The 72089-nt window shown below is 38.8% G+C and overlaps 2 pseudogenes; both read right to left on the bottom strand.

Moving 5' to 3' along the window:
• Positions 1-5865: 5865 nt before the first annotated feature.
• On the bottom strand, positions 5866-10829 carry LOC110196989 (putative ATP-dependent RNA helicase DDX52 pseudogene; annotated as a pseudogene).
• Positions 10830-17466: 6637 nt separating this feature from the next.
• LOC110196990 (elongation factor 1-alpha 1-like) lies at positions 17467-56212 on the bottom strand (annotated as a pseudogene).
• Positions 56213-72089: the final 15877 nt, after the last annotated feature.

The following is a 72089-nucleotide window of genomic DNA, read 5'->3' as shown; positions in this document are numbered from 1 at the left end:
GCTTTAATTTTGTCCTCTGAAAACTGCCTGTTCATATACTTTGACCATTTATCAATTGGGGAAATGACTTGTATTCTTATAAATTGACTCAGTTTTCTATACATTTTAGAAATGAGGCCTTTATCAGAGACACTGGCTACAAAAATTATTTTCCAGCTTTCTGCTTTCCTTCTAATCTTGTTTGCATTGGTTTTGTTTGTACAAAAGTTTTTCAATTTAATGTAATCAAAATCATCCATTTTGCATTTCATAATGTTCTCTAACTCTTGCTTGGTCATAAATTCTTCCCTTCTCCATAGATCTGATAAGCAAACTATTCCTTGCTTTCCTAGTTTGCTTATAGTATCAGTCTGTATATCTAAATCATGTACCAATTTTGATTTTATCTTGGTATAGGGTGTAAGATGTTGGTCTATGTCTAGTTCCTGCCATACTATTTTCCAGTTTTCCCCGGTACCTTTTGTTCAATAGTGAGCATATATGTTTAGTAATGATATTACTTCATTGTCTCTGGTACCTTTTAGCAGGACGTAGTTTCCTTCCTTATCTTTTTTTAATTAGATCTATTTTTGCTTTTGCTCTGTCTGAAATCAGGATTGCTACCCCTGCTTTTCAGCTGAATCATAATATATTATGCTCCAGCCTTTTACCTTTACTCTTCGTGTATTTCTCTGTTGTGTATCTCTCTGCTTCAAGTGTGTTTCTTGTAATCAACAGATGGTAGGATTATGGGTTTTGTTTGTTTGTTTGTTTTTTAGGCAATTGGGGTTAAATGACTTGCCCAGGTCACATGGCTATTGAGTGTCAAGTGTTTGGTCTGAGGCTGGGATTTGAACTAAGGTCCTCATGACTTCAGGGCTGGTGCTCTATCCACTGGGATTATGGTTTTTATCCACTCTGCTACCCACTTCCATTTTATGGGAGTGTTCGTCCCATTCACATTCACAGTTGTGATTGCAATCTGTGTCTTTTTCTCCATTCTATTCCTCCCCTCTCCATTTATGCTTTTCTTTCTCTTTTTTCTCTTTCCCTCCTTAGTAGCATTTTGCTTTCAACTACCACCACCCTCAGTCTGCCCTCCCTTCTATTCACTCCCTCCCTTTTCTTTTCCCTTTTTTCTCCTACTTCCTGAAGTGTAAATTAGAGTTCTATACCTAACTGAGTATGTTATTCCCTCTTTGAACCAAGTCTGATGAGAGTAAGGTTCAAACAATGCTCATCTCTCTCCCTTCTTTCCTTCTAGCGGAATAGATTTTTGTGCCTTTTCATATGATGTAATTTACTCTTGTCTGCCTCCTTTTCTTTTCTCCCAGTACAATCCCTTAATTAGATCCACTTAATCTACTTAATTAGATCCACTTAATTAGATTTTTTTATCACATCAAAGTCAAATTATCCCACCCCCTCTGTCTTTGTATATCCCTTTTAAATGGAGTAATAATAATACAGTTCTCAAAGTTTACAAGAGTCACCTTCCCTTGCAGGGATGTAAACAGTTTGCCCTTATTAATAACATTTTGGGGATTTTTCTGTCCTATTTACTTTTTTATGCCTCTCTTGAGTCTTGTATTTGAAGATCAAATTTTCTGTTGAGTTCTGGCCTTTTCATCAGGAAAGTTTGGAAGTCCTCTATTTTGCTGAATGTCCATCTCCTCCCCTGAAAGATTATGACCAATTTTACTAGGTAGTTGATCCTTGGTTGTAATCCAAGCTACTTTGCCTTACAGAATATCATATTCCATCCTGCATCTTTTAATGTAGAAGCTGCAAGGTCCTGCATAATCCTGACTGTGGTTCCATGATATTTAAAGTGTTTCTTTCTGGCTGCTTGCAGTATTTTCTCTTTGACCTGGTAATTTTGGAATTTGGGTATAATATTCCTTGACATTTTCAATTTGGGATCTCTTTCAGAAGGTGATCGGTAGATTCTTTCTATGACTATCTTACCCTCTGGTTCTAGGACCTCAGGGCAGTTTTCCTTGATAATTTCCTGAAAGATGCTGTCCAGGCTCCTTTTTTATCATGGTTTTCAGGTAGACCAATAATTTTTAAATTGTCTCTCTTGGATCTATTTTCCAGGTTAGTTGTTTTACCAATGAGGCATTTTATGTTTTCTTCTATTTTTTCATTCTTTTGCTTCTGTTTGACTGATTCTGTCTCTCTCATAGAGTCATTAGCTTCCACTTGTCCAATTCTAATTTTTAATGAATCATTTTCTTCTATTAGATTTTGTATCTCCTCTTCCATTTGGCCCATTTTCCTTTTTAAGGAGCTCCTCTCTTCAGTGAGCTTTTGTGCCTCCTTTTCCATTTGGCTAATTCTACTTTTTAAGGAGTTGTTTTCTCCAGTGTACTTTCCCCCCCCCCCCATTTGGCCAGTTGTATTTTTTAAACACTTGTTTTTTTTTAAATAATTTTTATAATTTATAATTTATTTATAATTTATTGTCCTTCCTTTTCCAAGCTATTGACTCTGTCTTGCATACCTACCATTTCTTTTCCCAATTTTTCTTCTACCTCTCTTACTTGACTTTTAAAATCCTTCTTGAGCTCTTCCAAGAAGGCTTTTTGGGCTTGAGACCAGTTCGTATTCCCCTTTGAGGTTTTGTATGTGGGTATATTGACGATGTCGTCCTCTTCTGAATTTGTGCCTTAATTTTCCCTGTCCCCATAATAAGAATCTATGGTCGTTATGCATTTATGATTTTTGCTCATGGTGTTTATTTCCTGACTTTTAAAAAAAGTTGAGCTCTCCTGCTGGAGTGCAGGGGGCACTGATTCAAGCTTCTTGTGCTGGGACCCATGACCTGGTTACTGCTTTGTGTACTGGGGCCTCAGGCGCCAGCAGTTGGAGGCTGTAGGGTTCTACCTGGGGCTAGGCTGGGGTCAGCAACACTGGAGCTCTTGGGGTAGGGGTAGGGAGTCTGGCCCCTGGGAGACACCTACTCACCTGGGTCTTGCACTTGAATGTTTGGCTCCCACTCACCTCAGCCTTGCATTCATATGTCTGTCAGCCTGTAGCTTTACCTCTTGGAATTGTGCTTCCCAGAGTTGTGCTGAAGAGCAAGGAGATTTGGCTGCTGGAGAACACTGTCATACGTGTTGGTTTTCTGAGCTGCTGTCTACAGATTTCCCTGACTGTACTGAGGCACTTGGGGGTCCTAGTGTTGGCACTTGCCTGCTCCACCACCCTGGGGCTCAGGGTCTCTCCCTGGTATGCTGAGGTGGGGCTTGCTCCTGGCTTGCTGGGATGCCTGCCATTCTGTACTGCTCCCTCTCCCCCAGAGCAAGAGGGGCCTTTCCCATTAATCCCCTAAGCTTCCTGGGCTGCAAGACTGTGGCACCCCATCTTTCTGCTGGTTCAGCTGTTCCAGGGTTTTTCCTGGGGTGATATTTTCTGGTCTTTCAGAGATCAATAAGGGAGGGGGAGAGCAACTTACTTCTTACTCTGCCATCTTGGTTCCCCAAAATGTGACTTTTTTAAACAAGCATACAAATAAATGTTGTCCTTCAAAGTACTGTACTAATAATAGCTATCATTTATATGACACATCAAAATTTGCAAAGTACTTTACATATATTATCTTATCCAGTCCTCACAATAAGTCTATGAGGTGGATGTTATTTTTATTCCCACTCAAAATGTGGAGAAAATGGAGTCCATGAGTGGAAAAACTCACTTGCCAAGGATTATATAACCAGTAAGTATCTGAGACAAGGCTACATGTCCAGTGCACTCTCCACTACAGCATAGTGTTTTGGGTTGGGGTGTGCGTGTGTGTGTGTGTGTGTGTGTGTATGTGTGTGTGTGTGTGTTTGTAATGCTCTTGATGTCAAGAGGCTTTTGTTCCACAGTACAAAACCAATATTTACACTTCTAGGTCTGTATCCCAAAGAGATCATAAAAATGGGAAAAGGATCCACATATACAAAAATATTTACAGCAGCTCTTTTTGTGGTTGCCAAGAATTGGATATTGAGGGGATATCCATCAATTGGGGAATGGCTGAACAAGCTGTGGTATATGAATGTAATGGAATACTGTTCTGCTATAAGAAATGATGAGCAGGCAGACTTCAGAAAAACCTGGAAATACTTATATGAATTGGTGTTGAGTGAAGTGAGCAGAACCAGGAGAACATTCTACTCGGTAATAGCCACGTTGTTCAATGACTAACTTTGATAGACTTTAATCCTCTCAGCAATGAAAAGGTTGAAGGTAATTCCAAAAGACTAATGATGGAAAATGCTATACACATCCAGAGAAAGAACTATGGAGTCTGAACGCAGATCGAAGCATACTATTTGCTCTCTTTTTTGTATTGTTTTGTTTCTTCTTTCTTGTGGTTCCTCCCATTGGTTCTAATTCTTCTTTACAACATGAGTAATGTAAAAATGTTTAATATGAATGTAGACAAAATCAAATCAAAACAAAAAAAGTCAAACATTTACAAAAACACCAAGTTTACATGCACCAAAAATAATTTCTATCTCCCTATGTAGTACTTTTGACAAGGATCTGCTTACTAAATGAAATTAAGGCCAAAAAAAATCTTTAGAAAGGCAAAATTATAAGAGTGGTACCAAAAGAATATTGAGTAATATGAACATTCATTCCTATCAAGGTAAACCATGGAACAACAATAACTAAAGCCAATGTGTACAGAAAGAGATTGGATAAAGCAATATAGTTACGTGGTAGTAAATGAGTAGCCTACAAGAGGCTGGCAGTGATTTAATAGCAACATGATGGAGAAAGATTTTGGGGGCTTCCCTGATAGTATAAGGACAGTCAACAGAAAAGAGCTGATGCTCATTTCTAGGAATTTAAATTACTCCAGTAAGAAGCTACAGAAATTCTTTTTCTCTACAGAGTCCCTTTGCTGTGGACTCTCAAAGGTTTCCAGAAGCCTATTTAAGGAATGCTAAATATATAGAATAGTAAGCTACAAAGCATATGGGTTTTCTGATGCATCACTCAAGATGCATCTTGAAAAGATGTCCTCAATCTATCTTACCCTACAGAAAATAGGAGGGGAAGGAGACAAGAGAGCAGGAGGATGATAGAGGAGAGGGCAGATTGGGTGAGTGGGTAATCAGAAGCAAACACTTCTAAGGAGGGACAGGGTCAAAGGAAAGAATAGAATAAAGGGAAATATACTTTTTTTCACAATATGACTACTATGGAAGTGCTTGCCTTCTCAATGAGGGTGGGTGGGGAGGGAGCGAAAAATTTTGGAACCCAAAATTTTAAAAACAAAAGTTAAAAGAAGTTTTTGTTTTCATGTGCAACTGGGAAATCAGATATGCAGGAAATGGGGCATAGAAATCTATCCTGCCCTACAGGAAAACTGAAGGGGAAGGGGATAAGAGAAGGGGGAGAGAGATAGAAGGGAGGGCAGATTAGGGGTATTCAGAATGCATGCTATCTTGGGGTGGGGAGGGATGAGATGGGGAGAAAATTTGGAACTCAAAATCTTGTGGAAGTGAATGCTGAAAACTAAAAATAAATAAATTAATTAAAACATAGAAAAGAAAAGATGTCTTCCATCTCAAACCCTCAAGAGACAGCCGAAGTTCTACTTTGTGCCATCCAACAGCGATCACTCTCTCTATCTGCCAAGGAAACTTTTAAAGATGACCATCTCTGGGTGTTTCTTGCCCAGTCTTTGCACTAGGGTCTTGTAAAAGAAATATTCCTGTGGATTCAACTCACAAATATTTCCATGAACAGTGTTCCTTCCAAAGTATTATTCCTAAAATCTGCTGTAAATTGAAATTTGATTAAGAGCAGTGAATGCACATGGTCACATATCACTTTCCATATTGATGGCTTCCTGGAATTTTATTTCAGTCAGTCTAGTAAAATAGGTGACTCAAAGTGTTCCATGAAAATAGTAGTTCATATGGGCATACTTAAGACTATGGAATTATATTTCTTGAACTGTCTCTGAAGAAATCTGATTATTATGTCTATATTTAGTAGGTGCTGTCTTTTTTCTGGCATTCTGATGAGTAATTTTTTTGTCCATTCAGCACTTTCCAAGAAATGCTCTGGTTTATATTAATGCTCTCCCTTTCCAATGGCTTCTTAATCATCTTCTTTTGTTTGCTTGGAACTTTGTGGAAGCTTCTGATGTACTCTGGCACCGGACATTCTGCCTGCCATATTACATCAGCAACACTTCATAATAATGGCTTACCATTTTTATTGAAGGATGTCATAGTATTTCCTTTATGCCCTGCTTTTCCACTTCAGCCTATCATGTGAATATATTCCACTGCACTGGTTGGAGAGTCCTAATTACTAAATTCATGCCTTTAAAATCAATTCCTCTTGCTAGCAAGGCAGGGCAGATAAGGACACAGATTTTTCCTGCTCTGAAACTATGGACTGTGTTTCCTCTCTGCTGCTGAATTATCTCCGTATGAATTACAGCCATATTAATACCATCATAAATGAGGTTGTGGAAACATTTTTTAGCTTTTTCAATGGACTGAATGAAAACAAGGACAGGTGGGTAGAAATAATTATATAAGTAGAAACTTAGAACTTTTATCACTAAACTAACTTTTCTTGTCCAACATTAAACAATAGAGGTGATAAATAGCATTCTTGCTTCACCCTTGATTTAATGAGAAAAGCTTCTACCATATTCCCATTACATATAATGTTCACTGATGGTTTTAGATAGATACTGCTTATCATTTTAAGGATTTATTCCTATACCCTCCAGTGTTTTTAATAGGAATGGGTTCTGTATTTTGTTAAAAGCTTTTTCTGCATCTATTGAAATAATCATGTTTTCTATTAGTTTTATTATTGATATGATTGGTTATGCTGATAGCTTTCCTAATATTGAACCAGTCCTGCATTCCTGGTATAAATCCTACCTAGTTATAGTGTGTTATCCTCGAGATAAGTTGCTATAATCTCTTTGCTAATATTTTATTTAAAATTTTTGCATTAATATTCATTAGGGAAATTGGTCTATAATTTCCTTTCTCTGTTTTGGCTCTTCCTGGTTTAGGTATTAGCACTGTATTTGTATCATAAAAAGAATTTGGTAGGACTCTGTCTATTTTTCCAAACAGTTTATACAGTGTTGGAATTAATTATTCTTTAAATGTCTGATAGAATTCACTTGTAAATCCATCTGGCCCTGGAGATTTTTTCTTAGAGAGTTCATTGATGGCTTGTTCAATTTCTTTTTCTAAAATGGGGTTATTTAAGTATTTTATTTCCTCTCTGTTAATCTGGGCAATATATATTTTTATAAATATTCATCCATTTCACTTAGATTTTCAGATTTATTGGCATACAGTTGGGCAAAATAGCTCTTAATTATTGTTTTGATTTCCTCTTCATTGGTGAAATCACTCTTCATGTTTGATGCTGGCAATTTGGTTTTCTTCTTTTTTTAAAAAAATCAAATTAACCAAAAGTTTATCTATTTTATTGTGTTTTTTTCATAAAACCAGCTCTTAGTTTTATTTATTAGTTAAATAATTTTCTTACTTTCAATTCTATTGATCTCCCCTTTGATTTTCAGAATTTCTAATTTGGCATTTAATTGGGGATCTTTAATTTGTTCCTTTTCTAGCTTTTTCAGTCACATGCCCAATTCATTGATCTCTTCTTTCTCTGTTTTATTCATGTAAGCATTTAGAAATATAAAATTTCCAGTAAGAACTGCTTTGGCTGCATCCCATAAGTTTTGGTATGTTGTCTCATTATTGTCATTCTCTTTGATGAAATTATTTTTTGTATGATTTGTTGTTTGACTCATTCATTAGGATTAGATTATTTAGCTTCCAATTAATTTTTAGCCTATTTTTCCGTGGCCTTTTTTACACATAATTTTTATTGCATCATGATCTGAAAAGGATGCATTTCTGCCTTTCTGCATTTGATTGTGAGGTTTTACTGCCCTAATACATGGTCAATTTTTGTGTAGGTACCATGTACCATGGATAAAAGGGTATATTCCTTTCTATCGCCATTCAGTTTTCTCCAGAGATCTGCCATATGTAAGTTTTCCAAAATTTGATTCACCACCTTAACTTTTTTTTTCTTGTTTATTTCATGGTTAGATTTATCTAGTTCTGACAGGGTGAAGTTGAGGTCCCCCACTAGTACAGGGTTTTTGTTGTTGTTGTTGTTGTTGTTTTGTTTTTTGCTATTTCTTCCTTTAACTCACTTAACTTCCTTAAGAAGTTGGATGCTATACCACTTGGTGCATATATGTTTAATATTGATATTACTTCATTGTTTATAGTACCTTTTAACAAGATGTGGTTTCCTTCCTTATCTCTTTTAATTAAGTCTATTTTTGCCTTTGTTTTGTCTGAGATCAGGATTACTGCCTTTTTTCTTTTACTTCAGCTGAAGCATATTATCTTTCTGCTTTAAATGTGTTTCTTGTAATATGTATATATACATATATATATGTATATATGTATGTATGTATATAATAGGATTATGGCTTTTAAATCACTCTGCTATCCTCTTCTATTTTATAGGAGAGTTCATCACATTCACAGTTATGATTACTAACTGTGTATTTCCCTCCATCCTTTTTCACCTCCCCCCATTTATACTTTCCTCTCTCTCCTTTCACCCTATCCCTCCTCACAAAGGAGGCTGTGTACCAGCCCCTCTCCCTTTTCTTTCCCCTTTCTCCTCCTACTTCCCTCCAATTGAGTGTGTATGTTATTCCCTCTTTGAGCCAAATCTGATGAGATTATGGTTCAAACAATGCTCACCTCTCTCCCTTCTTTCTCTCTACTGTAATAGGTCTTTTATGCCTCTTCATGTGATGTAATTTACTCTATTCTGCCTCTCCCTTTCCTTCCCAGTACAATCCTTTTTTTTACCCCTTAATTTTTTCTTATATATGTATTTCAATTGTTTTTCCAATGAGGTATTTCGCATTTTCTTCTGTTTTTTTTCATTCTTTTGTTTTATTTGACTGATTCTTGATGTCTCACAGAGTCATCAGCTTCCATTTGCCTAATTCTAATTTTTAAGGAATTATTTTCTTCAGTTAGATTTTGCATCTCCTTTTCCATTTGGCCAATCCTATTTTTAAGGAGTTGTTTTCTTTAGTGGATTTTTTTTTTTGATTTGGCCAATTGTATTTTTTAAGGAATTGTTTTCTTCAGTCAATTTTTGTCCTTCCTTTCCCAAGTTATTGACTCTCTCTTGCATACCTTTCATCTCTTTTCCCAATTTTTCTTCTACTGCTCTTATTTGACTTTTAAAATCCTTTTTGAGCTCTTCCAAGAAAGCTTTTTGGTCTTGAGACCAATTCATAATCCCCATTGAAGTTTCACATTTAGGCATTATGACATTGTTGTCTTCTTCTGAGTCTGTGTTTTGACCTTCCCTGTCACCATAGAAGCTCTCTATGGTCAAGGTTCTTGTTTGCTTCTTACTCATATTTTTGCCTATTTCACGGCTTCTAAAGTTGAGTTCTGCTCCAGGGGCAGGGGAGGCACAGTCCCAAACTTCTTATGCTGGGGGCCATGGGCCTGGTCACTGTGTGCCAGGGCCTCAGGGGCTGGGTGGCTTGCTCACTGCACTGGGGTGGCCTGGCCTCATCATGCCTATTGTCTGATATCTGGGGCTTGCAATTTGCCTTCTGTGCTGGGGCTGGAGCCCTCACAGCTGACCTGCTGTGCAGTGCCTGCTGAGCCAGGACTGAGGAGCCTCAACTGCTGTGGCTAAGAGCCTTCTGCTGACTTTCCCAGACACTGTCTACACTGAGTTGCACTATCCTTTTATCCAAGTGAGACAGACCTTTCCTGAAGTCCTAAGTTATCTTAAGCTGGAAAATTGTTTCACTCCATCTTTTTTGTAAATTCTGTCATTCCAGAATTTGTTTAGAGGCTTGATTTAATGTTGTTTCCAAGTGAAAATGGGAAGAACTCAGACAACTTCCTGGCTTCTCTCCAGCATCTTGGCTCTACCCCTGAGCTCATAATTTCTTATAGTTCAGTAGTATTCCATCACAACCAACTTGTCCAGCCATTCCCTAATTGGTGCTTTGTGATTTCTAGTTCTTTACCACCACAAAGAGAACTACTATGAACATTTTAGGACATACAGGTTCTTTTCCCTTTTCCCTAATCATCTTTGGAAATAGACCAAATAGTGGTATTGCAAGGACAAAGGGTATAAGTACTTTAATAACTCTTTGAGCTTAATTCCAGATAGTTCTCCAAAATGGTTGGAGTGTTTTATAATTTCACCAACAATAAATTAGTGTCCTAATTTTTCCACATCCTACCCAACATTTTCCACTTTTCCCTTCGATCATTTTAGCCAATCTTGTTGGTGTAAAATGATATTCCAATAGATCTATTCCTAGAGAATCTTGTTGCAACAAATAAATCCATCAATTTGTAGTAGTCAAAAGAATAGCCATTTACTAGATGATTTAACCCCAAACTCTTTGGCCACCATAGCCACTTTTTATATCATATGCATTCTGAATCCTGTGTGCTCAGAGATTTCTACTAACTCTCAATGAATCCAGCCCGCAAGTTCTCATGTGGGCAATATGATCAGTGCTGTGAAGTCTTTATTTGTGGATTATTTCAGCTAGATTAAAATAGAAATGCTGAAAGCCAGGCCTTTCCAGATCCAGCAGGAGCAGAAGCCAGAAGTTCCCAACCATTAAGCATGATGAGATTTGCTTGCATTTAGATTGGAGTGGGGCTATGGAAACCCACATCTAGGATGTTCTAGAGCAGTCAGGAGTAGACCTTATATTGCTGGTTATGTTGTTGAAATGTAGAAATGGGTTCAGGAAGGTCTGTTCCTTGTATGTGATTTTTTTAAATTTAGAAATGATTTATCTTTTCCTTTCAAAGCCATGGACGAATATCTAATCAAGGTGACTGAGGAGTGGTCAGATATGGGTAGTAGTAAAAACAGGAGAGAGAGTCATGAAAACCTAGAAATAAGAGAGCATCAAGGACAAAATGGGTATCAACAGTGTTAAAACCTGTAGACAGGTCAAGATGAATGAGCATATTGAAAAAAGGCCATTAGATCTGGCAACTAATTGATCATTGATAAGTTTGGAGAGAGTTATTTCAGTTGAACAATGAGTTTGAAAGCTAGATTTCAGAGTTAGGAAGAGAATAAGAGGAAAGGAAGTAGAAGCACTGATTGTAGACAGTCTTCTCAAGGAGTTTAACCAGGAAAGGGAGAAGAGATATACAATAGTTAGTGGGGATAAATGGATCAAGTGAGAGTTTTTTGGAGATGGGAGATACAAGGCCATATTTGTAGATTGTAGGTAATTAATTAGCCATAAGATGGAAAGAAACTGAAGATTAATGACAGAGTGGGGGTGATAGAAGGAGTAAAATATTGGAAAAAGCAGGATAGAATGGGACTGTTTGTATGTGTAAAGGAATTTGCCTTGACAAAGAGAAGGACTACCTCATCATTTAACATAGAAGTAAAGAAGAGGTGGTAGCAGAAGCCATCTGGGTGACATGAGATGAGGATAAGAGAAGAGGGAGCTCTTGATTGTGAATGATCTCATTTTTTTCTATAAAATATGAGACAAGGTTCTCAGTTGAGAGATTAAGGAAAGAGGAATCCGTGGGATATTTGAGGAAAGTTTTAAAAAGCCACTATAGTGAGTGGGATAACGAATTGATTCAAGAGTTATAAAAGGATTATTTTGATGCAGTGAAAACCTAGTTGGGTTATGTAGCATAAATTTTTCATGGTTCCATCAATAGTTTCATTATTTTCTCCAGCTTCATTTGGCCACACATGAATAAGAGTAAAGGCATAGGATGGTGGGAACAATACAAGCCTGAGGCTTTAGCCTCAGAATTTTGATAGGATAAGAGGGTAAGGGACTTAAGAGAAGAGGATAGTATAGAGTTTAACTGGATCACCAAAGGGTCAAGATAAAACATGTGGTCAATGCAGGGGTAATGATCTGGGAAAGCAGCAAGGGATAGAGGGGTTTTAGATCATGTTGAGGATGAAGAACAAAGTTCAGAGATTTCAAAGAAGAGGGAGAGATAGAATGAGAACAGATTGTGATCAGATAAAGGTATTTCAGAGTTCATGAACATGGAAGTGGAGCACTTGTGGGTGATGGCAAAATCAAGGGTACGACCATCACTGGGTGTAGCTGTGGTAGAGTGGAGGCTTAAGTAGTTCATGGGGAAATGAGTAAGTTGAGAAACTGTAAAGTTAAAGTGTTTGAGAAACTATTGCTATGTATGCTAAAGTCTCCTAATATGAGGGCAGGAATTAGGGAGTATAGAAAGGCTGTGAGCCAGGCACTGAACTCATTGAGGCAGAATGGAGGTCGGTAGGTAACAGGCACCAGAATCTTCATTGGGTGATAGATATGGATTGCCTTTGGTGCCTCTATAGTAATCATCATCTTTGTAGTAGTAGTAGTAGTAGCAGCTCATATTTCTATAGCATTTTGAGATTGATACTCACTAAAGCCCTATGAGGCAGATACTATTATTATTATTTCTGTTTTACAGTTGAGGAAACCGAGGTATACAGAAGGTAAGTGGTTTGCCTGGAGTCAAACAGATACTAAGTGCCTGAGGCAGGATTGAAACTCATGTCTTCCTAACACCAAATCTAGCATTCTTTCCACTATACCACCTAGCTACCACATTAAAGATATGAATTGTCAATGGAAAATTTTTTGAATTACATTTTAAAAAGATAGTATTTGAGAACAGAACTTGGACTTCTGTATCATGAGTATTAGATCATAGATTTAGAGCTGGAAGGGACCTTAGAAGTCATTAAGTCCAATTTCCTCATTTTTCAGATAAGGAAACTGAGGCTTAAAAAGTTTAAGTGACTTACCTAAAGTCACATAGTAAATAAATGTCAGGGGCAGTGTTTGAATCCTGATCTTCTTGACTATAAGTCTAGGCAACAAGGCAGCTCAGTGCATAGAGAGCTGGGCTTGGAATCAAGAAGACCTGAGTTCAAGCCCAACCTCTGACATTAGCTATATGACACAGGGCAAGTCATTTAACCTTTAACTGCCTCAGTTTCCTCAGCTGTAAAATGGGATAATAATAGCACCCAACTCCCAGGGTTGTTGTGAGGATCAAATGAGATAGTATTTGTTAAGCAATTAGCATAGCACCTGGCATATAATAGGTGCTATGTGAATGCTTATTCCTTTTCCTATCAATTATCCCACACTGCCTTAAAATATAAAAATTATGAGATCTTGGCAAACAATGGCATTCATCTAACCAAGACTGGTAAAAACACATTTACCTTAAGACTTTTGTTCCTTATCAAGATTGCTTTAAATTTAGAACAGAAGAGAAAGGAGAGAAAAACGAAACTAAACCAAAAATCCTCAGATCTACCAAACCAGAGGCCAGAGAAACTAGTAGCCACAACAAAGGAAGAAGAATAGAAGTAGAGAAGACCAATGATCGACAGAAGAGAATATCCAAGAAAGAAGACAGCATTAAAATCACTGATCTCACGCATCTGTACATCTATGTATACATTCACTGAATGTGAGTAACAAAGAGAAGAAAATAGAAGCAGCAGCAACTACAATGACAACTGCCATTTATAACATGTCTTCAGGCTGACAAAGTACTTTCTATCCATGATTTTATCTGATCCTCCCTGCAGCCCTTAAAGGATTTACTGTCTTCATTTTACAGGCGAGAAAATGAAATTCAGCGATATTAAATGACTTGCCTATGGTCATAAAGTTAGTAAGAAGCCGAGGTAAGATTTGAATCTAGCTCTCTCCTCAATCTAAGCCCCGCTCTTTATCCATTTCACTATGTTGCCTCTGAACTGGGAATCTTATTTCCCAGAGTCAAATCTAACCTCATAGGAATCACGGGTCCTTGGTGGGATGGGACTCATGAATCACTTACTCACTCAATGAGCATTTATTAAGCTCCTACAACTCTGAAAGAATGCATTATTCAAAAGGAACACTGTAGATAAAAGAGATTGTGGAACAATATTGTTATACACACATACACACTTGTGTATATATGTGTGTGTGTGTGTGTGTGTGTGCATTATATATGTTGTTGCTCAGTCATTTCAGTCATCTTACTCTTTGTGACTCCATTTGGGGTTTTCTTGGCAAAGATGCTGGAGCGGTTTGCCATTCCTTCTCCATCATTTTACAGAGGAGGAAACTGAGGCAAAAAAGGTTAAGTGATTTACCCAGGTTCATAATAAGTATCTGAGGCTGGATTTGAATTCAGGTCTTTCTGACTCCAGTCCTGGCATTCTACCTAGCTCTATGTGTATATATGTGTTTTATATAAGTGTTTGTAGTATGTGTTTATATATATATATATATATATATACACACATATATATATGTATATATATACATATATGTATATATGTGTATATACATATGTATGCATGTTTGTATACAAGTGAAGAGATCTGAGAGGTGAAAAACAAGATGGAGACATCTTGGGTAAAGATCAAAGGAGAGAGAAAGTATTTTAGTAGGATTATTTGGCAGACCACTAGGACAGAAGGAGAAATTAGAAGAAGGGTTTAGTTTGGGAAATAAGTCACAAACAAAGGGCTCAGACAACATAACATAGTAAGAGGGAAATTTAGTTGCACCACTATCTGTTGGAGTCCCTTCTTTTGACCCAGAGTGTTAGAACTGATAAATTATTTTCTTATATAATAATAATTTCTTCCTTCAATAAGTGAAATGCAGTATGATAAGATTTTGAAGAAATAAATTTTAAAATAACAAAGAACACTTTTGGTTTAAAAATAAACAAGAGTAGAATGAGGAGAAATAGAGAAACAACATGTAAAAAAGATCTGGGAGGTTCAGAGGATTGTAAGCTTAATATGAATCAACAGCATGACATAACAGCCCTTTATACATATGTAAACACACACACACACACACACACACACACACATATATATATATATATACATATATATATATATATATACATATATATATATATATACATATATATATATATATATATATATACACACACACACACACACACTTATATGAATATATGTAAAGATAGAGAGATGGCAAAGATGATAGACAGTTAGGTAGATAAATACCTAGGTTACATTAAGAAAAGCATAGGCTCCAGAAGTTGGGAGAAGATATTCTGATGTGGTCTGGAGTACTATATTCAGTTGAGTGTGTACATCTTAAGCAAGGCATGGATAGGCCAGAACACATCCAGAGAAAATGAAGTCAAATGGTGACTGCTATTTGAGGTTCCTCTGAAGGAAATGGGAAATGTTTGGCTTAGAGAAGACAAGATTCAAGAGAGACATGGTAACTGTCTTTGAGTCCTGGAAGGAATATCCTGTGAAGTAGGACTTCCACTGAAGACAGATCTAAGGGCAATAGACAGAAGTTGCAGAATGGGAGATTGAGGTTTGCTGTAAGGAAAACTTCCCTGTACTTAGCACAGTGACTGACAGGCACTTAATAAATTCTAACAATTAGAGCTCTCCAAAAATGGGATGGGAAGGCCTCTTCATGCCACTGCTAGGTGAGTGCTTCTTATAGAGGCGACTATTGTTCAGCTATGGAGTGGGCCAGATGACATCTGAAGCCCCTTCCAACTCTTTGAGTCTATGAATTTGTGAACTGTTGAAGTATGAATAAAGTTGAGCAAAAAGAAGAGCTGAAGGGACCCTGTACAAAAAAAAAAAAGAATCTTCTTATGTCTGTCCACATTCAGTGTGGCCTGGCTGGATCCTCCTTAAGAGTCAGGAGTCCCCGACTTTGCTGTAAAGCTCTAATTTTCATTTTCCAGAAAGCTTTGAGATTCCTAGGGTTAGGGGTAGGAGGAGAAGAAGAGGGATTAGCAGACAATAACATCCCTTTAAGTGGAGACTCTCCCTCCTGGGAATCCTAGCAAGCCAGAGAAGGAGGTTTATTGGCAAGAACTGAATCAGACATTTACCAGTTATGACTTCAGTGTTCTGATCCCCAGATTGGAGACACCCAAGCTAGATGCTTTGCTCATTATTTCTGCTTTCTGTAAAAGATCTGCTTGATAGCATGTCTTGATATACAGAGGCATTCATTCTGTAAAGTCACATGCTACATTTACAAGACTCAAACCTTTAGCACATTCTTTTCTGCAAGGAATATAGTAAGGGTTATAAAGCCACTGCACAAGATAATAACTGATTGTGTTATATTGCTCATTGGATATTCCTGATTTATTTCCCCATTCAATGGGGAGCATACTTCTTTGGATCATAGATTTAATGCTAAAAGGGACCAGGGAGACCACTGAGTTCCACCCCCACCCCTACCCTCTATTCCTCCACCTCATTTTACAACAAGAAAATTAAGAGCATAAGTGACTTTCCCAGGGTCACACTGCTAGTAAGTGTCCAAGAAAGGATTTGAATTCAAATCTTCCTGATTCCAAGCTGCCTTATTTTTGTGGCCTATTCATTAATCTCCATTTCCAGTGGAAGAGGTCATATTAATGAAAAGTGATTTAGCTTCTTCCATTATAAGCTAATATATATATATATATATATACACACACACACACACACACTATGCATGGGAAATCCAATTTTGCAGCTGATGGAACAGTAGGGAAATTTTTCTTACTGTGTCAAACCCCTTGTTCCAGGGAGGTAGATCCCTATCTCCTGGGAAAGAATGTTTGCTATAATGAGCATAACATGCTTTCAGTTAGACAGATATCCAACCTTTCCCCCAAGCTTTCATTTCCTTCTACAGAATCCCTAGTGAGAAACCTGGTATTTTTCCCTGGCATGTGTTTTCCCATACTTTCTCATCCCAAGCAATCACATTCTTTATTTATTATTCCAACATTCTTTATCTCATTCTCTTCCTATGAGTCATTAGGAACCTGAACAATTCAGTGCATAATTGAGTAGACTGTAACATGATTGAACTTTCTCTCTTAAGTAGCCATTTCTTACGCCCTGATTCTCTGCCTAATTGAAGTCAGAAAGTACCTAAAGAGAAGCATCTCATTTTCCCCTCTCTAAACTCACTCTTCCTCAAAACTTCCTTATTTCTATTGAGGGTACTACTATCCTTCCAGTTGGCCAGGTTCACAACCTGAGTTATTCTCAACTTCTCACTGTCTCTTATTCTCCCAGAACCAATTAATCAGATATTTTGTCAGTTCTATTTCCAAAATACTTCTTTTTTATTTTCTTCTCAGTCAATTATTTTAGTGGTCTTAAAATTCTGTAACAGATTTTTGGTCAAATTGCTTCCATTTAAAAATTACTGATTAAAAAAAAAAACAAACAAACCAATACTGCCCATGAAACAAGTGGCTCACAAAAGCCTTCCTTTCCTCCTTGAAGCTTTTATTTTATATTGTAATCATTAAGCAATCTTTTTATTATTAAACTTAAGTAGACAATTGAGACAACCAATCCTAAGACCTTTCATCCACCATTGATGAAGTTGGGCCTGGCGGGTATGGTAGGGAAGATACATTTAGCCTTCTGGGAAGACTTTGTGACCTTGCCCACTCCAACATCTTTCCTGTAAACTGCCTTGGTGACACCAACTGAATAACCTATCTTATATCACAAACAGCAGAATGACCCACAGGAGCTTTCCATACACCTGAACTTGACTAGAACCATATCAACCTTGACAGCATCACCAGATTTCAGGAATTTAAGGCTATCTTTCAGCTTAACAGAATGATGATCAATCTTGTTCAGTTCACCAAACTTGCAAACAGCATGACTGATGGGAGAGCTGGTACACAGCCAAGCCTTATTTGGCCTGGACGGTTCAGCATAATGACATGGGCAGTAAAGCCAGCTGCTTGTCTTGGTGGATCATTCTTACTATCACCAGCCACATTACCACAGCAGGCATTTTTGACAGACATGTTCTTCACATTGAAACCAAAATTCTGTCCTCAGGCAGACCCTCACTCAAAGCTACAAGGTGCATTCCAATAAATTTTACTTAAATTGTAACATTGACTGGGACAAAGGTCACCACCATGCCTGATTTTAAAATACCAGCCTCTGCACAGCCAATGGGTAGAGTACCATTATCAATCTTATAGACATCTTAGAGGAATAGATGCAGGGTTTTGTCATTTGGATGAGCTATGTAATTCAAAGCTTCAAGCACAGAAGTCCTATTAGCATTGCCTTATAAGTGACTTTCCATCCCTTGAACCAAAACATATTAGAGTGTGGCTCCAGTATGTTGTCACCACTGCAACTTGAAACAGGTACAAAAGCTACTGTGTCTGGGTTGTAGATATTTTTCTTAATATAAATACTGACTTCCTTGTCCATTTCCTCTTACCTCCTCTGGCTGTAGGGTGGCTTTGGAATACATTTTGTTGACACCAACAACTAGTTGCTTCATACCCAATGTGTAGGCCAGAAGAGCATGCTGATGGGTCTAACCACACGTGGCCTTCTAGGTGAAGCCTTTTGACCGAGTCCAAGTTTTACAGAACAAATCCTTTTATTAAGGGGATTTGTTCTGTGAACTTTGGATTCAGTCAAAGGGCCACACTTGAGGACCTAGAGGGCCACTGTGTTCTCCACCCTTGGTCTAACCATTCTTTGAGATACCAGCTTCAGATTGACCAGCACCAGCATTGACAATCAGGACAGCAAAGACAGTCTGAGATGTGTCTGTAATCATGTTCTTCACAAAGCAGCAACAATGGTTAAATGATACTTGCTGCTCAAATTTCCACAGGGAGATATCAATAGTGATACTCTGTTCATGTCAGAGAACTAAACTAACTCAAACCCATGATATTAATTCAAGATATCCTGGCCTATCTTCTGGGGAGAGAGTGCATCTTAGAGTAGAACCTAAGCAATGGGTACCTCCCCAAGTCAGACAAGCAGGTAGGCAGTCAGAAAGTAAACAAGCATTTATTAAGCACTTTAAGCGTCAAACACCAGCTACAAAAGGAAAACAAAAACATGGTACCTGGTCTTGAGAAGCTCGTATTCCAACATGAAAATTACCATGGGAAGAAATCTCAAAGAAAATTAACTAACTGGAGGGTGGGGAGGACCTGGAAAGGCCTTTTGCAGAATGTGGGATTTGAACTGCATCTTGAAGGAAGTCAGGAAAGTTAGGAGTTGGAGGTGAAGAAGGCATTTCAGGCATGCGAAATAACCAGTGTAAATGTGTGGAGCAGGGAGATGAAGTGTCCTGTTTGAGGAAAACCAAGTAGATCAGTGTAGCTGGATCGTAGAATGTGAGTAGCTCTTCCTCCTTCCATGGAGACATTCTCAAAATGGTGGCTGGTTTGGAATACATGAGGTCAAGGACTCATCAGGTCTGAAGAAGCCAAGGGGGTTCCCTCTTTACGATAGCTTTTCTCTCCAATTTCCAGACGTTGCATTAGCCCAGAGGTTGCTTTAATGTTTGTTAATATAGGGTCTATATGACTTGAAACTGTGCCTTCTGCCCTATTTTACAGCCTTGTTTCCTGACTCTTTCCCTATCCTCTGTTTTATTATCTTCTTTTCCTGAATCCACCTAGTTAAATTCTATCACCCCTACGGTACTTTGTCTTTCTAGGTTAATGTACAGCAATTGAGTTTTAGTGGGGTTGCATCAAGGCCTGGGCAAAACCCAATATGGTAATCATCTCAAATGTTCCTATATTGGCCTCTTATCTTCACAAGTCCTGAGTTGAGTGGAAAATGGGTTACATATAGATGATTCTATGACTGTTATAATTACAGAAATAGCTTTGTTCAATGGACTACTGAGAACTAATTTCAGAGATGCACTTGCTTATTTAAAAATATTTTCCAGTGCCATAGATGATGTCCTGTGCAAACAGAAGAAGGACTTGATTTTGATGGTGGAGATCTCTAAAGGCTATTTGTGGAAGACATTGTACTGATTGCTGAATCCTGGAACCCTACAGACAGAACCTCTTTAATGAAACTTAGATGATTTGGTAAAAAAAAAAGGCTCATATAAATATTGACCCTGGAAAAACAAAGTAGGGAAAAAAATACATATAGCTGAGAATAGATTGTCGTTGGAGGAACAGCCAAGTGAGTTATTACATATAAGTGCGAATACACATATGTATATACACAGATTCCCATGTGTGATTCTCCATTTCTATACGCGTATATACATATGTGTATATACACATATATAAAACACAAATATGTGCATATTATATGACAGGTATTGTAAATGGATTAGCAAAGCACTTTACATATATTATCTCACTTGACGGAAAGACACAGAAAAAGATTTCCTAATAAGAAAACATTCAGAGGCCTCAGTGTCCATCCTGGTAGAGTGAGTAGTACCCTCTCACAGGTTATAATACCACATTGAAGAAAATCTCTTTAATAAAAACTTATTATTTACTATAACTACTTACATATAGATATTCAAAGTTGACACAGGTTTCTCATACATTATCTCATGGAAATACTGTCATAGTAACACTTGTCCTCCATGCCATGCAAAGTATACAAATGATTTTTTGTTAAAGGTCTGAGAGCCTATGGAATATAGACAGATTTGTTTTTAGGGAGGCATGTAGCATAACACATTAGAGAGTGCACTGGACTGGGGCCAGAACTTCTGAATTCTAATCACCCCAAAGGCATCCAATAACTGGGCGATGTTGGCTGAGTCACCTAAAATGCTTGGATTTCACTTTCCTCATTTGTCAAGGGAATGAGGTTGAATTCAATAAACTCTTGAGGTTTATTTCAGTTTTAAAATTCTGTGACTCTCAAACATATTTTTTTTTGCTACCCAATAAAGTTCTTGACATCATCAGGATAAATATTAAAATAAAGTGAAAAGACTGAAATAAAACTGGCACCCAAATCATAAATGCCTCATAGCTAGGGCACTGGATATAGTTCTGAGAAAAATAAAACAAACCTGGGATGAAGTGGGATGGGGTGGAGTTTACCTATGGGTTTTGGGTATTATTTTAGGTCATAGGAAATCGTATTAATCTTTATATGATCTTTCCCTTCTACACCCATTGCTGGGGTGAGGGAAAAGAAACCAGTGTCAAATCAAGGAGGCATCAGTGTTTATACAGAAATGTGTGGGAAAGGTATTAAAGGCCCCTCAAAAAGATATTTCCTTATTGGCTAAATTTGTGACACCCTTTACGGAAAGTGCCATTTGATTAAATTCAAAGCATGTTTGAGCAGATTTTTATGTCAAAGGACCTGGATACAAATCCTGCTTCTGTAACTTAATAGGTATGGGTTTCTGGACAAGTCACTTAACCTTTGGGTGCTCATTTTCCTCATCTATAACAAGAAGGTCTTGGATAAGATGGAATCTAAGATCCTTTCCAGATCTAAATCTATAATGCCATGATATTATGGGCCTACTTCCTCTTTCTTTTTCACTCCACCTATCATTGGGCTCTCACAAAGATATGGCTTGCTCTGATGACGCTGCTTTCCTCACCTTCCTTTCCATATCCTTCACTCTCTCACACATGCCCTACTAACTGGCCATGGTGGAGTCAGAATAGCTTTTGAAACTGCCTCCTACCACCTTCACTAAGCAACCACTCTTCTTTTGATGTTAATGATACCCAAATTTATCACCCAATCCAGATCCTGGTGAATGGTACCTATTGACTCCCAGGATATTCTCCTTCCTTCCTCAATTAATTCAATGCCCAATTCACAGTCTCTCTGTCTCTGTCTCTCTCTTGGTCTCTGTGTCTGTCTATCTCTTTGATAACCCTTCTTCAGCCTTTCAGCTGAGGGTCTTGCCTCAGACTTCATGGAAAAATTGAAACTATTTTCTGAGATCTCTGTCTTCTCCTCATCCCACATAATTCAGACATTTTACTCCACAATCTTCACCTTCACTCAGTTCTCAGATGAAGAAAAAGTTCTTCTCATGCCAGAGTGTACATGCCCTTGATTCCATCTCTTCCAAACCTCCCCAGTAAATTGCCCTCACTATCCTACTTGCTCTCTTATTTTCAATCTCTCCTTATATTCTGGATCCTTTCTTTTGCTTATAAAGATGTCCCTGTCTCCCCATCCTAAAAAATCCATCACTTAATTCTACTATCTGCAGTATCATTCTATATCTTTCCTTTCCTTAGTGACAAAATTCCTTGAGAAAGTCACCCTGAGAAAGATATTTGGTATCTCTACTTGTTCTAAATCCTCTACAATCTGGCTTTCAACCCTATCATTCAATTGGAACTGTCCTGTCCAAGGTTGCCAACGACCTTTTAAATAACAAATCTAATGTCCTTTCTCAGTCCTGATGCTTCTTAACCTCATTGCATCATTTGGCACTGCTGATCACCCTGTCTTCCTAGATACTTTTTCCTTTCTATGTTTTCATTATTCTACTTTCTCAAAATCTATTTTATTGGTTCTTAATTCATGTTATATTCACTTATTGTTATTCAATTGTTTTGGTCATATCAGACTCTTCATGATACCATTTGATGTTTTCTTGGAAAAGACACTAGAGTGGTTTGCCATTTCCTTCTCCAGTTCATTTTACATATGAGGAAATTGAGGCAAATAGGGTTAAATGACTTGCCCCAGGTCAGTAAATGTCTGAAGGTAGATTTCAACTCAGGTCTTCCTGACTCCAGCTAGGCCCAATACTCTATCTTCTGCACCACCATGCATACATCCCAAGATGCCTGGGCCTCCTTTCCTCCTCTCTCTCTACTATCTCGCTTGATGACCTTATCAGCTTCAACTGGCTCAATTATTTTCTCTATGTTGATGATTCCCAAAGAAGTATATCCACCCCTAGTCTCTTTCTTGATCTACAGTCACACATCTCCAATAGCCTTTTGGATATCTGAAACTAGGTTATCTCTTTTTAAAAAAAAAATTTAATTTATGAAATAAAACAATCATTTCCATAACACAATAGAATAAAAAAGATTGCACATGAAACTGCAAATCTATTATGTACACCTTGCTATTTCTTTTAAATATATGACAAAATTATCACATAAATTTCTTTTTTCCCCTTTTTTCTTCCCTCCCCCCCATGCCCTAGAGATGGCTGCCATTAGACACAAATATGTGTATTTTTGTAAAATCATTTCATGCATACATCTTTTTATCATTTCTTTCTCTGTCCAAAATGGAACTCATTACCTCTCCCTCCAAATTCCCTCCACTTCTGAACTCCTCTATTACCATTGAGGGCACTACCATCCTCTCAGTCACCGCGGTTTACAAGCTCCATGTCATCTTTGACTCCTCACTCTTACCCCACACATCCAATTAACTGTCTAATCTTGTCATTTCTAGCTTTGCCACATTTCTGGTGTGCAGTCCCCTTGTCTCCACAAACAGCCACAACCCCTAGTTCAGTGCCTGATCACATACTGTGTCAATTATTATAGCCTTCTAATTGCTCTCCCTGCTTCAGGTCTTTCCAGACTCTCATCCATCTGCCACTCAGTTGCCAAAGTGATTTTTCTAAAGCACTTGTCTGAACATGTAGCTAACTCCTAGTTCAGTAAGCCCCACTGGCAACCAGTTGCTTCCAACATCACATAAAAATTCCTTTGTTTGACATTTAAAGCTCTTCACAGCTTGGCCCCTTCCCATATTTCCAGTCTTCTTGTAATATCGTGCCCTGTATGCATTCTATGATCCAGCTACATTGGACTGCTTGCAGTTCCTTGGGCAGGTCTCTCCACCTTTGGTGTCTGTGTCTTTGCCCCTCTGCCCTACCCTATGCCGGGAATGCTCTGCTATCTCACTTCTGTCTTCTAGCCTACGTGGTTTCCTTCACGACTTAGTTCAAATCCCACCTTCTGCAAAAGACCATTCCTCCTCATTCCCCATTCCCAGTTGCTAGTGCCTTTCCCCATTCAGATTATCTTACATCAATCCCCTCCCCCTGTGTATAATATATATTATCTATATTATCAATGTATATCACGTATACATATGTATTATGTACCTACTTATTTATATATTAGAAATAGAGGACAAGAACTGTTTTTTTGTTTTGTTTTGTTTTTGCCTTTATTTGTATCCCCAGACACCTGATACATGCTTAATAAATGCTTGCTGGCTGCTTGGTTCTTGCTAGACAGATCCAAGTTTATGTACTTGTAAAAGTACTTAGAAGGGGAAATCATTAGAACAAGAAGGAATGTATCTCCAGGATTCAGTAAATTATTGTGAAAACTCTGAAGATGACTGTTGGTCTAGACCACAGAAATAGTAAGTCTCAGAAAGACTTAATGAGCTTGAGGTCTGGTCAGATTCCATTTTATGTGAACTTATATCTCACGTATTTTTTTTCCCTATCAATTAATTTTGTTCTTTTCCTTGGAAAGAAATACCCTTCCAGAATTCAAGTTAACTCCATTGTGTGGATTTGTGTCTGTAGCCCCAGTACCTAGAATACTACTTAAAAGATAGAGAGGGTGCTTGATAAATATTTACTGAGTGAATGAATTAGTGTGGGAAAGAGGTCTGAAGGGTTCACAAAAGGGAAGATAGATGCTTACTGCTATTAGCATCTGAAGACAGAATGTCATTCTGTTGAAGAAAAATGTTGGGTTTCTTTTTGGTTTTGGTTTTGTTTTTTGGGGGGGTGCCAGAGGGTGGCAAAATCCTGAGAATTATTTAGTTGGGAAGTTCAGACAAGTTTAAAAGACTAGGAAAGAAACAGCTCTAGGACAGGACTTTCCCATTCAGGACAGATCCCATCTTGTTCTGTAACAATTAGGAAAGAGCTAATGGAATGAATGGTTCCAAGTGAGACTCTTAGAATCTAGAAAAGCATCAGAAAGGAACAAGTCAAATAATGTAGGGATTTGAAGGAATTCTCCAAGTCAAGGCCTGGGAGGGAACATAATGAAAATCTCTACAGTTGTGAACTATGCAGTTTAGGTTTAGCATTTAAATCTTGAAATACAATTCTGAACTCAAATTTTTACCTCTTCTGAAAAGCTTTTGTGATTACTCCATGGTGAAATAATCTACTTCTGTCTCAGTTTCCATGTCCCTTATTCTCAGTACCTTTCCTTGCATGGTAGTGCCTTGTATTATCTCTATTTCTCTTGTCTCAAACTGTGATTGAAATATTTTATTTTTGCTTTATCTGCCAAGGTTATTCTTTCATTCTTTGTTCATGTTTTTCCAATAAGATTGTGAGCTCCTTCAGCGTAAGAACCTTGGAGTCAGAGAAGAGGGCAGTAATGTTTAGTCGATTTTATTAATCATCAGATTTGTTCAATTGTAGGACCAGTTTCTTTACTATCAACAGGATATGTTCAAGACACATGGATTGCTGCATCAGTTTTATGGGTTTTCTGTTTAACCACAAATCATATGGTGGCCAATAAATATTTTTATCCATTTGGTTTTACCTGTGTGGATAGCTTTGATTGATTTTTGGATTTCTGTAATTAGGACCTTTGGCAAAGTTTCAGAATTGATGCAATCAGTAGAATGACATTCTCAAACAGGGTATCTGGAGAACTCTATCATGTAAAAGGAATTCTTTTTCCGTTTGGAGGGTCATGTATGTCTCTCTGTTTTATCATTTAGTATTGACAAAACTGCATATAATTGTTAATGTAATGACAGAAAATTGTTAACCAGTTATCATATGGACTGCCTAGACCTTTCAGTCATCCTGACAAAGTCAAAATTATGGTAATGTCCTTACATTCCTACTCTTAAGATAATGAGATTAGGTTGAGCTGAACCACACCCTATGTTTCCCACACCTTAGGGTTCCCCCACCCAGGGATGTTGCCTTGTCAGGAGCCCAGCTCAAGTTGGATCTCTGCTTCTAGTATACTTGCCCCTTTCCATTAGGATTCATGGCATGAAAGGCAAAACAACCAGAATGAAGTGACTTTCCTTGCCCAGATCGCCAAGGGCCACTTACTTCCTCATACTGTCTCCTCCTTCTCTCCTCCTAAAACTATAAATACTATTTCATGGGTCTCTTTGGTTGGGAAATTCACTGGACATCTTCCAGGGTAACAGATGTGCTACCCTGTTGGCTTAATTAATGATGACACTTTATTCTTCAACTCATGGTTTTGATTTATGTCAGGTCTTGACAATATTCACAATCAGACAAGTGTTGAGCAAAGTTCGGATTGAAAGGGAGGGTAACGGTGCCCTGTATTGCATTTGGGAAATTGCACATCAGTTTTAGTGACTTAGCTTTTCCCTCAAATAAAATCCCATGTTTTGATTCCAGTATTATTCTGGTGATACTACATTGTTATGCATCATGAAATACCATGAAATTCCTTCCTGAGGAATCAAAATTGCATTTCACCAAAAGGGAAATGGAGAAATTCATGGTGGGCATAAGTAGCCAATAGTATTCTATGGAAGCTCAAATGGACACAAGAAAATGCTAAAAAGTGATCAGATATATGATTGGTAAAGGAAATGGACAAGTCATATGAAAACAATGAAAAAAGGGTATAAAGCCCATGTACTAACTATTAGTACCCTGCAGTGGATAAGTTCAAGGTTCCAATCATTTCACACAGATTAAGGTCAAGGCAAGAAAACAGGCTTAATTCGTGACTAATAGAAAAAAAAGAGTTAAGAGCAAGAATGCACATAATTCTCTAGAGGCCCAACATCTCAAAAGAAGTGGCATGCTGTTCAGCAGCCTGGCTGGGCAGCAGGACATGCCACCTTGAGTGGCCACAATCTATAACTTACATATGCCATTGCTCTTTCAGGTTATGTGGTCTTGTTAAACAAATGAATACCTTAATTTTATTGTAAGGTTTGGGGGACCAGGAACAAGGAAGCATATTATCAAGAAGAGGAGAGGATAAGGGAGGAATTCTTCATGCCTTATTGTGCACTCGGCCCAGACGTCTTGTCAAGAGGCCAACAGTCATATCCTGACTCTGGCAGTCACACAAGACTCAAGAGTATGCTCACCAATCTCACCCCTCCCCAAAACACATGTAATGTCAAGAGATACAGATTTCCAGCACATTGGTTGACTTTGTGTAGGGTTTACAAGAGGCTTGAATGCATGCACCATTAGTGGTGGTGGTGGTGGGGAGAATAATCACGTTGAGGAGATAGCATATCTATCAGTAAAATAAAGTGTTATATATCTAATTAGTATTCCACTCTGTCATCTTAATGATTATGTCTAAAGCAGTTTTAGCTCTATTGTTTTTCAGGTGATTGACTAACTCTCTACCAAAAAACTGTGTAACTTTGGTCAAGTCATGTCATTCCCTTGAATCTCAAGGTTTAGGTTTTTTTTTAAATTATTATTAAACCTATAAAATGAAGGATTTGATTAGAGGATATCTAAGGTCGATTTTGTGGGCAGCTGGGTGGTGCAGTGGATAAAGCACCAGGACTGGAGTCAGGAAGATCTAAGTTACCTCATTATAAAATGAACTGAAGAAGAAAATGACAGGCCACTCCAGTCTCTCTGCCAAGAAAATTCCCCCAAAAGGGGTCACGAAGAGTCAGACATAACTGAAACGACAAAATAATAACCACATCAAACAAAACAGTCAGTTTTGGTACTGAGTCTATTCTTCTGGCTCATTTCAGACAGTAAGCCACACCCTTCCGCTGGTACTGTTTTGAAGAAGACCTTAGTTCAAATTACCCTCCATATGTTTCTTGTGTGGTCCCATATACATGGGGACAAGTGAAAAAAAACCAAAGCAGCATGTTCTCTTGCTCAGGCCCTACAAATTAAGATGCTCTGGGCTAAGCAGGGTAGGAAGAAACTGCTCACGGTCATGACAATGACCTATTCCTTAAAGCATGAAAGAGCTCATTTGGGTGTTTCAGGACAACAGAAAGGAAGCTCTGTTTTTTTTTCAGAGGATTGTATGCACATAGAACATTATGCCAATTGAAAACACACATAAGTTCCAAAAAAGTGGATTATCAATCTATAATAGATAAGGATGATTCGGATATATCCCTAACTTCTCACAGGCAACATCAAAGAAGGCCACCCTACAATATGCTCCTTGATGATGTCTAAATAATGTTCTGGATTCCATTGATCTGACTTGTTGTGGCATTTCTGAAGATTTTTCTAAACTGGTAGCAGGATAGGGGTTTCCCTCAGACATGAATTCTTGCAGGAGACCACACCCGAACAAATATGTCTGGGAGATCTAGGTTCATATTCTTTTCTCTGCTCCCTTTCCTCATCAGATGTGAAGTTAATAATGCCAGACTTTCCAGTCAGGACTCAACAAAGATACCATATTCTTATTTGTACAGATGTTTCCAGATGAGAAATGAGTAAATGGCTGTCATCTTGATGTGATCTTAAGAAAACCCTATGAGTTTTTAACTGATAATTCCATTAGCATAGCTATGAAGAACAGGCAAGGATGAAATGGCATATCTCAATTTTTCAGTCATATTTTCAGTTTTCAATCAATCATTCCTGCTATATTCATATATAAACTAGCCTTATAATTAGTCTTATTTCTTAGTTCTTATAACTTGGATCTAATAACCAACACTCTTTTCCTTTCTATACATTTATGAGATAAACTTTTTTCTTGATTACTCTATATAATTATACCCCTGGGCTGTAATGAAGCTTTAACTCTGATGGGATCACAGAGGCTTTGAGGGATTTACTGAAATGAAAGAGAATTCACGAACTTTAAACAAACTTTTGTTCAGGAGAGTTGAGTTTGTTCTGGGATTCCAAAGTCTGAGGGCAACTACCACAAGAAGAAGAAGGACAAGAGTGAGATGAAAGCCAATGAGCAGGTGAACCAGAGAATGACACAAACACATGACAGAGGAGTGGACTGGAGCTGAGACCAAGCAGAACCAGCAACTGTGACGATGGGTCAGGGTACAGTCTACCTGGTAAATCTCTCCCAAGAGCCCAGAGATTACTTCAGCTATAAGCCTCAGCATAGCTTCTATACTTTTAAAAAATATATTTATTGACCATTATTTGATAATGCTAACAAAATACATGGTCATTAGTGTTGATTTTTTTTTAAGTCTACAAATTTCTACCACAGCTGGTATAAGTAAGATCAGTAGAGCTACACTGGATAGGATCTCCTAGTCTTATCTTTACTTGTGCCCTGTCTCATACATGCTACATATGGACTTCAAAGCAACGGGAGAAGAAAACTCCCCATTTGGCTGTGAGGTGGGATGGGGGCACTTAGAGAAAGAGAGTCTATAATTTGGGTAATTTCTGGGGATATTCCAGAGCCTCCCTACCAGACTGGCCTGTTGAGTTCCTTTATTCTATTCCCACCTGTTTTCAAAGAAAGATGGAGTTTCAGATTGCTATTTCAGACAAGAGTCTGTGAGCCAAGCATCATCCCATTCAGCCAACTAGCTTGTTGCTTTCCTATTATGAGGTTAACCCCTGAGAACTACTGATCTCTATCGCTATATTTAGATCAGGCAGTCCCCACAATAGGGCTCTGTCCTTCAAATATGCAGGGAACCAGACAGCATAAACTCAGATTCTGGTTACGGTCATAGTACATGAAACATATTACAAAAGAAGAAGTGGGGAGGTGGTCAATAGTTTAAAAACATGTTTCCTAATTGTAGGTCTGCCAGACAATTCTGGTGCAATCACAGTCTGGGCATGGTGCCCAAACCCTGAGTCACTTCACTGAAGTCGCTAGATACAAAGTTGATTTTTAGAAGGGGCTGGGAACCTATCCTTTGATTGTCTTTTATAATCAAGCAATTTTTAAAACATCCCATTTTCTAAGAGAAGCCTTTTCCGATCTCCCTAAATGTTAGTGCTTTCCTTTCACTGATTATCTCTTCTTTATCATGTATGTATCTTATTTGCATAAGTTGCTTTACTGTTGTCTCCCTATTAGACCAAGTGCTCCTTGAGAGCAAGGACTGTCTTGTGCCTTGCTTAATATAGTGCCTGGCACATAGCAGGTGCTTAATAAATGCTTATTGTCAGGTAGCAGGTGGTGCAGTGAACAGAGCACTAGGCCTGGAATCAGGAAGACCTAAGTTCATATCTGGCCCCAGACACTTACTAGCTATGTGACTCCAGGCAAATGTCTTCACCTCTGCTTCAGTTTCCTCAACTGTAAAATGGGAATCATGGTAACGCCAACCTCACATGTTGTCGTGAGGATCGAATGAGGTAATATTTGTAAAGCACTTAGCACAATGCCTGGCACATAGTAGGCACCATATAAATATGCTTTGCCCTCACCTCCTGAGCATTAATAAACATTTATTAAGTAATTACTATGTACTAAGGTTCTATACTAGATACTGAGAATACAAATCAAAAAGAGGAAAGTTCCTACCCTCAAGGCACATGCATTCTACTAGGGCCTTCCTTTAAAGAGGAGCCACCTTTTTGTTTGTTTCACATAATGTATAAATACATCTTGCTGAATTGTGAATGATGCATTCCCCATCAACTGCTGGTAGAGTATGACACATTCTGAGTTTAATAAAGCCTATTCTTCTGATTTATGCTGGTTGATTGGCATTAGGTAGTTGACTTGATAAGAAAATTCATTAAATACAAGTTAGGAACTTCAAGAGCTCAGACTAGGGGTAGGGGAAGGGGTAGCAGTGGAATGATTGGACTTTGCCCTGGATCAAACCACTTTGGGAACACTGAGAACTTTCAGGTCCTCAGCCTGAGCTATCTCTGAGGTGCCTGGGCCCCAGGGAATCAACATGAAGGGTTCACACACTCTAATTACTCATTACTCTACTACTGGTCGATGTGCGGGGTCAGTGAAGGACTGTACAGTAAGGAAGACACCCCTTATAAATTGGTACTCTTTCTTCCCTCAGCCCAGCCTGAGGTCATTGCCCCCAAAGGATCTGATCCTATCCTATCAACTTCACACTTCTCTCATCAGATTTGCCTTCTCCTTTGATAATCATCCGAAGAAGACCACCACCAAACACTTGACCTCAAGACCTGTGGTAACCAAGATAGCACAGATTAGCAGCAATGCCATTGAGTCTGTAAGGAGTCCCACTGTCTCTTGTGTCCCTACCAGTATCAATGTACCAACATAACTATACCTGTCTGGGGTGGACTGCCTTTGTCACCTGGCTTGGTCTCTATGAGATGTGAAGGAGGATGGGGGGGGAACAGTTTATTAAATAACTCCTGTGTGCCAGGAACTGTGCTAAGTACTTTACAAATATCTCATTTTATCCTTACAGCAACCCTGGGATGTAGGTGCTATTATGATCTGTTTTACATTTGAGGGAACTGAGGCAAACAGAGGTTTAAGTGATTTGCCCAGGGTCACACAGCTAGTAAGTGACTAAAGTTGGTTTTGAACTCAGGTCTTATTGACTCCAGGACCAGCATTCTACCCATCAGTGGTGATGGCAGAATTCCCTATCCTCAGGGTATCCTTATGTCTCTGCCCCTACCTCTGAATTTTGCCAAGATGCCAAAATATCCTCTTATGGTTCTGATAACCAGTGCTACCTCTCTTGCTGTCAAACTGATCTAGAGATAGCAAAAACAGCTGATATAAATAAGATCAGTAGAGCCATACTGGATGGGATCTCCTAGTTTTATCTATACTTGTTCCCTGCCTTGTACATGCTGCATATGGACTCTAAAGCACTATAAGTCGCAACCTGAACAGATGCAAACACCTGTAGACAACACTGGATTCCAGAATGATGCCTTGTTGACAGGAGACTCAAGGCCAAGCACTAGACCCCACCTTCCAACTTCTACCAGTCTCATTTCCACTGTTCCATTCCCCCAAACACCAAATCTACCACATTACTACTACGCTTTCTTAATATGGAGGACATATGTTATGTATTGCCAAACCACTGGTACATAAGCATTCTTCTTATTATACCACATTCCTGAATACTCTATGGGAGAAGCTGGTGTAACCAACAGCTTTGATCTATCTGATCCCACAGTAAGACAATGTTCTTTGATGACAGAGATCCCACCCTACATAAACCCCCATGCCTGTAATGGCCCTATCTCCTTATAGATGGGAGAATGTGATATGTTAAACCATTAGCAGCCAATAATCTCAAGACAAATTTAATTTACCTGTTGTTTGCCTATCATCTAGCAGGGTCCTGAAGGAAGGGCACACAGGGCAAGGAAATTGAATGGGTGGGTCTACAGTATAATGTGTTGTTCAGGGAGAATAGACCAGATAGAGGCAGGACAGCAGGAAGCCCTGGAAAGACAGAAAATCCCATGGAGTCATTGTCTGTTTAGGGCTCAGGGGAGAGAGAAGAGGAAAGACAGGGAGAGAGTAGTGACAAGGGAATACTTTGCCTTTGGCTAACTCCATGAGGAATGGGGGAAAGAAAAGTGGGAAATTCATTCATTTATCAAAAATATCTGAGCACCTGCTATAGAATGTACAAGGTATATCACAATCTCCAGAAATCTGAAAGGAATGATTACAATGTTTTAGATGACAGGTGAGATAATCATATTACATACCCTAGATAAGAATGTTTCGGTCTTGGGAAGTCACCTTTTCTTTTCCTCATCCTTCGTTATCCATTAGTGTGAAGGAGGACTGGGAGAGCCTAGCCTGATACTCACTGAGTAACACAATACCTGGAAGAACATTGGAATGTGTGACCTTTAACTTCCTCCTCAATGGTCAGGAAACGTAGGTTCTGTTTGAACATGATTCCTAGAGCAGAGGGCTTCATTTAGAACACGTCTTGCCAAGATGTGCTGAACAAACTACCCTGATCTCTTTACCAGAATGATGCATTAAATAAGAAGGAACTGTCTAAATTACCATTTTTTAGGCAACAAAGAGATATCTGGGTTAAATGCAGTTTGTAGATAGATCATGAGCTGAAAGAAACCCTAGATCTTCCTAGCCTAATCTCCTCATTTGAGGAAACTGGTGCTTAGGGAAGCAAAGTGACTTGGTCCCAAGGACAAACTGGTGTAAGTCATAGAGTTCAGGCCAATTCAACAATAATTCATTCAATAACCATACATTAAGTGTCTCCTATGTGCCAGGTTTAAAAATGAAAGTGCTGTTCTCAAGGATCTCATGTTATAATGGGTGTGGGGAAATAGATTGGAATCGAAAAGGATTTAAGTGCTTCCCATGTACCAAGTATTGTACTAAGCACTGGGGACATAAAGAGAACTCAAGGCAAATCGCTGCTCTCAAGATACTTACATTCTAATGGAAGAGACAACACATGTGGAAGGTTTCAGGTACAAGTCAGATAGAAAGGTCCCAAGGTCCTTAGGGGCCAGCAGCAAAGTAGATGGGAATGGCTCTTCTTTAATGACATTTTCATTGATGAAAGTATATCAGTTTCTGATATTGGACCAAATGATTGTGCGAAGGCCTTTAGTGACGGAAACTTTCTTTTTGTGATCTTTAGTAGCAACGGCTCTAACGCCTGCAGGAGCAGTGGCCAGACAGCATCTCCATAGGGTTTGTTTCCCAGGATGGTGGCAGTGGGCTGGAAGTAATGCTAACCCCAAGGCCCTCTAATTTATTGTCCTTGGATGTATCCATCAAAATCTGAGGGGGAAATAGTGGTCAAGGCGGTGGTTTGACTTACCTGGAACATGCTGCCTCCTGTCCGTTCCTCAGGATCATCTGTTGCTTTGTCTACACCAACTTACCCAACCAGCAAGTGGTAGCTGGTTGGCAGTTGTGGGTATGACTTTCTTTCTCTCCATTTCTCTGTAGAAATTGCTTCCCTGGTGATGGTCATGGAAGATGCGATGGAAGCAGAATCAGTGATTTGGGAGGTGCTGCCATTCTCAAAACTCTTGTTCTTATCTGCTTATTGGTGGCACCTGGCCAGCAGTTGTCGCTGGTGAGAAGAAGGTGATCTCCTTCTTTACAATGATCTGTCTCCTCAGTGGTAGCTATGGGAACTGGGCTAGGCACAGGCCTGTTGATGTGGGAGATTCTGCAATTCCCAACTCTAGGGTTCAGAGTCCTGGGCTATATCCATCAGGGTCTGAGGAAAGGTGGTGATCAATGTAGTGTTGGTGGTTTGAATTTCCTGGCCCGTGTGACATCCAGTTTCTCCCTTGCTGCTTCAGCTAATTCATGGCAGATAGAACAGCAAGATGGTACTTGGATTTGAGTAGGGAAAGCATCCAGGTGATAGTGGGCATCCTGATACTGGTGGGAATGGGGCATGGGGACAATGAGGATTGGATTGGGGCAGGAAAAGATCCATATCTCCCCTCAGTGACATCAGATGGTACAGCTCTATCTTTGGCTCACTGTAATGATTGTAGTAGTTGCAGTGGTGGCCCATGTTACTGACTGGTCCCAGTTATATGCGATATAATCATTCGTACAGATAAGGAAGCACAAAATAGATACACATATACAAAGTAAATTTAAGAGAAAGAATACTAATAACTCTAGGGATAACAAAAGATTTGACATGGATGGTGGCACTGAGCTGTGCTTCAAAAGAATCTAGCTATTCTGATAGGCAGAGGGGAAGATGAGTGAAATCCAGACATGAGGAAGGATAGAAATAAACATTGATTAAGCACCTAATATTGCCAGGAACTTTACTTTTTTTCCTTTATCATTTTATTATTTCATTCAATCCTCACAACAACACCGTAAGGTGAGTTCTATTATTATCCCCATTTTACATTTGAGGAAATTAAGGCAGACAGAGGTTAAGTGACTTGCTCAGGGTCACACAGCTAGTAAGTGTCTGAGGCTGGATTTGAATTCAGGTCTTCTTGATTCCTTGCCCATCAGTCTCTCCATTGCACCACCTAGCTGTTCCAGGAGCCATGTATGCAAAGTCACAGAGTTCATAGATGGAATGTAACATACAGACAAGAGGTAGAAGACCTAAATGATGAGAATGGAAAGTACGGAGTACATGGAGGAGAATAATATGAAATACACCTGAAAAGATAGGTAGGAATCATATTGTGGAGGGTTTTAAATCCTAGGTGAGAATTCTGCATCTTATCCTTTGGAGATGCAATAAGGTCAAAGGGATATCAGACCAGAGCTGATAGAACTTTAAAGATGGTGCAAAGTCTCCCATACTACAATTGTGGAGGTCAAATGACTGCCCCAAATCATACAGATACTAAGTGGCAGAGCTGAATTTTAAACTGAGCTCCTATGATTCCAAATGCATTGCTCTTTCCACTGGACCATACTCCCTGTCCATTAATAGGGAGTCTTTGAGTAGGGGAGTAGCATAGTTAGATCTGCCATGCCTTAGAGATATCAATTAAACAATGTGGGAGATGGATTAGAGAGGAGAGACTAGAAGCAGGGAGACTGATTAGGAGGTAATTGCAATAGGGCCTGAACTCAGGGATGAGTTTTGAAAGGCTATGGATGCAAGAGATCTTATGGAGACAGAACTGGTAAGACTTAACAACTCATTGGATACAGACAATGACGGAGAAAAGAGTCAAAGACTGATTGATCAGTACGAGGCCAGTTTTCAGATAAGACATGTGAGTTGCTTGAATACAATTGGGAGAAATATAATATTGGGAGAAATATAATTGGGAGAAAACTCCTTGCATCAATCTTTGGATCTAACCATGTTTCTGGTCCTTAGTTGAGAGTCTTTAAGCAACAGATAGAGATAGTTTAGCTTCCCAGCCATGCAGGGCCACGTTCAAACAATGCAATGAAGTTTTCTCCCAACTCCTACAATTGAATAAAATTTTCTCACAAGACAGAAATTGGAATAGACCCATAATTGAGTAGAAAAGGAAATAAGCTAGCTCCAGAACTGAATCACAAGTTGGAGTCAGCGTGGTTCATCCAATTTCCCGTATCATTTGCTGTTTTAATTCCCTCAGAACCAAAGTGATAGTAAGAATGGTGGTACCTGGAACAGAATCATTTTTGACTCCAGACCCAGTTGTCTTTCTATTATATTACACTGCTATATTTGAATTGTATCTGAAAGCAAAAAAAGATCTGGCAGAGCCTCCTTTGCAGGTAGATGTCATTGAGCCCTGGGATACACTTCCCCAAAACTAAAATTGGGGGGGAGGTCTACCAGGAAAGTACAGAGGGCAGAGTAATTCACTGTTCACACAGGTTCAAAGAGCTCATATGAGGTTTGAATTGAAAAGGCACCATTTCCATCTGCATGGCAAATTCTAAAGGAAAAGAGGATCCCTGGCTTTGCGTCCTTATTGAAGGAAGAATATTGGAAGCCTGGGGATTCCCAGGGAGGAGAAAAAACTTGAATTTCCTGTCATTGCATGCATTCTAGAGCATACCAATCATCTGGCAACAGATTCAGGAATTTGATACCGAAAGGGAATCCTAGTGCATACCTCCAACATATGAGTCAACACTATGACGCAGTTGCCCAGAGAACCGGTACACACTTTGGCTCCATTAAGAGAAGTAAGGTGTCCATTTTAGGAGAGGTGACAATCCCATTCTACTGGGCACAACTGAAACCACACTTGGAGTACTGTGTCCAGGTCTGGATCCCAATGACTTTATGAGATAATAGGTCCACATAGCACTGGAAGTGTTCCAGCAGAGGTAAATGACCTCATGTCATAGACATTGTAGAGAAGATTCCTGAATGGGAGGTAGGGGGAATATAGATGTGGACAAACTTTAGGCCAGGGGTAGGGAACCTGCAGCCCTGAAGCCACATTTGTCCCACTAGGTCCTCAAGTGCTGCACTTTGACTGAATCCAAACTTCACAGAACAAATTCCCTTCATAAAAAGCTTTATTTTGTAAAACATGGACTCATTCAAAAGGCCACACCCAAGAACCTTGAAGGCCACATGTGGCCTGGAGGCCACAGGTTCCCCACCCCTGCTCTAGGCTCTCCTCAAGGATAAATTTTGTGATCAGGAAGCACTCATGCCACTTCTAGACTTCTCCCCATTCTGACCTTTCCAAGCTCCCAAGGCTATAATCATCTCCAGTCTCTTCCTAATGGCAGGTGATCATAATCACCAGCATTCCCAGCCAGGGAAGGATTGCTGTGACCTGATCTTGATATTTTTTTTCTCATGCATATTTCAGTTGTGGTGAAAACAGACCCTGACTGGCCTTTTCAGTAGAGCTGAGGATAGCTTTTATCATTGGTATAACGTAGTTGAGGGAAAAAAAAGTTGGTAATGGTAATCATTTAAAAGATAATCATTGCTGTTGGAAACACCTTCCACTTCAGGTGTAAAGGGATAAAGAGAGGGTTGGGGGAACTGATGCAAATGATCATATGGAAGCACCTGAGTGTGTCTGCTTCTAGACTTCTAGACTTCTCCCCATTCTGACCTTTCCAAGCTCCCAAGGCTACAGGCATCTCCAGTCTCTTCCTAATGGCAGGCAAGCATGGAAACAACAGAGACTGCAACAACAGCAGGGTCGTGTGCTCTGGGCTTTCTGCTGGGTCCAGTTGAGAGAAGATCCTCAGTGATTCATCTCTTCTCCAGTGCCAGCCTATTCAGAAAGAACCAGAGCCAATACTCACCCTGGCTGCCAAATGCTTTTTGAATGTACCCCATCTCCAACTGCAAGAAAAATCTGTCTACTCCTCATCACGTAGTTGGTAGACCAGGACCAGCTACAGACCTCTGCACGTTCTCCAAATCCTACCAGCATCAGCACTAGTATCCCAGAGATGATCCCTTTCCCCTCCAGTCTTCTGCCCTTCCCATAACTTCACAATATATGGACAGCGTTGACAGCTGTAACCTTCTTACGTATTCTTCCTCTTCATCGACACTGTGGGACAGCCAAAGCAGCCTACTTGTTACTCATGCTTCTTACTCTATCTCCCATTGCCATGATTGTATATACTACTTGTCACCCATGCCTGGAATGTTCTCTTTCCTCTCTTGTCTAGAGAGTTTGTACTCTCTGTTTTCCTTCAAGATTCAATTCAAAAGCCACCTTCTGTAGAAGGCTTTCTCTGGCTTCCCTTGATTTTTCTACCCTTCACTGTAAGGGACCTTTTAAAATACTTTTTATGTATCTATATAGACCCATAAATATACATGTTTTTTATCCACATTAGAATGTAAGCTCCCTGAGGGCAGGGGCTATTTTGCTTTTGTGTTTGCATCCCCAAACTTATCATAGTACTTGGCATATAGCAGGTGCTTAAGAAATGCTTAACTAACTGCAAGAATGATAGGGGTGGTTGATTCTCCTCTGGCATAACAGGGGCACCCCATAGGTGATCATAATCACCAGCATGCCCAGCCAGGGAAGGATTGCTGTGACCTGATCTTGATATTTTTTTCTCATGCATATTGCAGTTGCAGTGAAAACAGACCCTGACTGGCCTTTTCAGTACAGCTGAGGATAACTTTTATCGTTGGTATAACATAACGTGGAGGGGGAATTGGGGGAAAAAGAATTTGTAAGGGGGATCAAAGAATCACAGAATCTCGGACTTGGATCAAACCTCAGAAGGCATCTAGTCCAACCAGTACCTGACAAGAATCTCCTATAGAACACATCTGACAGGCTTCCAGGAGCCAAGATGGTGGAGTGAAAAGGTAGTCGCTCTCACTCGCCCCTATCAACCTCAGAAAACCCAGAAAATATCACCCCAGAAAAAAAACCCTGGAACACCTGAACTAGAAGAAAGAGGAGCAGCAGTGCAGCAGCCCAGCAAAGGTCTCCCAGTGCCTCAGCAAAAATAAGGGAGGCAGAACTACAAGGGGCCCCAGGCAGATAAGTACCCTGTGGCATTCATCTGAAAGGAGGTGAAGAAAACAACCTAAAGGCTTCCTAAAGCCCCGGCCTTGCTGATTCCAACCCAACACCAGGTGAGCTGTAGGAGCCCTGAAGCCTCCAATTGTGAAGAAATCCTGAAGCCCAGGTGGTAGAGCAGGCAAACACTAGCACCTGGACCTCCCAGTGCCTCAGTGAGGGCTGGGGGAACCGGGGGAAACCAGCTCAGAAAACCACCAGGAGTCTCGGCACTCTACCACAAAGGAATCTCCCCGTGCATTAGCAGAAAGGAGGGAGACAACACTGCAGGGGGCCCCAGGCAGATAAACATCCTGCAGCACCCATCTAAAAGGAGCTGAAGAAAGCTAAAGGAAAGGAAAAGCAGGCAACCTAGAATTGCCTGAAAGTTCCAGCCTTGCTGATTCCAGCCCAACACAAGGTAAGCTGCCAGAAACCTACAGCTTCCAATTCCCAGCATAAGAGGCCCCAGAACCAAAGCCAGTGACCAAGACCTAGGCTCCCAACACAAGAAGCTTGGGTCAGTACCCTCTGTTCCCCAGCAGGAGAGCTCAATCTCTTTAAAGGCCAGGGAATAAAGAAACACCATGAGTAAAAAGAAACGTACCATAGATTCATATTATGAGAAGAGTGAAGATCAAGACAGAAATTCTGAAGAGGACAACATTGTCAACAAACCCACATCTGCAACAACAAAAGGGAATATGAACTGGTCTGAAGCCCAAAAAGCCTTCTTAGAAGAGCTCAAGAAGGATTTTAATAGTCAAATGAGACAGGCTAAAAGAGTCCTTCAAAAATACAATTGGCCATTGGAAAAAAAATACACTGAAGAAAACAAGTCCCTAAAAAACACAATTGGCCAATTGAAGAAGGAAGACAAAACTAACAGAAGAGTACTGAAGAAACAAGTCCCTAAAAAACACAATTGGCCAGTTGAAGAAGGAAGTACAAAAACTAACAGAAGAAAACAATCTGTTAAAAACTAGAATTGGACAAATGGAAACTAATGTCTCTATGAGAGAGCAAGAATCAGTCAAACAGAAACAAAAAAATGAAAAAATAGATGAAAATGTAAAATACCTCATCAGTAAAACAACCGACCTGGAAAATCGACTCAGGAGAGACAATTTAAAAATTATTGGACTACCTGAAAATCATGATGAAAAAAAGAGCCTGGACAGTATCTTTCAGGAAATCATAAAGGAAAACTGCCCAGAAGTCCTAGAACCAGAAGGGAAAATAACCATAGAAAGAATCCACCGATCACCACTTGAAAGAGATCCCAAATTGACAATGCCAAGAAATAGAATATTCCAAAATTACCAGATGAAAGAGAAGGTGCTGCAAGCAGCCAGAAAGAAAGAATTTAAATATCATGGAACCACAGTCAGGATTACACAGGACCTTGCAGCTTCTACATTAAAAGACCGCAGGGCATGGAACATGATATTCCATAAGGCAAAGGAGCTTGGAATGCAGCCAAGGATCAATTACCCAGCAAAAATGAGCATCATTTTTCAAGGGAGGAGGTGGATATTCAACAAAATAGGAGACTTCCAAACTTTCCTGATAAAAAGACCAGAGCTCAACAAAAAATTTGATCTTCAAGTACAGGACTCAAGAAGGACTTAAAAAGGTAAATGGGACAGAAGGATACAATATGTTGTTAATAAGGGGGGGGCTGTTTAAACCCCTACAAGGGAATATGAGACTTGCAACCCTTGAGAACTGTATTGTTATTACACCTTGTTAAAGGAGTATACATAAAGAGGGTGGATATTAGTTGACTTTGATGTAATGATAAAAAAAAATCTAATCAAGTGGGTTAAATGGATCCAAATAAGTGGATCAATCTGATCTTAGAAAATGTACTGAGAAAGGAGGAGGCAGACAAGGGTAAATTACATTACAGGAAAAGACACAAAATCCTATTGGGGGAGCATTGTATGAACCTTACTCTCATCAGATTAGGCTCAAGAAGGGCATAATATAATCAGTTAGGTATAGAAATCTAACTTGCCCTATAGGCAGTAGGAGGGAAAAGGGGAAAGAAAAGGAGGGGGAAAGAAAGGGGGAAAGAAGGGAGGGAAGCAGCAGTAAGACTAAAGGGGAAGAAAAGGGAAAGGGATAATAAAAGGGGGAAGGGACTGAAGAAGGGGGTGGTCAAAAGCAAAACACTAGTGAAGGGGAGAAAGGAAAAAGGAGAAAGAAAAGCATAAATGGGGGAAAAGGATGGAGAAAAAGACACAGATAGTAATCATAACTGTGAATGTGAATGGGATGAACTCTCCCATAAAACGGAAATGGATTGCAGAATGGATTAAAAACCATAATCCTACAATATGTTGTTTACAGGAAACACATTTGAAAAAGAGTGACACATACAGGGTAAAGGTAAAAGGCTGGAGCAGAATATATTATGCTCAGCTGAAGTAAAAAAAGCAGGGGTAGCAATCCTGATCTCAGACAAAGCAAAAGCAAAAATAGATCTAATCAAAAGAGATAAGGAAGGAAACTACATCCTGCTAAAAGGCACCATAGACAATGAAGTAATATCATTACTAAATATATGCACCAAATGGTATAGCATCCAAATTCTTACAGGAGAAGTTCAGGGAGTTACAGGAAGAAATAGACAGCAAAACTATACTAGTGGGGACCTGAACCCCCCTCTCGGCACTAGATAAGTCTAACCACAAAATAAACAAGAAAGAAGTTAAGGAGGTGAATAGAACATTAGAAAAGTTAGGTATGATAGACCTCTGGAGAAAACTGAATGGGGATAGAAAGGAATATACTTTTTTCTCAGTACATGGCACATACACAAAAATTGACCATGTACTAGGGCATAAAAACCTCACAATCCAATGCAGAAAGGCAGAAATATTAAATGCATCCTTTTCAGATCATGATGCAATAAAAATTATATGTAATAAAGGGCCATGGAAAGATAGACTAAAAAATAATTGGAAACTAAATAATCTAATCCTAAAAAATGATTGGGTCAAACAACAAATCATAGAAACAATCAATAATTTCATTCAAGAGAATGACAATAATGAGACAACATACCAAAACCTATGGGATGCAGCGAAAGCAGTTCTTAGGGGAAGTTTTATATCTCTAAATGCTTACATAAATAAAATAGAAAAAGAGGAGATTAATGAATTGGGCATACAACTAAAAAAACTAGAAAAAGAACAAATTAAAAATCCTCAACTAAACACCAAATTAGAAATATTGAAAACCAAAGGAAAAATTAAAAAATTGAAATTAAGAAAACTATTGAACTAATAAATAAAACTAAGAGCTGGTTTTATGAAAAAACAATAAAATAGATAAGCCTTTGGTTAATTTAATTAAAAAAAAAGAAGAAGAAAACCAAATTACTAGTATCAAGAATGAAAAGGGTGAAGCTACCACCAAGGAAGAGGAAATTAAAACAATAATTAGGAATTATTTTGCCCAACTATATGCCAACAAATTTGACAATCTTAGTGAAATGGATACATATTTACAAAAATATAAATTGCCCAGATTAACCGAAGAGGAAGTAAAATACTTAAATAACCCCATCTCAGAAAAAGAAATTGAACAAGCCATTGATGAACTCCCTAGGAAAAAATCTCCAGGGCCAGATGGATTTACATGCGAATTCTATCAAACATTTAAAGAACAATTAATTCCAATACTATATAGACTATTTGGGAAAATAGGTGAAGAAGGAGTCTTACCAAATTCTTTTTATGATACAAATATGGTGTTGATACCTAAACCAGGAAGAGTCAAAATAGAGAAAGAAAATTATAGACCAATTTCTCTAATGAATATAGATGCAAAAATTTTAAAAAAAATTAGCAAGTAGATTGCAGCAACTTATCACAAGAATAATACACTATGACCAGGTAGGATTTATACCAGGAATGCAGGGTTGGTTCAATATTAGGAAAACTATCAGCATCATTGAGCATATCAACAAAACCAACAGAAACCACATGATCATCTCAATAGATGCAGAAAAAGCTTTTGATAAAATACAACACCCATTCCTATTAAAAACACTAGAAAGCATAGGTATAAATGGAGTCTTCCTTAAAATAATAAATAGCATTATCTAAAACCTTCAGCAAGCATTATATGTAATGGGGACAGGCTAGAAGCATTTCCAATAAGATCGGGGTGAAACAAGGATGTCCATTATCACCACTGTTATTCAATATTGTACTGGAAACCTTAGCTTTAGCAATAAGAGAAGAAAAAGAAATTGAAGGCATTAGAATAGGCAAAGAAGAAACAAAGCTATCACTCTTTGCAGATGACATGATGATATACTTAGAGAATCCTAGAGAATCAAGTAAAAACTACTTGAAATAATAAACAACTTTAGCAAAGTTGCAGGCTATAAAATAAACCCACATAAATCATCAGCATTTCTATATATTACCAACAAAGCCCAACAGCAAGAGATAGAAAGAGAAATCCCATTTAAACTTACTGTAGACATTATAAAATATTAGGAGTCTACTCCCGAACAAACCCAGGAACTCTATGAACACAATTACAAAACACTTTTCACACAAATAAAATCAGATCTAAATAATTGGAAAAACATCAGTTGCTCATGGGTAGGCCGAGCTAATATAATAAAAATGACAATCCTACCTAAGCTAATTTACTTATTCAGTGCCATACCAATCAAACTACCAAAAAATTATTTTATAGAGTTAGAAAAAATAATAACAAGATTCATTTGGAAAAACAAAAGGTCCAGAATATCAAAGGAACTAATGAAAAGAAATGCAGGGGAAGGTGGCCTAGCAATTCCAGATCTTAAATTGTATTATAAAGCAGCAATCATCAAAACTGCCTGGTACTGGCTAAGAAAAAGGGAGGTGGATCAGTGGAATAGGTTAAATATGCAAGACACAGTAGTCAGTGACTATAGTAACCTATTATTTGATAAACCTAAAGACCCCAGCTTCTGGGATAAGAACCCACTCTTTGAAAAAAACTGCTGGGAAAACTGGAAAAGAGTATGGCAGAAACTAGGCATAGACCCAAATCTCACACCATATACCAAAATAAAGTCAAAATGGGTTCAGGACTTAGATATAAAGGCTGATACCATAAGTAAACTGGGAGAACAAGGAATAGTTTACCTATCAGATCTATGGAGAACAGAAGAATTCATGACCAAACAGGAGATAGAGAACATTATGAAAAGCAAAATGGATAATTTTGATTACATTAAATTGAAAAGTTTTTGCACAAACAAAGCCAATGCAACTAAGATTAGAAGGAAGGTAGAAAATTGGGAAAGAATTTTTACAACCAGTCTTCTGATAAAGGCCTCATTTCTAAAATATATAGAGAATTAAGACAAATTTATAAGAACACAAGCCATTCCCCAATTGATAAATGGTCAAAGGATATGAACAGACAGTTCTCAGATGAAGAAATTAAAGCCATCTATAGTCATATGAAAAAATGCTCTAAATCGTTATTGATTAGAGAAATGCAAATCAAAACAACTCTGAGGTACCACATCACACCTATCAGATTGGCCAACATGACAAAACAGGAAAATGATAAATGTTGGAGAGATGTGGGAAAATTGGAACACTAATACATTGTTGGTGGAGTTGTGAAATGATCCAACCATTTTGGAGAACAATTTGGAACTATGCCCAAAGGGCTACAAAAATGTGCATACCCTTTGATCCAGCAATAGCACTTCAAGGGCTATATCCCAAAGAGATCAAACAAATGGGAAAAGGACCCACATGTACAAAAATATTCATAGCAGCTCTTTTTGTGGTGGCAAAGAATTGGAAATTGAGAGGATGCCCATCAATTGGGGAATGGCTGAGCAAGTTGTGGTATATGAATGTAATGGAATACTATTGTGCTATAAGAAATGATGAACAGGCTGACTTCAGAAAAACCTGGAAAGACTTATATGGTCTGATGCTGAGTGAAGTGAGCAGAACCAAGAGGACTTTGTACACAATAACAGCCATGTTATGCAAACTAATGTTAAACTGAACCCTTCTCAGCATTACGAGGATCTAAGACATCTCCAGAGGCCTCGGGATGGAAAATGCTGTCCACATCCAAAGAAAGAACTATGGAAGTCGAATCGCTATCACTTATTTTTACCTTCTGTTGAGTTTTGTTTCATCTTTCTGACGGTTCCTCGTATTGGTTTTAATTTTTACTTACAACTTCACTAATGTGAAAATATGTTTAATGGGTATGTAAATGTAAAGCCTATATCAGATTGTGCCGTCTTGGGGAGGGTGGGGGGAGGAAAAGGGAGAAAAATTTTCAACTCAAAAGCATGGAAAAAATAAAAAATTTAAATTAAAAAAAGAAACACATCTGACAAATGCTCATTTGCTTGAAGGCCTATAGTGCAGGGAAATCCACTATTCTCTGAAGTAGCCCATTTTTAATGATGCTGATGAAAGCTTTTCTTTGCAAAAAGCCTAAGTTTCTTCCTTTGCAACTTCAAGTGCTGTTCCTCCTTGTCAAATAGAACAAATCGAATCCTCTTCGAATGAAGTCTCTCCAAGCAGTTCAATAAGCTTATTAGGTTAGATGCCATTGCTTGAAGAAATCCTCTAATGGAGGGAAAATCTCCTTATGGGGAACTATCAGCTACTTAGGACAGCTGGGCCATTGAGGGGGCGCTCTTACAGTAAGAGGGATGTGGCTCCACCATGCTGGGCTCTGATGGGATCCGGTCTTTCTTGTATTCGTAAATGAATTGCACCAAGTGACAACTACGTTGTATTGGGAGGAGGCGGTGTTCATGGAAGTATTTAGAATAGACCCGAAAAAAGTGTAAGTGACATTTAACAGGGTGTCCTCTGCCTAGGAGCCTAGAAGCCTAAATTAACATGACAGTCCAGTTGAATGACCACTACAAGATAGGAAGAAAAGAGAGTTTCAAGACAAAGCATGAAGTCCTGGGGAGAGCAGGAAAGCTTCAAGAACATGAAACCAGGGGTCAGTTAGACAATGAAGTTATATAAAAGTTAGCAATATTAGGTTCACTGGGTGGTGCAATAGATGGAGCACTGGGCCTGGAGTCAGGAAAACCTGAGTTCAAATCCAGCCTCAGACATTTACTAGCTGTATGGCTAAGCAAGTCACTTAAACCCTGTTTGCCTCAGTTTCCTCATCTGCAAAATAGGGATAAAAATAGCACCTACCCCAGAGTTGTCGTGAGGATCAAATGAGACATTTTTAAAACATTTAGCACAGTGCCTGGCACAAAGTAAGTACTATATAAAGTTAGCTATTATTTTTATTATTACTATTATTCCTATAATCCAGGTATGATGCTTCTGATCATGTAGTAGCTTTGACAACAGTGGGGTCAAACTCAAAGAGAAATGATGACCACAAAATATGTACCTAATTATCCCTGTGGGCTACATATTGACTTAATTTTAAAGTGTAATTTTATCTATGTTTTGTTGTATTTTCATTTTGTATTTATTTTGTTACATATTTTCCAATTACATTTTAATCTGGTTCAGGCTATACTCAGGAGTGTTGTGGACCATGTGCTTTCCCCTGGGCTGTGTGCTTGACATCTCTGATCTAGACAAACAGTGTGCAGAAATCAGTATCATGAAGAGGAGCCCTTAATGGGGCAAGGGTCCTCAAGACTACGCAAGTAGAAACTAGCTGGAGCTCTTAGTCTCTTAAAGCATAGTTACATCACGCTTGCTAGATTCTATATTTTTGGCATAGCAGCCCTAATCAAATGGTCTGATGGTTACCTGAGGCAGATTACAACCACCTGAGGATAGGGTTACGAGCATCAATCAATCAATCAACCAATCAGCCAACAAGAATTGAAACAAAATGTGACTCTCTTAGGTCATTTAACAATTACTTGGCTATACATGGAGAAAGATATTCAACAAGGACAAGCATAGAGGACATCTCATGTTGATGCAGCTGAGTGAAGCTCCCTCACCCCAGTTGCACCGTGATCCACCAGTCAAGCATAGAAAGTGGACATGGAGTTTCTCATGGCTGTTTTGTTTTCATGATTATGAGGCGTTCACGTCAATGTTTTGATTTTAGTCCCCTAAACCAACCAAGCCTTGGGATGGTCTTAATAACTTTTAAAGAATATCTCATTAGCTTCTGTGAATTCAATTTTCATCTCTATGTAGATGATTCTCAGACAGATCTATTTATCTAGTCCTAACCTCCAGTGTTTTATCACCGATGGCCTATTCGACATCCGGAACTGGATAGCCTATTGGACATCTCAAACTTAACATGTCCAAAACTAAATTCGTTATCTTCTCCCTCCCACCCCCGCCCTCCTTCTTCCAAACTATGTCCTACAAATCCAATCTTTCAGCAAGCCTTATCATTTCTCCCTGTTGCCAGCAATCAAATAGTGCACCGAATGGAAGAGCGTGAAATAAACTTGAGACATGGGCCAGGCGGAGCAGCAGAACTGACTCAGTTTATTCATCTGAGGGTACAGCATATAGAGAGAAAATCTAGCCTAACTTCAAAGAGTCCTCCCGTGAGATACTCCCCAAAACATCTGCTGAGGACGTGACAACATACATTTCCTCGTTATCAGGGTTCCTAGATTGGGTTGTATTTTCCAAGGTTTTCCCAGGCGCCTTGGTGCCACCTGCATAGAGGAGTGAATGTGTAAATCTAAGGTTCAAAGATTGAGAAGAAATGTCTCAGGAGCCTCCTAACAGGGAGAGATTGGAGAGCTGTACCTCTTAATCATTGAGCCCTTTTGGGTAAAAGCCTGGGTAGAGGTCAAACTGTGCCCTGGATCTTAAGCCATATCAGACTCTTAAGATCGGCCCTCAACATCTCCCCTCATATTTCTCCCAGCTTTCACTTTTCTCCTCTGAAACAGCCAACACCTTGGTCCAGGCACTTGTCAATTTCTACCTCAACTATTTTGATAGCCTACTGGTTGGTCTCCTGCCTAGTGTCTCTCCACTCCAGCCCATCTTCCACTTAATTGTCCAAGGGCTCCTTTATACAATATTCAGTTAAGGAAGACTGCCAGAGCTGCCCTCAAGGATTTGTAGCATGTAGGGCTAATCAGTAGGGGGATCATTGAGCTTAACATGATAGACCCATTCACACTCCTCTTGATTTCAGGCATTCTTCAAGCCCTGGCTCTGCTTGCAGCCCAGTTCTACTAGAGATCTTGCAGAGAAGTAAATGATATTCCCTCTTGCAACGAAGGAAGAGACCTGCTTGTTTTGTAATCTGTGCCCCTGGAGGAGTGCCCCCTTGACGAGATTGCAAATCCACTCAAAAGTGTTAATGTCTTAAAGTATATTTTCACACAGCTGTATCTATATGCTTTTCAGGTACACAAGATAGCAGATGGCATCCTCAGCCCATCTGCTCCATTTGGAATTGCAATAATTTTGGCCACACAGTTCCAGGAACCATATTAATTCCCCCAAAACATAATTTCCCTCAGAACTCCAAGAAAACTGGCCTTCCCTCCATGAGATCCCTGATGTAAAGGGATTCTACTAGAGTGTCAGAACTGTGATTTATGTGTCTATCAGGGTTCTTTGCTCATTCCTACAAATTCTGACCTCTTATGGGAAGGCACCCAAATCCAAAGTTGCAGCTAGTCTCAGGGCTCAAAGTACTAGTGAAAATGAACCCAAATTCAGTATGGATGGATGAATGGATGAATGAATGAATGAATGAAAAAACATTTATTAGGGGCTTTTAATATTCCAGACATTATGCTAAGTGCTAAGGATATTAATACAAGCAAGTGAGAAAGTCTCTATACTCAGGGAGTTTAGCTTCAAATGGGAAAGACAACACATAAAGGGGCACCCACTCTGTCCCCTCCCATAAATCAAGCATCTGATTCACACACTACTCTTTGCAGCAACTCACTCTGTTGTATTCTGACTATATATATCATTCTTCACCTACATTCTATTCTTGACACTTTTTGTGCTATATTCTCATCACCTACAAGCACCCAGAAATGAGAGACAGAAACCTAGAAACAGAGACGAAGAAAGACAGACAGAAAGACAGAGACAAAGAGAATGTTAACCTGCTTTTGTATAGAGGCTCATAGCTGAAGTTGATTGCTTTTCTTTTGGCCCCAATCCCACTCTTTCCCTGAAGCCACTACCCTGCTGCCTGGGGAATAGTGGTGGGGCAGTTGAATGGAATCTCTATCTTTCTTCCAATCTTTCAGCAGGAGAAGTGGAAGAAAGGAGGACACTCTGTCCAAGGTGTATCTTGATGAAAAGAAAAAACCCATCTGCTAGTATAGAAACAGTGAAAGTATTGAGAGAGAAAAAAATATAGTTTGTGCTTAGGAATCTAATGGGAAGTGAGTATAGAATTCTTTGCCAAAGCATTATTTCATATTATTCAGGCCTACAAATCCCACCCCATTCCCTCTTTGGATATTATAGGAACCATTTTCAAACTTGTTTTGGATGATGTTAAAAAATTAAAGCAGCTATACTTTCACCTACAGACACTCTTCCTAAATAGCTTCTTAGCTGGCCACTGGCTTTGCTTGTACCTGGGTTCAATGTCTATCTCCAATGTGATGATCACTTTTTCCATTAGAGCAGCGCATGTTTTGAGTTTGCTATTGTCAAATCTTGATATGTTGGAAGAGCATGTGGGAGATATGTAAAGGCTAGCAGAACTGGAAGACTTTGGTAAAGCTATTGGTTCCAGGCACTCCTGGGAACAGAGAAGTGAGTCAGAACCAGGCTCAGACTTGTTGGGCAGATAAGAATCCAGAGAAGTTGCCTTTTTTCTGCCAGTGAATATAGCATAGTAGCTACTTTTGCTCTTTCACTTATTCTTGGACTGTAAGTGGTTTCTGTGCTGTTTTAGACCTTTACCCTTTACATCAGGGATCTCATGGAGGGAAGGCCAGTTTTCTTGGAGTTCTGAGGAAAATTATGTTTTGGGGGAATTAATATGGTTCCTGGAACTGTGTGGCCAAAATTATTGCAATTCCAAATGGAGCAGATGGGCTGAGGATGCCATCTGCTATCTTGTGTACCTGAAAAGCATATAGACACAGCTGGTGTGAAAATATACTTTAAGACATTAACACTTTTGAGTGGATTTGCAATCTCATCAAAGGGGGCACTCCTCCAGGGGCACAGATTACAAAACAAGCAGGTCTCTTCCTTCGTTGCAAGAGGGAATATCATTTACTTCTCTGCAAGATCTCTTAAAATTGCTACCTATTGGCCATGGAGGAAAGAGGCTATCCCATAAGTTATCCTTCATTCTTACTAGTCAGTCAGTCAGCAAATAAACATTTATTCAACATCGATTAGGTGCCAGGCACTGTGCTAAGCACTCAGGATACAGAGAAAAGTAAAAGACAGTCTCTGCCCTCAGGGAGCTCACAGTATAAGGAGGAAAACAACATGAAAATACATATGTACAAATAAGCTACAGACTAGATAAGCTGGAAATACTCAACAGGATTTCCTGTAGAAAGTGTGATTTTCCCTAGGACTTAAAGGAAGCCAGGGAATTGAGGAGGAAGAGATGAAGAGGGAGAGAATTCTAGGCATGTGGAACAGCCAGAGAATATGACCAGTTGAGATGGAGTAGCTTAATCGAAGAACAGTAAGGAAGGCAGTGAAATTGAATCAATGGATACTTGAGGGGGGTGGGTGGAAGGTGTAATAACACTAGAAAGGTTGAGGTGGGGAAGGCTAGGTTATGAAGGGCTTTGAACACCTAAGAAACGATTTTATATTTGATCCTAGAGGTAGTAGGGAGCCACTGGAATCCTTTGAGTAGGGAGGTGATGTGGTCAGACCTCTGCTTTAGAAAACTAGTTGGTTGGCTGAGTGGACAGACTAGAGTGGAGTGACTTGTAACAGGAAGACCAGTCAGGAAGCTATTTTAGTGGTCCAGGCATGAAGTAATGAGGATCTGCACAGAGGGGTGGGAGTAGAAGAAAAGAAAAGTATGTTTGAGAGATGTTACAAAAAGGCCTTGGTAACAGATCGGTGAGAAGTTGAGGATAACACTTGTTAGAAGAAGCCTTGGGGACCAGGATTATGGTGCCCCCTATAATGAAACTACATGATTTGACCCAACCTCTTTTTCAGTTACATATTTATTTGATAATATTTACTCCCAAAATTATTCATTGACTATATGCCTGGTCAGTATATCAGTGATGCAGTAGAAAGATTACATGGATTTGGAGCCAGCAGGGTGAAATGTTGCACCTGGAGAAATAGAAAGCTAAAATGGGAGATAAAGTCAATGGCAAAATCAAGCTGAGCACAGGGGACGTGACACTGCACTGGAGGACTGAAGACAATATTCAGCAGTAACCTGTCCAGCAACTTCAACATAAATGTTTTAGCCAAAACCCTTCCAGGGAGTGAGTAACCCAAAGTATAAAGGGCCCATATCAACCCTAAGGAATGATTCCTTTTCTCCCGGAGTTAACAACTGAGGACATAGAACTTCTTAGGATTCGCATCACCTCGAGACCTCAGGGTAGACACATGCACACACCAAGGAAATCAGTCAAGTGTTAGTGCCAGGTGCTGTGATAGATACTGGGGATGCAAAGACAAAAAGAAAATGCTTTATGCCCTTAAGGAGCCTGCATTTTGTAGGAGGGTAGAAAACATATCCATCCATGTTCATTGTGCCTCTATACTCACGTTGTTGTTGTTTGTCCTTCATTTTTGGAAAGGACCATGACATGGGGAAGGTGATGTCATGACTTGCAAGTGAATTGGATTTAAGTGAGGCTGAGCTGTGCAACTACTTTTAGAAAGACTTTCCCAACTAGTATTGCGCTGATCAGACACCTCAGAGGTGTCTTACTACTGCTTTCTCAGGGTTCTAGGGGTAGTCCAGAAGGGATGTGATTTCTAATAATATTTGTCATAAGCCCCTACCAGTGTCTCCCACTAATAGCCACGTTCTTAGCTTTTAGAAAACAGACTTACTGAGAAGGTAAGATAAAACCAATTGGTACAAAAACATTCCCCCAAAAGTCTGGAGCAGCCTCTCCCAAAATACATACAGGATCCATTGGATAATGGGCACAAAAATTTACAATGATAGTGAAACAACTAGTGAAACCTGGTTGTGAGATAAGTATTTGACAAAGGGTCAACCCACAAATCTTGGTGTCTTAAGCTTGGAAGTCCTTTTTTAAAGTTCAAAGCTGGCATTCTTCTCCGGTATAAAAAGGTCATGTGCCTTAAACTGCTTTCTCTTTGGATGGCTATCTCTTTGAATCCATCTTTGTCCATTTTGAATTTCTCTCTCTCTCTCTCTCTCTCTCTCTCTCTCTCTCTCTCTCTCTCTCTCTCTCTCTCTCTTTCTTCTTCCTTCCCTTTCCTTCACTCCCACCCCCCCCCACTTTTTTCTTCTCCTGTCTGTCATCTCTTGCTGGTCCAATATTTGATGAAGGTGAAATGCTGAAACTCCTCCATTCCCAGGAGCATGTCTAGCTTTAATGGTTAGCCAACCACAATGATGCAATCCTGACCCAATCAAAGAAGAGTTCTCAAAAATATCACAGGCTGAAAACTATCCTGTTCATAAATTTAAAACCTATCAAGTATAATCACCTAACTTACACATAACACCTTGTAATTTCATTAATTGGGAAGAGGGTAGAACTCCATCTTCCACAAATACATCCAAAATACATGCAAAATAAATATTTAAAAAAAACATTTGGCAAAAAGTGCCACTGGCATCTATCTAGTTAGGAATGGCTTCATGTAGAAGGCAGTGCTTGAGCTGAGCTTTGAAAGAATTAAGAAATTTTAAGAAGAGTTCCTTTGGTGTGTTTGTTGAAAAGCAGGGAAGTAAAAGGGTAAAGAGAGAGGAAGAGAGGAAAGGGTATATTGGAGACTGACAGAAAGTGATTTAAAGCCTTTGGCATACATAACTTGACATGTTCCTCTATTTGTTGCAATCATTCAGAATCAAAGGTCTTTCTAAGGCAAGATCTCCCATTTACCACTTATCAAGTTTATCTCCCTGTCATGGAAAATTAAATGAGTTAAGCAAAACTTACCTAACATTGAGAAACAGTTACTAGGCCCACTAGGCATTTAACATTTCACTTCACCCTGAACTTTCCAAACAATTCCTGCCTTAGTACACTTGTGCGATAGGCATGCAATGATTTGTAATTTTATGTTAAATGGAGTCAAACATGTCAATGTCTGCCTTGCATTTGCGATAGCAAAAAAAAATCTTTGGTTATGGAAAGAAAAGTTTAATCAAGGAATCTGGGGCTCCAAAGTCAAACCAATTCATCCTGGAATATAGTTGTTGGTTTTTTCCAAACCAGGATCATTTTGTCGTTGTTTAATAAAGTTTGTTGATAAAGGAGAGGTGGAGATTTGGTAGCAAATTATTCTACTAACATCTAATCTCTACTATCTGCTAATTCTCCTCGTCTCTAATCCAATACCTCTCAAAAGGGAAAGGGAAGCTCCCCTTTCCCCTTTTGGGAGGTATTAGATTAGTGTTTAACAAACTAATTACATCATTCTTGTGGTTAAAATGAAGTGACATTTAAAAATAGATCATATAAATATGAGCTTAGCTTTCCAGCTGCCACTAAGTTTGTTTCAGCTGGGCTGAGTTCAGGAAGTAGCAACTGCCCTAGTTCTTTAAAAAGCTATTTCTAGAGGCAATTCCCAGCCCTCTAAAAGTTCTACAATTAGAGAGTGAAAATTGGTCCACTGGTGCCATGGTCAGTATAGACTCATCCAGTCACAATGTTTTGTGAGCACCTGAGAGTGTTTTAGGATGCCGTTGATGTCTTGTAGCGCAGGATACCAACCATACATGAGTCCAGGACTATGAGAGGTGTGCGGTATGAGAGGTATGAGCTGGGAGAAGGGTAAACAAAATGTCAGTGTAGTATAGCAAAAAGAGCTCCAGTTTGGGAGTTAGAGGACCTGGGTTCAACCCCGAGCTTTGGAACCACTCAGCATATTGGTGATGAAGTCGAAAGTTCAAATGGTATTGTTTGGAGTCAGTGGGCTGAAGCTTAAAGGTAAAACAGCAGATATAAGCCAATAGCAAAATCAAGCTGAGCATAGGAGAGGTGACACTGGAAAAAAAGGACCAAAAACAATATTCCCTACTGACTACTTGGGTTACCTTGTTCAAGTCATTCAATGTCTTTCATATTCAGTTTACTCATCTACTAAAAACAGCTAAACATAAGGAGTTGAACTGGCTAACCTCTAATAACCCTTCTAGGTCTAAGTCTCTAATTCTCTCAGCTGCAAAAAGCTGGAGGCAAATGCTGGATGAATGCCATGAAAAGGAGATCGATACTAGGGTTGTTTTTTTTTTAACAGAGTAGAAGGAAATGGCAAACAATTCTAGTATATTTGCTAAAAACCAACCAAACAAACCAAAAACCCATGGATGGTATTGGTGTGCTATGGTCAATGGGGTCACGAAGAGTCAGCCATGACTAAACAAATGAACAACAAGAGAAACGCCGAAGGGACATACATGTGTCCTCCAGAAAGGAAAGGAGTCAGAAGGAAAACAGTAGAGAGAGAAACAATGGCCAAAGCAACGGTCAGTAAAAATCAGTCGTGGGCAGGCCAAACGTCTCAGCGGTTCAAAGAACCTGCTGGTTTTTTAAAAACATGATCTAAGGATGTTTACTGGATTTTGAACTGGTTTACATGGCTTACCCACCTGAATCCTCCAAAGGGCTGCTGTTGTGGAAAGCTCCAGATTACCTCCATATTCTTATCAGTGAAAGCAGAAGCAGACTCAGAAACCAAAGGTGTAAAATCTTGGGGTTCTAAAACCAGAAGATCTTCAGCGAACATCCAGGTCAGTCTGCAATTTATCACTCAATTCAAATTCTAAAAACCCTCACCTCTATCTACATTATCTTCTTCCTCATTGCATTCAGTGTCTGACTTGTTCTTTCCTTCCCAACATCTGCCCTCAAACTAGAAGACTTTAATGTATATATAACTGAGGCTCTCTCAAAAATCCTTTTATCTACTCATTTCCCATGACCTTACACTCTACCTCAAGCTGCACAAAAAAATGGCCAATTTTTTGATATTGTCATCACCCACTACTCTTACACTTCCATGTTCAGGAACTCTGAAATTCTTTTATCTGATTAAAATCTTTTATCATTCTATCTTCCCCTCTCCATTACAATCCTCCACCCCTTGTTGTCCACCCTCACTATGACCTCCATCATCTCCACTCCTCTGTTCTTTCCCAGGCCATCATTCCTGTACTGGCTATACCCTCTTCCCTTCCCTATCTTAGTGAACCAGTTCAACTTCACATTCTCCTGAACTCTCAATTTCTTTATCTCATGTCCCATTGCCACACTTTGCCAAATTCCAAACCTGTATTACTCCCACCACCCACTTCTTTTTGCTCCTATTCATGTACTTCTGAACAGAGCTGGAGAAAATCATAAAACTTCAGTTATTGGATATACTAAAATGTATTTTCTCCAAATTCAACTGGTGCTCATTGCAATGAGTAATCATTCTATTACTCTTTAATCAGTTCAGTACTCTTCACAGAAGCTGTTCTAAATCTTCTCTTTTTTTTCCTCAAAATTTCTATAGCACCTCCTTCCAATACCCTTTCTTTTGAAGACTTCACCTCATATTTCACTGAAAAAGAAATGAGACCATTTGCTGAGAGCTCCCTGTTCTACCCTCCTCCTTATCTCATAAGTCTGAGACATCTTCCTTCACCATCTTCATCACTTGTAGGATGAAGACGTGTCCTTCCAAAATCAACCCTCTATAAGCATTCCTTGATCCCATCTCTTTCTCTCTTCTCCAGAACAGTATCTTACTGTCACCCCTCCCCCATCTCCAATTTCCCAACTACTGGCTGTTTATTGCCTATAAACATACAAGGATCCACCATCCTTAAGGGAGGAAAACATCTTCTTCAAATAGATAGGGTAAACCTAAATGGCAATGAGGTATCTGGTTTCATGGAAGAAGTGCTGGTATCTGTTCCCTTCCTGGGGAGAGAACTGTGAGAGAAAATGGGCTTAAATTACATTTTTGCTTTATCTGCCCATCCCTGCTAAGGTATTGTCCTAAATCTCTCCTCCCCATTTTGTGGCTAATCTCCTTGAGAAAGCTCATCATTCAACTGTAACTATTCTCTCAAAAATTACCCATAATCTCTAAATTGTCATATTTAGTGGTCATTTCTCAATCCTTTCTGAAGATATTGACACTGTTAATCACCCACTCCTCCTTTTCTAGATTTTTTGTGTCATTGATCTTTCCTGCTTCTCCTATTCTTCCACACCTTCTCCATCTCCTTTGCTGGATCTTCATCCAGGTCATTTGCACTAAGCATGAACATTCCCCAAGGCTCTGATTTGGACCCTCTTCTGCATACTGCTCCCTTGATGATTTCATCAGATCTCATGGGTACAATTTTAATCTCTGCAGATGATTCCAAAATCTCAAGAACCCACCCTAGTTTCTCTTCTGTGCCACAGCCCCACATGCATTTTCATCTCCCAAACTGGTATTCCATGGATATCTAAAACCCAATATGTCCAAAACTAAAGTCAATATCATTCTCTCTAAACCTTCTCTTCTTGAGGACTTCCCTGTTGCTATCAGGGAACGTTCCACCAACTTTGGCATCATCTCACTTACCTCAGTAAACAATTATCAAATCTTGTCATTCTGACCTTTACCATACCTTTTCTACATGTGCTCTTTTCTCTAATCATGAAGCCACACTCCTAGTTCAGATTTCTTATCACCTCTCACCTAGACTATGATAATAACTTTCTATTTGGTCTCCTCACGTTAAGTCTCTCCCCACTCCAATCCATCCTCAACTCAGCTATCAAACTGATTTTCCTCAAGTTTAGGTCTTACCCTTCCCTCTCCTCCACTCCATAAATTCCATTGGCTCCCTATTATCTCCAGGGCCACATATGAAGTTTGTTTATCATTTAAAGTTCTCCACAACATGGCCCCTTCCTACCTTTCCAACATTCTCACACTTTACACCACCTACCCCCAGCCCCAACCCATGCAACCATCTGGAGTTCCTCAAACATGGCACTCACATCTCCCACCTCTGTGACTTTGTACTACTTTCTGTCCTTTATGCCTGGAATGCTTTCTTTTCTCACCTTCTTGACTTCCTTCAAGAATCAGCTCATATTCTGTCTTCTGCTAGAAGCCTTTCCCAGCAGCTGGTACTTTCTTCTCTTCTCTTCCATCTATTCTGTATATATCTTGTATCAAATGAGATAACATATGTACAGCTTTTTGTAAACCTCATAGCTCTATATAAATGCTCTTTATTACTGTTATCATTGGATATCTAATTATTTTCATGTTTGTCTCCACCATTAGAATATGAGCTCCTGGAGGGCAGTGGTTGTGTTTTTCATTTTTCTTTGTATCCCTCACACTTAGAACAGGGCCAGGCACATAGCAAGCGCTTGACCGACTTAGCCACTCACTTTAGAGACCAGGAAACTGAAGCCCAGAGAAGGAAAGCAACTACTCCATGGATCTCTGTTTCCTCATCAACAAAGTGAAAATGTTGGACTAGATGATATCTACCACCCCTCCATTCTAAATTCTATGATACGAACTTTGGTATAGAATTATACACATTTATAATAAATTTTTTTCTTGTTTTCCTTTTATTCAATGTGTATAGAGGTGGAAGAAAAAGAAAACAATTGATAGTTAATTGAAAATAAATTTTTTTTTAAGTGACAGTGCTTGGATTATAACTGAGACTTCCTGAGTCCCAATCTGGTGGTCTTTTCCCATTCTGTGCTATCCCTAAATCCAGGTAGGGCTTTCCTTGAGCCATACTAGACAGACACCTTTCTTATTACAGAAATTGTTTAGTGGTTTAGCCTTTAAACAGAACCGTTGTCTCATGGCTCTTGTATCTAAGCTTCCCCCACCCACTCCCTCTTCTACTATCAGATAAATTCATTTCCTCTTGCCATTATCTCCCTGGGAAGGGGAGCAGATGACCAGCACTTCTCCCATGAAACCAGATGTTCCATTGCCATTTAGTTTTACTCTACATACTTAAAGAGGACATTAGATCATCTTTCTGTTTTCTCTTCCTCAGAGTTTAGGAACAAAATCCTTTAGCTTGCCTTTTGGGATAAAGAGGGGCAATGATTATCTTTTTTCTGCAAGGAAAGGGAGGAAGTAGAAAAGTACAGAAGGAGAAAAAGGTTAAACTTTAATCATGTTATGGGCTTCCATTCGTGTATCTGGAAGCTTAGCCTTCAATCACACATCATGAGTATAGAGATGACCTCTCTGAACTTGTTTCTTCATGTCCTGTTTAAAAAAAATAAAAAGATTGGCTTAGGTGATCTGTAGGGGCTCTTCTGTTTCTAAGACTATGTATCCCCCCCACACACACACTATTTCTTTTTAGGATTGAGGACTTAGTCTGCATGTATCTGAAGGCCCAGGAAGCTATCACCTCTTCCATATGATTGGAAAAGCACCACTACTTGCTAGCTATAAGACCTTGAACAAGTGACTTCATTCCTCTTGGCCCTACTTTCTCCACTTGTAAAATGGGAGTGTAGAATGGATTAGACAAGGTGATCTTTAAATTAGCTTCCTACTATTTTCCATTCTGTTATATACTCAGATACTTCCTTTCTGGCCTTACCAGTGACTGAAATGACCAGCATTAGACATTCATTTCTTTGAATTAAAGAACATTCTCCGAGATGCTCTTGTGAATATATGCTTGAGAAATGTAGCAATGGAGCAAGTCCTTTCAACCATTCTGGGCCTCAGTTTTCTGACTTGTGAAAAGAAAGGGTTGGACTAGATGACCATTAAGGTTTCTTTCATTTCTAAAGCTCGATCTATGAAACCACACAAACATCTTAGCTAGAATTAGTTGCTGTAGTTGCTGTTTTCAGGTTAGCAAGAAACAAAGTAAGGCATTTAGAGATTAGTTAAGTTTGAACAGGAGAGGTGAGTGAATGGGAAAGAAAGTTTCAGAACAGGGAGACCGTGAGAGAAGGCAAGCATATCGACCAGTTAGTCAAACTTATATCTAAACAATAAATAATAATGATAATATCTAGTATTTGTAGACTACTTATTGTGTACCGGGCACTGTGTGAGGCATTTTACAAATATTATCTCATTTGATCCTCACAACAACCCTGCAAGCTTGGTGCTTAGCCCCATTTTATAGTTAAGAAAACAGAGGTAAATAGAGGTTAAGTTATATGAATACAGGTCCCTTCGCCATCTTGATTCTCCTTCTTTGGACACTTTTCAGCTTATCACCATCCTTAAAACCAAACCTAATTAGGACAGGGATGCTGAGGGCAGATAAGAGAACAGTAACAGCAAAATTCAGTGGCTTCTAAGTTTTGTCTCAGGCTAGCCCACTTGCTAGGTTCATTATATATTTTCCCCATGTCTAAAATGTCTGAATTTTTATTTATTTATTTATTTATTTATTTTTGTGATTAATATGTTGGGAGGGAGTAGGAGTTGAAAAGGGAGATAGGTTGGTCGTGGTTGTGGAGGGATGTTTCTATTCAGCTACTTCCACTGTTGACCACTAGAGGGAAATATTAACTTTTTTTCCTCCTACTCTTAATAGAGGAAAGATACCTATCAGAAAAGCCCCTACCCAACACAACTGGGTTCCAATGTTCATCTTCATATCCTGAATATTCACTATGAATTGAAGTGTCCTTTCCTAGAGTAACACTTCTTAGGTTCCCCTTTCCTGAATTTTCCAAACTTCCCATAGGAATGGAGTACTCATGGGCTCTATAACTCTTCCTCACACGGCCACATACCTGCAGATTCATAGAATACAGACACATGTAGCCTAAATTATTTTTACAAGTTGGTAAGAGGGTACCACATCCTGTTGCTTAGATTTTTCAAGCAACTTAAAAAAAAAAAGAATAGCTATTTTCTTGAAGTTATGGATTCCAAAATCCCAAAGAAGTAAGCTCAGACTTCCCTGGGCATCCAGTGGTAGAGCTGGCATTTATGGTGAGAGGAGAATTCCTGAAGTGGTTGTAAGTATGCACTGTTCCCTGATAGACAATGGGTTGGTTTAAAAAAAAAAAACTTTTTTATGGCTATTTTTTTTCACCACCTAAATGTCATCTTGTATCTTTCCTCTCTAGTCCCAAGGAGCCATTCCGCATAATAGAATATTTTAAGCAAAAGAGGAAAGGGCGGGGGGAGGGAATCAGTAAAACTGATGAATACACTAAAAAAATCTGAAAATATATTAGATGTTCCACACTTGTGGACCGCACAACACTGCAAAATAATTGGAGGAGGTGTCTTCTCACTTCCCTTCTTTGGAGCCATGCTTGTTCTCTGTAATTTTGCAACATTCAGTTTCAATCGATTTGTGGTTGTCATTCTTTCCGTGTACATTGTTGTATTCATTGTGTATATTGTTTTCATGGCTCTCGTTATTTCACTCTGCACCATTTCATGTAAGTCTTTCCGTGTTCATCTGTACTCATCACAGGTTTCTTTACTTTCCTCTTCCTTTCCTTTTCTTGTCCCTTCCCTTCTCTTCTTTCCCCTTCGCTTCCTGTCTTTTCCTGACCAGGTTTCTGTTGGTGCCATATTGGTGCCAGACTTAGTGGAGACACTCAGTTAACTTAAGCACCACCATAGCTCAAAACTCCCTAAATCAAGGGATGCACTAGCTTCAGCCTCCTTGGCAGCAGGGACTACGTTCATGAGCCATCAAGCCTATGTTTGTCATTTCTTAAAGAACCATATTTTTCCATCACATTCATGTAACATGATTTCTTTAGCCATTCCCCAGGCTTGCTATCAAAACTATACATATGTTGTATGTATATGCATATATTAGATACATACACACACATATATAGTGACATATAAGTATGCATATAAAATATATACACATATGTAAGCCAGATAGATGGATAAATAGCCTCCTTGGGGTATATGCCTACTAGCTGGCATAGAGTTGTTTAATATTCATTGGCAGTGGTAACCAAAGTCACAGGCAAATTGACTAGCAGGGGTAGGGTGGGGGATGGGAATATACAGTACCGGTGAGGCCTGGAAGACATTGTCCCATAGTGGCTGCAGTCAAGCCAAGAAAAGGATGGTTCTGACTTTTTCCTCCCCTGACTTCCTCCATTCTATATCTGCCATCTACAGTGGCTAGCCTTTTCCTTCCCATTCTCATAGAGGTAGACCCCAGAGGAGAAGTGAGAAGAATAGGGATGATATTTCCAAACTGCTGTGGGAAGAAAGTATCCCTCCTTACCACACCCTAACCCCTCTACTAGGGAGGAAGTATCCTCCCCATCTGCTCCTAAGTCAAAGACCTGGTCACCTTAGTTATGACTCTTGAAGTAATAAATCCCCTCTGTTCCCCTGCACTCCACACTCCAATACAGAATGTCATCTTCAGACCTTAGCTCTGTACTGGCATACTCAGGGAAGCAGCAAGACTCTAGAATAATATGCTTGTATAATGATGGTGCTGGACTTAATGACCTTTAAGAACCCATCCAATTGTAATAGTTTCTAGTAAATAAACCTGATCACATTGATCCACTCCTCAAAAATTTTAAGTGGCTCTCTATTTACCACTGAGAGAAGTTCTGACTTTTTACCCTGGCATTCAAGGTCCTCACACTCTATCCCATCTTTCTGAATTTATCTAAATCAATTCCCTGGAATATATCCTGTACTTTAGCCAACATACACTGTGCTTTTCTTTCTATCTTTGACTGTACCCTTTGTTTTCCTGACACCACACCTTTGCTCAGGCATTTCCCTATTCCTAGACTCCCTCCTTTTCTTTCCCTGTTGAAACCCTATTCGGTATTTAAAGGCTCCTCAACTTCTACCTCCTCCACGAAGTTTACCTGCTCTTCATTTTCAGTAATGAATTTTCCCAAATCTGAACCTCAGACAGCCCCTTATTTTGTATGTCTCTAATGGTCTTTTCATGTGTCAGGTCATGCTGAACCTGGATTCAGGAAGACGAGTTCAAATACGACTACTAGCCATATGACCCCAGGCAAATCACTTAACCACTTTCTGCCTCAGCTTCCTCATCTAGAAAAAGGAGATAATTATATCTAGCTCCTAAGGTTGTTGTGCAGATAAAATGAGATCATCTTTGTAAAGCAATTAGTGAATATTAAAGTGCTGCATAAAGTTCTATTTTTATTACAATTATCTAAAATTAATTACAATTATTACATATCATCCTCCTATTCAGTAGTAAACTCCAGGAGGGCAGGGACCATGTCTTAATTAAAGTTTTTATTTCTCCTAGCACCATATTTTCCACCCAGATAAACCATATCATAGGATATGGAGCAGGAAAGACCTTTGAAATTCAAGGGTCCATCTTCCTTCATTTTAAAGATGAGGAAGCTGAGAATTTTAGTTTGGCGATGACAGGCAAGGAAGGAAAAAAGCATGGCCAGAGAGGAGAGAAATTCAGTCAGAGAAAGCAATCTTCCAATGAAAAGAGTGTCTAGATCTGACTTAAAAGAGGCCAAAACATCTATATCTTATTGGGAAAATATCCTCTTGTCCTGTTTTCAAACTGAGACTCCAGATTTATTACCAGATTCCTAACAGATGAAGCTCTGTCACAAGTAGTCAGACCACCTTCACTGTGCAAGAGGCTAGACAAAATGCTCATGAGGTCTGGCTATATTAAGCAGAGTGCCTAGAACACCAAGTTACTGGTTCCTTTTCCTTGGAATAAGTTCAAGTGACCTCCCAGGCATATGCTCAATTGCTTCTTTGAGATGGGCTTGCCTCAGAATTTTTGCTTTCATCGTAAACTAGTTGTTGTTTGGGGGAAAACTACAAATAATTCCTCAGCAGTGTGAGGCATCTGGGTAGTACTACAGTAGATAGGGAGCTGGGCCTGGAGTCAGGAAGACCCAAGTTCAAATCCAGCCTCAGATACTTAGCAGCTATATGACCCTGGACAAGTTGCTTAACTATTGTCTGCCTCAGTTTCCTCAATTGTAATATATGGATCATTATAGCACCTATTTCCCAAGGTTGTTGTGAGGATGAAATGAAATTATGTGCAAAACCCTTAGCACAGTGCCTGACACATAGTGGACACTATATTAACTTCTTTCTTTCTTTTCAGTGTCTAACAAAGACAATATCCCACCCATCCCTCAGGGACAAATTTAAATCTTATCTCATCCACAAAACTCAGCATCACCATCCCCAGCCCACTCTGAACAATCATGATACTTACTACCTGAGGCACATTTTTTAAAAATAAGTTTTTATTGACTTTTGCTTTTTATATTGCCATCGCTTTCCCTGGCATCTGACTTCCTACTCCTCCCAGAGAGCTGTCCCATTTAACAAGTAGTTTTAAAGATAAGAAAAGAAGAAGAAAATCAGCACAACCAATTTTAATGTGTAACATCTGTGGACCTCCCACCTCCATGAAGGGGTGGGTTGAGAGTATCCCCATGTATCCCTTCATTTAGTCATGAGTATTTCTGTATGTGGTTGTTCTTTCCATTTCCATGGCTGCAGTCATTCTGTCCATTGTTTTCTTGGCTTAGCTTACTTCATTCCGCACCAGTTCATGTAGATCTTTCCAAGCTTCTCTGTATTCATCACATCCAGCATTTCTTACAACTCAATAACATCCCATAATATTCATGTGCCACAATTTGTTTAGACATTCCCCAATCAATGGGCGTCTACTTTGTTTCTAATTCTTTGCTATCTCTCTCTCTCTCTCTCTCTCTCTCTCTCTCTCTCTCTCTCTCTCACACACACACACACACACACACACACACACACACGCACACAAATTGCTATAAATATTTTGTTGTATATGGAGATTTTCTTCTTATCAATGATTTCCTTGGGGTATAAGCTCAGAAATGAAATCTCTGGGTTGGAGGGTGTGGATATGTAGCATTTTTGGGCTTAATTCCAAATTGCTTCCCTAAATGGTTGTACCATTTCACACCACTAAAACAATAGGTTAGTGTGCCTATCATCACACAATCTCTATAGCATTAATTATATATATATAATTATAATATTTTAATATTTATTACATTATATATGTTATATATAATACAAAATATAACATTTATATATTACAATTATAATAGTAATATATAAAATCTATTATATGTTATATACATAATATTAATTAATTTTGACATATTTACTGATATGCAGAATATAAGTAAAATCTTGGGGGTTTTGTTTACATTTCTCTTATTATTAGTGATTGGGGCATTCTTTTATCGATTGTGAATACTTCGTCATTCTTTCTTTGGAAACAGTTATTTACTGGAGAATGACTTAGTCTTATATATTTGATGATTGTTTGTATACCTTGGTTACCAAATGCTTGTCAGAGAAATCTGATATAAAGATTTTTCTCTTATTCAACCTCTACCTTTCTTATCCTAGTTACATAATTTTGTCTATAGAGAAGCTTTTCAGTTTCAATTTCAATTAAATATCTGTTGTAATTGTTTCTATCCCTTATTTGGTTAAGAATATGTGTCCTGAGGGCAGAACCAAGATGGTGGTGCAGGGGCGACTACCCAGCTGAACTCTCCTAACATTCCCTTCCAAATAATTTTAAAATAAAGCCTCAAATAAAATTTTGGAGCAGTAGAGACAACAAAAGGTCAGGGTGAGACATTTTTTTCCAGCCTAAGAAAACTTAAAAGGTCAGCCAGAGAACTCTATGGCGTGAGAGTGAAGGTCAGTCTGGCGCCCAGCCACATTGCTAACATAGCAATAGCAGTAGCTTTGGGATCTCTCAGCCCAGAGATGGTAAGTCATAAAACTGGTTAGAAAGAGATTACAGGGGATCCTTTGCTGGCACTGGATGCCCCTAGCACTGGTTGGCAATTCTATGGCCCATATGCCATTCTGGGTCACAATTCTAAGGCAAAGAGGAGCACTGGTGGTTGGTCACAAGGGAGCAGGGGCCCTCGTGACAGTTCTAAAGCAAAGAAGAGTACTAGTAATTGTGGCTGGAGGGAACCAGGGACCTTTCCTGGGTAAAGACCAGAGTGCAGATCAGGAGAGCAGTGACTACCTTAGAACCACCAAAATCTTGCAGAACCCCAGAATTAGCTCTGAAAATAGCAGCACAAAAAAAGCCTGAAGCTTGACACAGTGCCTCCCCACCCTTTGCAAGGTGAGAAAATCCCAACTTTAACATAAAGTTCAAAGTTAGAAAACAGGCTGGAAAAATGAGCAAACAACAAAAATTTTGATTATTTAAAAAAACCCTATTATGGTGACAGGGGAGATCAAGATATAAACTCAGAAGACAATAATATAAGAACAGCTACCAAAAAAGCTTCAAAGGAAAATAATAATTAGACCCAAACCCAACAAGAATTCCTGGAAGACTTAAAGAAAGAAATAAGAGTGGCAGAAGAAAAATTGGGGAAAGAAATGAGAGTGATGCAACAAAATCATGAAAAGAGAATTGGTAGCTTGGTAGAAAAGACACAAAAATTCATTGAAGTGAAGAACTTAACCTAAAAAGCAGAATTGACCAAATAGAAAAAGAGATACAAAAGCTTACTGAAGAAAATTAATTCCTTAAAAATTAGACCTGGGCAAGTGAAGCCAGTGATTTCATTAGACACCAAGAAACAATAAAACAAAATCAATAAAATGAAAATAAAATGTAAGAAAATGTGAAATATCGCATTTTTAAAAACTGACTTGGAAAAGAGATTGAGCAGAGATAATTTAAGAATTATTGGACTACCTAACAGCTATGTTCAAAGAAAAAGCCTATCGAGCACTGGCCCTGAAGTCAGGAGGACCTGAGTTCAAATCTGGCCTCAGACCAAACACTTGACACTTACTAGCTGTGTGACCCTGGGCAAGTCAATTGCCTAAAAAACCAACAACAACAACAATGACAAAAGCTTAGACATCATAATTCAAGAAATTATTAAGGAAAATTGCCCAAATATCCTAGATTGAGAAGGTAAAATAGAAATTGAAAGAATCCACTGATTACCCTAATGAGATCCCAAAATGAATACTCCTAGGAATATTATAGCCAAATTCCAATGTTGCCAGGTGAAAGAGAAAATAATTCAAGCAGCTAGAAAAAAAAACAATTCAAATGTCACTCAGCCATATTCAGGATCACACAAGATTTAGTGGCTTCCATGTTAAAGGAATATAAAGTTTAGAATATGATATTCTGGAAGCCAAAATGGCTAGGATTACAACCAAGAATAACCTCCCCAGCAAAAGTGAGTGAAATTCTTCAGGGGGAAAAATTGATATTTAATGAAATAGAGGACTTCCAAGCATTCCTGATAAAAAGACCAGAGCTGAATAGAAAATTCAACTTTGAAGCAGAAGATTCAGGAGAACTGTAGAAAGGTAAACATGAAAGAGTAATCCTAAGGTACTCAATAAATTTAAACTGTTTATATTCTCATATGGGAAGATGATATATGTAATTCCTAAAAATCTTATCATTATTAGGGTTGTTAAAAGGAGTTTACATAGATAAAGGACATGGATGTCAGTGGATTATGTTGGAATAATCTCCAAAAAACAAAAATGAAATAGTGAGAAAGAGGGATACACTGGGGAAAGGGGAGGGGGAGAGGTAGAATGGGGAAATTTTTCTCCCATAAAAGAAGCATGCAAGGAAGAGCTTTTACAATAGAGGAGAATATAGGGAGGAGAGTAGGTACACAATGCTTGAACCTCATAGGAATTAGTTCAAAGAGGAAAGATATATATGTAGATATATAGATGTGTGTGTGTGTGTGTGTGTGTGTGTGTACACAATCAGTTGCATATAGAAATGTAACTTATCCAATAGGGAAACAGGTGGGGAAGGTGATGAGGGAAAGAGGGGGATGATTAAAGGGAGGGCAGATTGAGGGAGTCAGTGGTTAGAAGCAAAATAGACTTTTTTAGGAAAGACAGGTAAAAAAGAGAGGACAAAACAGAAGAAAATGGGATGGAGGAAAATACACAATTAGTAATTATAAAACACAAAACAGAAGCAGATAGCAGAATGGATCAGAAATCAAAATCCATTAACATGTGGTTTACAAGAGACACACTCGAAACAGAAAAACACAGAGAGTTAAAGGGCTGGAGGAGAAGCTATTATTCTGCAGCTGATGAAAAAGGGCAAAAGTAGTGATCATTATCTCAAACCAAGCAAAAATAGACACAATTAAAAGAGATAATCAGGGGAGCTACTTTATGTTAAAAGGTACCATAGGCAATGAAGTAATATCAAAATTTTTGTACAATATGTTTCTCTGATAAAGACCTCATTTTTTCAAATATGTACTGAGTGTAGAACTGAGTTAAATTTATAAAAATAAGAGCCATTCCCCAAATGATAAATGATCAAAGGATATGAACAGTTTTCAGAAGAAAAAATCAAATGCTCTAAATCACTATTGATTAGAAAAAAGGAAAATTGAAACTGAAATGCCACCTCACATCTGTCAGAAATGACAAATGCTGGAGGGGATGAGGGAAAAATACATACATTAATTAACTGCTGGTAGAATAGTGAACTAGTCTAACCATTCTAGAGGACGTTTTGGAACTATGCCCAAAGGGCTATAAAACTGCACCTCTCCTTTGATTCCACTATTCCTATCCTTTGAGACTACTACTAGGTCTGTATTTCAAAGAGACCAATAAAAAAGGAAAAAGATCTATACGTACAAAAACATTTATAGCATCTCTTTCTGTGGTAGCAAAGAATTAGAAATCAAGGACATGGTGATCAATTAAGGAATGGCTGAACAAGTTGTGATGTATGATTGTGGTAGAGTACTATTGTTCTATAATTAATGATGAGGGGGATGGCTTCAGAAAAACACGACAAGATTTATATGAACTGATGTAAAGAGAAGTGAGAAGAACCAGGAGAGCATTGTACAAAGTAACAGCAAAGTAATGATCAATTGTGAAAGACTTGGCTACTCTAATCATTACAATGATCCAAGACAACTCCAAAGGGCTCATGATGGAAAAAAAAATGCTATCCATCTCCAGAGAAATGATTAAGTCTGAATACAAACTGAAGCATAGTTTTCTTACTTTCTTTTTAAAAAAATGTGAGGTCCTTGAGAGAAGAGATTATCTTATTTTTTTTCTATTTCTGTCCCTACTTGTTTAGCAAAGTGCTTTGCACATGGCAGATACCTAATAAAAGCTTTTTTCATTAAAAAACAAAAACAACTAAAAGAATATATGTCCTACCAGTAGCTATGAGCTATATATGATCTGTTTCTCTTCTAATATTTTTATGCATTTTGTTATTACTTTACCCAGTTTGATAAAGCATGCCTTGATAATTTTAGATACTTTATCTATACATACATACATATATATATATATATATATATATATATATATATAAAAGGTTCCCTTAATATGTATTCTTTGCAAGATACTTAGCATAAAAGAGTGTTGTACTTTGTCAAAAGGTTTTTTTTCTACATCTATTGAGATAATTAATAGTTTTGAATGTTTTTGGTTTTTAATGATTATATCGATTATTCCTAATTCCTAATGTTGAATCACCCTTGCATCCCTGGTTCATATCCAACTTGGTCATGTTGAATTATTTCTTGGATAAATTCTTGCAGTCTGACAGGATTTTGCTAAAAAAAAAAAAGTTAATCAATATTTATTAGTGATATTGGCTTATGGTTTTCCTCCCATATTTTATTCTTCCCTGGTTTAAATATTAGAACTGTTTTTGTCTCATAAAAGGATTTTGGTGGGATTGTTTCTCAATTTTTGAGAATAATTTGTGAAGAATGGGTACTAATTGTTCTTTCAAAGCTTGATAGAATTCTCCTCTGAATCCATCAAGACAAGGAGTTTTTTTCGTTGGTAGTTTCTTTACAGCTTGCAACATTTCCTTGTCTGAAATTGAATTCAGATCTGCAGCTTATCTTCTGCAAACTTGAAGATTTAGAATTTTTGGAAGATTTTCTGCATTTCTTTTGTGTTTTCAGTTTTGTTAGCATAAATCTGTGAACAATAGATTCCAATTAGTCTTTTTATTTCTTCTGTTTTTGTTCTGATTACACCTTGCTCACTTGCTATTTTATTGATTGATTTTCTGCCCTCTTTTAAATCAAATGAGCTATTCACTGAACCTGCTACTAAGTGCTATAGGGTATAAGGTGTTAGATGACTTGCCTGGGTCGAAGTAGGCATTATGTGACAGAGGTTGGAGGAACCTAGGTCTTCTTGAATCTCTTCTCCACAACATCACACTGCCACTAATGCCCTACACAGAGACAATACTTAATAAATGGATGTTGAATGATTTGAAGGCATTTGCTCCATAAGTTCAGCTTAGAGGATTTGTGACCAATTGCTCCCAGTTGGTTTCTTTCTGTAGCCCATCTCCAGAAATAACTTTAGGAGAAGCTAGCTTCTTTGATATAGAAACAGAAGTGTCAATGAAGACATCTGCTTACTTAGTAGTTTAAGCAGGACATAGATTTTAACTGCACATGAAATCTCTCATGGATAGCCTCTGGTGTGACTATGTGAGAATGGACAAAGCTAGGAAATGGGTCAGTTTCCCAAAATAAGCAGGAACAAAGAGGAACTTCATATGGGTGGTCCCTTCCAGCTAGGATCTATGACTTACTATTAGAATTTCCCATTTTAAATTTCCTTGTGTAATGAATGAAGTTGTTCATTCATTACACAGATGATAGGAAGGCATTATGGTGGGTGGTTAAATGAATTGCCAGATAACATATTTGGAACCAGAAGAAATTTGAGAAGCCATCCATTGACCCCATATTCCCACATTCCCTTATGTTTAAGTATAATATGCTTAATAAATATCTAAAGCATTTTGCAAACCATAATCTTTGTACAGTTGTTTCAATCATGTCTGAATCTTTGTGACCCCTTTGGGGGCTTTTTTTTTTTGCCAAAGATATTGGAGTGGTTTGCCATTTTCTTCTCCAGATGAGGAAACTGAAGCAAACAGGGTTAAGTGACTTGCCCAGAGTCACACAGTTAGTATCTAAGCCGGATTTGAATTCAGGTCTTCTGACTCTAGCCCTTATGCCCTATCCATTGTGCCACCTAGCTACCCTGAATGTGCTATATAAAAGTTATTATTCTTATTTTTCATAGAATTATAGAATGTTAGAACTTGAAAGGATCATAAAAGTCACCTACAATTCAATCTTCTCATTTTTCAAATGGGTAAACTGAGGCCTAGAGAGGTGAATAAGTGACAGATTAAAATGTAGGTCTTCTGACTTCAAATTGAGTGTTCTTTCCACTTGAGCCCCTATCTCTTGCTTATACCACTCGGAGTCACACTTCTAGAAATCCCTGCTACTGTTTTATATTCCAGGAAGCAGTGACAATATCTAATCAATCTCCATATCTCCCCCAGCACTTCTCACAATGGCTTGTGAATATGTAAGCCCTCAATAAATATTTGTTGTGTGTATGAATTCATGAATAAAAAAAAAGTCAGGGAGATATCTGCTCTGGATTTGCAATCTTAAGACAACTCATGTTCCCCAAATTCCCATTTCCGAAAATATTCAAATGAATAAAAATTGCTTAGCAGAGTGGGTGCAACATCCAGTCTGAATGAAGCAGGCTGTGCTTGTCCACCAGACTACAATTCTGAGCTAGGGAAATTATGTGTAGTGCATCATATCGACTGACATAATATAGTGAGAGCTTTTTGTAAACCTTGAAGCGACATATAGATGTTAGCTATGATTGTTGTTACCATTATCATCATTATTATTTTTACTTTGTGATGTCAGACTGCAAAGTTGTCACTACATTATGCCCCCAGAACAGTACATTATCATAGCCGTCTGCTGGGGGGGGTGGAGGAGGAAAGACAAAAAAAAGGAAAAAAAAGAAATTTACATGATAACTTTGTTGTATATTTGGAGGGAACTGCACATTGTGCATGGTAGATTTGCAGTTCCCTGTGAATCATCTTTTTCATTAGACTACATTATGGAAATGCTTATTTTGTTCCATGAGTGAAAAATAAAATAAATATTAAAAAGATAAATAAATAACACTATACTGATAAACAGAGGCATGAGAAGCAATGCTGTGGTAGCAGCAGAGCCAAGCCAAGTCAGGAAGTCTTGGGTTCAATTAACAATTCTGACTCATAGTGGCTGTGTGACCCTAAACAAGTCACTTAGGGCTTAGCCACCATGCTTCAGCTGCCTCTTCCTCTTGACCCTGAGGGCCAACTTCTCTCATTTCTGTTTCTCCAGTAACTTTCGATAGACCTGCCATCTTTCATTCTCTGGACTTTACAACCATGAAGTAGGGAAATAGGGCCACTCTAGGGTCAGCACTTAAATATCTTCCCTAAATCCTTGCTTTACAGCTCCTTTCAGGTATGATTTTCTCCATTAAGATGTAAACTCCTCAAAGGCAGAAACTATCTCTTTTTGCTTCTACAGTTATCCCTGCCACATTGCAATTTTCCTCTACTGTGGTTTTGATATATTACAGCTTGGCACAAGAAATTAGATGGGAACTTTTGGGGAGTTTTGCAGAAGCTGCAGACAATATGCAAAGGCCAGAAGATGACACAGAAAAAGTTTAGAAACTCAGTAGTGTATAAAATATACGTATAGTGTTGTATAACAACCCAAATTTTACAATAAAATACCTCATAAAAGAAGAAAAAGGAAAGAGTCAGACTTCTTCTCTGGTACAAGGGAAGGGCCAAAAACTTTTATGTGGATTTTCCAAATCCACAATGACCCCCACAATGTGGAAAAGATAGCTGTATTTGTATCACTGGCATATAGTACATTGTACACACTCAGTAACTGCTTGTTGACTTGACTTGGTTTAGCCTGTTAGCACACTGAGGCAAGTCTCTAAGATTAGGAATTGCAGAATTTTTAACTAAACTGCATTTGGAGAGGTAGTCCACTCTGGAAGTTCCCTACACTTATGGAAATCATAAGTCCAGCCCTTCCCATCACAGCACGAGAGAGAGACAGTAAGAGAGAGAGAAAGTCACGTGAATTAAAAGGAAGACAATGTCCTTGAGAACACAAAGTATAATATCAATACAGCATTACACTTCTGAGAAACCTGAAGGTTGCAAGCCAAGACTCTTGAATCTCCTCTGCAGCTGGAAGACTTATGTCAATCATAAACATCTTGTCTGGTTTCTTGAGGAGTTTCAAAATCTCCATCTAGCTTGATTGAAAGTTTTTGTG

This window comes from Phascolarctos cinereus, unplaced genomic scaffold, assembly GCF_003287225.1.
Source record: "Phascolarctos cinereus isolate Bilbo 61053 unplaced genomic scaffold, phaCin_HiC Scaffold_5;HRSCAF=322, whole genome shotgun sequence".
Lineage (NCBI taxonomy): Eukaryota > Metazoa > Chordata > Mammalia > Diprotodontia > Phascolarctidae > Phascolarctos > Phascolarctos cinereus.
The sequence above is the reverse complement of the archived record's forward strand: the minus strand, read 5'-3'. Positions and strand labels throughout refer to the sequence as shown.